General features: G+C 41.1%; 2 protein-coding genes across 2 annotated transcripts in view; both read right to left on the reverse strand.

Annotated features, from left to right (window-relative positions):
* Positions 1-4,099: 4,099 nt before the first annotated feature.
* On the reverse strand, positions 4,100-23,331 carry LOC133258888 (phytanoyl-CoA dioxygenase, peroxisomal-like). The gene is made up of 8 exons (XM_061435573.1): positions 23,257-23,331; positions 18,825-18,883; positions 17,734-17,844; positions 16,926-17,094; positions 14,066-14,147; positions 12,619-12,800; positions 10,295-10,444; positions 4,100-4,228 (listed from the first exon to the last, which is right to left on the reverse strand). The coding sequence occupies exons 1-8, from the start codon at positions 23,329-23,331 to the stop codon at positions 4,100-4,102; spliced, it is 957 nt and encodes a 318-aa protein (XP_061291557.1).
* A 28,065-nt stretch (positions 23,332-51,396) lies between these two features.
* Positions 51,397-72,089, reverse strand: part of PHYH (phytanoyl-CoA 2-hydroxylase) — a 20,801-nt gene continuing 108 nt past the window's right edge. Inside the window, exons 1-9 of the mRNA XM_061436064.1 lie at positions 72,045-72,089; positions 68,047-68,105; positions 66,836-66,946; positions 66,024-66,192; positions 59,328-59,409; positions 57,461-57,642; positions 55,391-55,540; positions 53,621-53,752; positions 51,397-51,796 (exon numbers count right to left, since the gene is read on the reverse strand). The exon at positions 72,045-72,089 is cut by the window's right edge and continues 108 nt beyond it. Of these exons, the coding sequence (XP_061292048.1) occupies positions 51,743-51,796; positions 53,621-53,752; positions 55,391-55,540; positions 57,461-57,642; positions 59,328-59,409; positions 66,024-66,192; positions 66,836-66,946; positions 68,047-68,105; positions 72,045-72,089 (984 nt within the window). The 3' untranslated portion in view covers positions 51,397-51,742. The remainder of the gene's footprint in view (positions 51,797-53,620; positions 53,753-55,390; positions 55,541-57,460; positions 57,643-59,327; positions 59,410-66,023; positions 66,193-66,835; positions 66,947-68,046; positions 68,106-72,044) is intronic.

The following is a 72,089-nucleotide window of genomic DNA, read 5'->3' on the forward strand; positions in this document are numbered from 1 at the left end:
CAGAGGTGAGCCAGTGGCCAGACCACAGGGCCCAGTCACAAAGCCCCTGGAATCAGTGCTGAGCTGTGTGCAGGAACAAACCTGGTTCAGTAACAGATGCTTAGATATTTGTTAGATGAACTAGTACACAAAAGGAACAGAGATAAGGTGGGAAATGTTTCCCGATTGACTAATTGCAGTTCACTCAAAAATACACCAGAGAAATGACAAATTCTGCTGTCTGGTTTTCCTGCTGAAGTCCCCAGTTTCAAGGTAGACCTGAGTTTAAATTGGGTGTCCTTAAGGAGAAACAGACAAAAATGGTGACACTAGATTTAGATAAACATACACTTAGCAGATTGACCGAAAAAAAAAAAAAAAAAAAAACCACTTCACTCTTCTTACTATTTTTTTTTTCTTATTAAGGTTCAACTAGAATTTTTAAAAATAAGGACTATGTCTCCTTGCTGCCCTCCACTGGTGGAGAAACACAATCCTAATTAAATTTCCCATCTACACCACTTGAAATCCAAATCAAAAGTTACCTAAAAATTTCCTGGACCTTGAAAGAGGTTAGGTTTCATTCATTAATTCTGAATGTTTTCAACTGCCATGCCAAATATGAATTGGCAGAGAAAGTTACCCTGGTCTTCTTTCTTTAGAGAAAAAGACCTGGAAAGATCCAGTCTGTTTTTTTAAGGAGCGTGGTTGGCCTAGAGAGGCCATGGAAGGAATCCTGTGTCAGAATGTGAGTTTCCACCCTTATTTTACACCCTAATGCCATTCTTAGGCCCTTCACTAACTGCACCTCTAATATTCATTGTTCCAGATTTGAAAAGAAATCTTACACAACACAAAATTAGGAGGTGATGGGTTTTGTGTTTGAGAGCATTAATCCCTGCTTGGGTAAAAAGCTAACTGGTTGGAAGAAACTGAACTAACCCACTTCTTTATGCATCACTTTTATTAGTTGCAACCCCAAGTTTTCCTTAAAACAGTAATATTTCAGTTCTTCTACTTTATATCCATTGAAGGCGTCCCACCATACTGCATTATTACCCATGCGCAGCTAAGTCCTGCATCTGTGCGCTTGGATTTTGTTAACATGGATAGAAACGATTACATCATCTCATTGAGAAAAGATTTTCCTCTGACATCTTGTTCCACCTTGGTTTTCTTGACAAGAGTTTGAGCAAAGGGCTATTTCTAAGGTTGATTCTTTCTCCTTTCACAACACACCCTCGAAATGTCCAAACATCCTGCAAATAATACCAAACACAATGAGTTTCTGAGAACTTGGATTTACCTATTCACCATAAGACAAAGATTTCTGACATCTACAAATGGTTAAATATGGGGGAAAAAACAGCCCTCCACAGTAGTCATAAATTAGTAAATAAAAACCACATTCTGAGACTCCAGTTAATTTACTTGCCAGCATCTAAAATTATGTTTCACAAGCCAGGACAGTGGGTCAGTGAGTGCCTACTCTGTCAGTTTTTCTTTCCTTGGTGCTTGTGTTGATTACAGGTGTTGGAAATGGCTGTTATGTTTGGTCACAATACAGTTTAGTACCCAAGCTCCTTCTGTTGTTGGTGATATTTTCCTGCCCTATTCTGGGTGATCTCCTCCTGAAAATGATGTCCTAGGCTATTGGATTGGTTTTTTCTTCTTTGTTCCTAATAAGACAATTCAGACGTTTTTGCTTATTTTTTAGCAAACAGCTAGGTATGATGGGAAGAACAACTTTAGAATTGGGCCTCTGAAATCCCTGTCACATACATAACTGAAGCCTATCTCTTGAACTTTCCCTTTTCTCATTAAGAGCATGGAACTATCTCAACTGCTCCATTGAGTTTTGGTGAAGAAAAGGGATAGGAATGTGTTTTGTGCCTGCAAAGAACTCTATAGCAGAAGGTAGTATTGTTCTTCTAAGTAAAGTCGATAAACTATAGCTGAGAGAGTCATGAAAAGAAATACAGGAACTTACTGATTTAGTACAACTCTGACAGACCTCAAACAGAATATATACATTTTTTTCCTGCGTTAAAATTCTGTACGCTGGATGAAAGCCCCAACCGGCAAAATACGTTGCCTTCGTAGGACATTTAAGTGCTGGACAATGGAAGAAGGCAAGACCCTCCAGAAGGTGCAAATATCAGGCCAGAGCATCTTCACATACAGGGATACATTCAGACATTCTAGAAAGTAAAGAGGTTAAGATGGAGAATCTTGAGCTGGAAAGTTGTTTCAGAAGATAACACCTTGCCCCTGGTGTGTGAGGCTCTTCAACATACTGAGCGGCCCTGAGTTGTTATTACACTCAGTCTACTTGGGGGTCATGTCACCCCAAAATAGATGATGCATTTATGATTATGTGGAAAATTCTGAAAGAGATGGGAATACCAAACCACCTGACCTGCCTCTTGAGAAACCTATATGCAGGTCAGGAAGCAACAGTTAGAACTGGACATGGAACAACAGACTGGTTCCAAACAGGAAAAGGAGTACGTCAAGGCTGTATATTGTCACCCTGCTTATTTAACTTACATGCAGAGTACATCATGAGAAACGCTGGGCTGGAAGAAGCACAAGCTGGAATCAAGATTGCCAGGAGAAATATCAATAACCTCAGATATGCAGATGACACCACCCTTATGGCAGAAAGTGAAGAGGAACTAAAAAGCCTCTTGATGAAAGTGAAAGGAGAGTGAAAAAGTTGACTTAAAGCTCAACATTCAGAAAACTAAGATCATGGCATCTGGTCCCATCACTTCATGAGAAATAGATGGGGAAACAGTGTCACACTTTATTTTTGGGGGCTCCAAAATCACTGCAGATAGTGATTGCAGCCATGAAATTAAAAGACACTTACTCCTTGGAAGGATAGTTATGACCAACCTAGATAGCATATTCAAAAGCAGAGACATTACTTTGCCAACAAAGGTCCATCTAGTCAAGACTATGGTTTTTCCAGTGGTCATGTATGGATGTGAGAGTTGGACTATGAAGAAAGCTGAGTGCCGAAGAATTGATGCTTTTGAACTGTGGTGTTGGAGAAGACTCTTGAGAGTCCCTTGGACTTCAAGGAGATCTAACCAGTCCATCCAAAAGGAGATCAGTCCTGGGTGTTCATTGGAAGGACTGATGCTAAAGCTGAAACTCCAGTACTTTGGCCACCTCATGCGAGGAGTTGACTCATTGGAAAAGACCCTGATGCTGGGAGGGATTGAGGGCAGGAGGAGAAGGGGAAGACAGAGGATGAGATGGCTGGATGGCTCGATGGACATGAGTTTGAGTGAACCCTGGGAGTTGGTGTTAGACAGGGAGGCCTGGCGTGCTGCAGTTCATGGGGTCGCAAAGAGTCGGACACGACTGAGCAACTGAACTGAACTGAACTGAACTGCAGGCACGTTTACCAAATAGGATCAGCTTCTTGGTTCAGGGCCTAAAATATAATCATCTACAATGCAAATAAGTTTGTTTATTTGCCTTGACTGCTAACTTGTTATTGATCAGCAACAGCATGGAATATTCACTAGTTAAAAATAAATAATCTAGAGTGAGGTGTATTAATTAGGCAGGCATATGAAATACTCTCTTACACTGCTATGAGAACCATCAGTGATCTCCCATCTCTGCTACATGCAGGCTTTCCTTAAACTCCCAATGCAAACTGACCCAAACACTTGCTTGAGAATTGTTTTCTGAGAGTCTTACTGGAATTCCACATACATACGTACTCTCTTCTTCACAAATAAAGGAGGCTTAATGATTGACAGCCCAAACCTTTAACATCTGTGCATTCAGAAGGTCACTTTGTCCTCCACTTCCTGACCTGTGATTGTGCTATTTCCTCTCGTACCTGTCTGTTTTGGAACGTGATGGCCTGTGTACAATAGGCTAGCCCTTAGATTCACAGAACCCAGGTCCCCACATAGGGAAACAAGTAGAAACAAGCCCCGCTGTCTTTCCAGGACGTCTCAGTGGTGTTTCTGAAACAAGCTGTAAACCCAAGCACTTTATATTTTCAAACTGAATCAGGTAGGAGAAGTATTAAACATCTGAAGAAGAGAAAAAAACGAGATCTTTACCTTGTCATTTCATACAGACATACCTATCAGCTGGCGTTTTTCAGTCCATAGATTTTACAGAATACCTCTTCCATTTCCTTTCCAACATTTTCCTGATTGGTGCCCTTCAGATCAATGTAGTGACAGTTGGCATCAGCAAAATGGCATGAAATTGTCTGTGGAAAGTGAATGACTCATGTTAGAAAGAAAGAAAAAAAAAAACACCTTGTTAACACCATCAGTCAAGCAATGAGGCATCTTTCAGAAAGTTCTGTCCGTGAGCATTTGATTTCTAGACTGAATGCTATTCCCATGTGTCTTAAATCAGTCCCTCGATGACTCAGCTGCTTTTTTCTTCCAGCTAAAGGCTAATTGAGAAATTGTAAGATTTTTAACTGTGTAATTTATTATCCAAAGATATATACGGGGCAGGGAACAGAATTATATAAGGAAGAAGTCTTAACTTTTTAGCATTTGATTTTTCTAATGAGTGAATATTTCCAAGTGCTACTAAGGAATGTATTGCAGGGTTTCTCATCAACTCAGTTACAGAAGTTAGTGGAGTTTGTAATGAGTTGGTATTTCAATGGCCACAGATGATGGAGCAAGAAAAACTGAAAAGCCCTTGCAAGGGAAAACAATACGCAGACACCCTTCTCCAGTCCAAAGCACAGTTCCAGTCTGAGAGCATTCACATAAAATACTCATCTTGTTTCCTTTTGAAGGTAAGATGGAAGTTATTTGGTTCTCCCCAGTCTCAAAGGACTTATCAACAGATCTAACTTGCAAGGTGATAGTTAAAACTCACCTTCGTTGTCACAAGTTAGTTGTCTTAGGGTGACTGCACCCATCAGAAGATCTTCCTACTTCCTACAAATTTCTAAGCAGTTGAGTCATGAACTTTATTTCCTATGGAAACCCTAGTGCTATACTAAGCCATTTTGTAGCCTGAGGCAAAAGAGAAGAAATGTACACTCCTACCTGTACGCTTTTATGTATTTTTTAATAGCATTTTCCAAACCATTAAAGCAGTTAAAAATATTGAAAAATTACAAAGTTAATATATTAAAACACACTATTTCCAGCATAGTGCCTGTACCCACCCCCCCATTTGTACTGTTCTGAGTGTCATGGTAGTGGAGGGTCTGATCTTGTTTCATTTGAGATTGTGCTCAGTGTGGAATTTTTTGTTTTCTGCGTTGAATCTTAGTTGCAGCATGTGGGATCTTCATTGCAGTGCACAGCCTCTTTAGTTGTAGCTGCTGCTGCTGAGTCACTTCAGTCATGTCTGACTCTGTGCGACCCCATAGATGGCAGCCCACCAGGTTGCCCCGTCCTTGGGATTCTCCAGGCAAGAACAGCTGAGTAGGTTGCCATTTCCTTCTCCAATGCATGAAAGTGAAAAGTGAAAGTGAAGTCGCTCAGCCATGTCCGACTCTCAGCGACCCCATGGACTCTAGCCTTCCAGGCTCCTCCATCCATGGGATTTTCCAGGCAAGAGTACTGGAGTGGGGTGCCATTGCCTTCTCTGCTAGTTGTAGCACAAGAGCTTAGTTGTTCTTAGGCCTGTCAGATCTTAGTTCCCCAACTAGGGACTGAACCAACCAACTTCCCCCAAATTGCAAGGTGAATTTGTAACCACTGGATCACGAGGTAAGTGCCTCACCATGGACTTTTTGGCATTAATGTTTCTTTATTTTAAATAAGATATTAAAATATTATTTAATTGGATCACTGAGTTTCTTTTAGCCTCCAAGAGAACTGCCTTCTTGCCTCATGCTCATCTCAGTCCTGTTGAGCCTGGTGGATGTCTGAATGAATGCAGAATGAAATCTGACAACTAACCCTCAGCGACAGGGAGACAAAAGGGCTGTTTTGATAAATTGGAAGCCTTCAGTTCAGTCACTCAGTCGTGTCTGACTCTTTGCGACCCCATGAATCACAGCACGCCAGGCCTCCCTGTCCATCACAAACTCCCAGAGTTCACTCAGACTCAAGTCCATCAAGTCAGTGATGCCATACAGCCATCTCATCCTCTGGCGTCCCCTTCTCCTCCTGCCCTCAATCTCTCCCAGCATCAGAGTCTTTTCCAATGAGTCAGCTCTTCGCATGAGGTGGCCAGAGTACTGGAGTTTCAGCTTCTGCATCATTCCCTCCAAAGAAATCCCAGGGCTGATCTCCTTCAGAATGGACTGGTTGGATCTCCTTGCAGCCCAAGGGACTCTCAAGAGTCTTCTCCAACACCACAGTTCAAAAGCATCAATTCTTCAGTGCTCAGCCTTCTTCACAGTCCAACTCTCACATCTATACATGACCACTGGAAAAACCATAGTCTTGACTAGACGGACGTTTGTTGGCAAAGTAATATCTCTGCTTTTGAATATGCTATCTAGGTTGGTCATAACTTTCCTTCCAAGGAGTAAGCGTCTTTTAATTTCATGGCTGCAATCACCATCTGCAGTGATTTTGGAGCCCCAAAAATAAAGTGTGACACTGTTTCCCCGTCTATTTCCCATGAAGTGATGGGACCAGATGCCATGATCTTCGTTTGTTGAGCTTTAAGCCAACTTTTTCACTCTCCACTTTCACTTTCTTCAAGAGGCTTTTTAGTTCCTCTTCACTTTCTGCCATAAGGGTGGTGTCATCTCCATATCTGAGGTTATTGATATTTCTCCCAGCAATCTTGATTCCAGCTTGTGTTTCTTCCAGTCCAGCGTTTCTCATGATATACTCTGCATGTAAGTTAAATAAGCAGGGTGACAATATACAGCCTTGATGTACTCCTTTTCCTATTTGGAACCAGTCTGTTGTTCCATGTCCAGTTCTAACTGTTGCTTCCTGACCTGCATACAGATTTCTCAAGAGGCAGGTCAGATGGTCTGGTATTCCCATCTCTTTCAGAATTTTCCACAGTTTACTGTGATCCACACAGTCAAAGGCTTTGGCATAGTCAATAAAGCAGAAATAGATGTTTTTCTGGAACTCTCTTGCTTTTTCCATGATCCAGCGGATGTTGGCAATTTGATCTCTGGTTCCTCTGCCTTTTCTAAAACCAGCTTGAACATCAGGAAGTTCACGGTTCACGTATTGCTGAAGCCTGGCTTGGAGAATTTTGAGCATTACTTTACTAGCGTGTGAGATGAGTGCAATTGCGTGGTAGTTTGAGCATTCTTTGGCATTGCCTTTCTTTGGGATTGGAATGAAAATTGACCTTTTCCAGTCCTGTGGCCACTGCTGAATTTTCCAAATGTGCTGGCATATTGAATGCAGCACTTTCACAGCATCATCTTTCAGGATTTGGAATAGCTCAACTGGAATTCCATCACCTCCACTAGCTTTGTTCGTAGTGATGCTTTCTAAGGCCCACTTGACTTCACATTCCAGGATGTCTGGCTCTAGGTCAGTGATCACACCATCGTGATTATCTGGGTCGTGAAGATCTTTTTGTACAGTTCTGTGTATTCTTGCCACCTCTTAATATCTTCTGCTTCTGTTAGGTCCATACCATTTCTGTCCTTTATCGAGCCCATCTTTGCATGAAATGTTCCCTTGGTATCTCTAATTTTCTTGAAGAGATCTCTAGTCTTTCGCATTCTGTTGTTTTCCTCTATTTCTTTGCATTGATCACTGAGGAAGGCTTTCCTATCTCTTCTTGCCATTCTTTGGAACTCTGCATTCAGATGCTTATATTTTTCCTTTTCTGCTTTGCTTTTCACTTCTCTGCTTTTCACAGCTATTTGTAAGGCCTCCCCAGACAGCCATTTTGCTTTTCTACATTTCTTTTCCATGGGGATGGTCTTGATCCCTGTCTCCTGTACAGTGTCATGAACCTCATTCCATAGTTCATCAGGCACTCTATCTATCAGATCTAGGCCCTTAAATCTATTTCTCACTTCCCACTGTATAATCATAAGGGATTTGATTTAGGTCATACCTGAATGGTCTAGTGATCTTCCCTACTTTCTTCAATTTCAGTCTGAATTTGGTAATAAGGAGTTCATGGTCTGAGCCACAGTCAGCTCCCGGTCTTGTTTTTGCTGACTGTATAGAGCTCCTCCATCTTTGGCTGCAAAGACCATAATCAATCTGATTTCGGTGTTGACCATCTGGTGATGTCCATGTGTAGAGTCTTCTCTTGTGTTGTTGAAAGAGGGAGTTTGCTATGACCAGTGCATTTTCTTGGCAAAACTCTATTAGTCTTTGCCCTGCTTCATTCCATATTCCAAGGCCAAATTTGCCTGTTACTTCAGGTGTTTCTTGACTTCCTACTTTTGCATTCCAGTCCCCTATAATGAAAAGGACATCTTTCTTGGGTGTTAGTTCTAAAAGGTCTTGTAGGTCTTCACAGAGCCATTCAACTTCAGCTTCTTCAGCCTTACTGGTTGGGGCATAGACTTGGATTACTCTGATATTGAATGATTTGCCTTGGAAATGAACAGAGATCATTCTGTCATTTTTGAGATTGCATCCAAGTACTGCATTTTGGACTCTTTGGTTGACCATGATGGCTACTCCATTTCTTCTGCGGGATTCCTGCCCGCAGGAGTAGATATAATGGTCATCTGAGTTAAATTCATCCATTCCAGTCCATTTCAGTTCGCTGATTCCTAGAATGTCGACATTCACTCTTGCCATCTCTTGTTTGACCACTTCCAATTTGCCTTGATTCATGGACCTGACATTCCGGGTTCCTATGCGATATTGCTCTTTACAGCATCGGACCTTGCTTCTATCACCAGTCACATCCACAGCTGGATACTGTTTTTGCTTTGGCTCCATCCCTTCATTCTTTCTGGAGTTATTTCTCCACTGATCTCCAGTAGCATATTGGCCACCTACTGACCTGGGGAGTTCCTCTTTCAGTATCCTATCATTTTGCCTTTTCATACTGTTAATGGGATTCCCAAGGCAAGAATACTGAAGTGGTTTGCCATTCCTTTCTCCAGTGGACCACATTCTGTCAGATCTCTCCACAATGACCCACCCATCTTGGGTTGCCCCATGGGCATGGCTTAGTTTCATTGAGTTAGACAAGGGTGTGGTCCTAATGTGATTAGACTGACTGGTTTTCTGTGAGTATGGTTTCAGTGTGTTTACCCCCTGATGCCCTCTTGCAATATCTACCATCTTACTTGGGTTTCTCTTACCTTGGACGTGGGGTATTTCTTCATGGCTGCTCCAGCAAAGCACAGCCGCTGCTCCTTACCTTGGACGAGGGGTATCTCCTCACCGCCGCCCTTCCTGACCTTCAATGTGGGATAGCGCCTCTAGGCCCTCCTGCGCCCGCGCTGCCATCACTCCTTGGACGTGGGGTTGGTCCTCCCGGCTGCTGCCCCTGGCCTCTGGCATGCGGGCATGGGGTAGCTCCTCCCGGCCGCCGCCCCTAACCTCGGATGTGGGGTAGCTCCTCCCGGCTGCCGCCCCTGACCTTGGACTTGGGTAGCTCTTCTCTGCCGTTCCTGCGCCATTGCAGCCTGCCACTCTTGGCCACTGCCCTTGACCCCCCTTCAGGCATGGGGTCCTCCCGGCTTCTGCCCCTGACCTCGGACGTGGGGTAGCTCCTCTCGGCCGCGCTTAGTGTGCCGGTAGCAGCCGCCATTGCGCTCAGTGCGCCGGTCGCAGCCCCAAAGAAGACACTAATATTTAGTATCAACAGCCATGTCATCCTTGGGAAATGTGAGCCCAGCATATCATCAGATCTGCTGAATTTTTGAGAAACAAGAAATCTGGAAATTTATGAGAAATTCTGTCCATTTTTAATGTAAGCACTGATCTCATAAAGCTTAAAACATTCTGAGGCTAAGGAGTGAAAAATATGGCCATATCTGATTTCTGGGTGGCCAATTCACACCTTCCTTTCCAATCAATAATATTTTAACCAATAGCAATAATATTACAGACGTTCCCCTTATATGAGCTGTATACATTCCAAATGTTATTATTTGGTATGTATGTCTGCCTTTGTCTTTTCCTCTGAAAACATGCTATCAGTTGCCAAGTAACTAAGCTCTCTGTCTGAAGAAATTCCATGAATGTTCAATAGTGATGGCATCCTAAGGTCATCTGGCTTCTTACTGCTATAAGCAACAAAGCATGAGGGAGACAAATATATTTCCTGGTAGATACACCAGACTAAAGGGCAGCTGAGTTAAAAGTTACAAATCCTTTAACTTTTCATGTATCAGGATACTTTTCTTCCTCATGCATTCATCTTCAAACAGTGCTGTGATGTGAATGTGTACCTTCCGGAATCCTTGACTTTTGTTCCGACCAGATCCATGGATGAGCAAAGGGTGAAAGAAGATGGTGTCTCCCTTCTCCATCACCAAGTGCACCCGGGCGTTGTTTTTGTCATAGTCCTGGATCCCGTGGAACATGATGTTGACTCCTCCCTAAAATCATGAGAGAAGCCAAGTTCAAAAGTGAAGAAGTCAAGAATTAAAACTTTTATCAATGATTCATCAGGGAAAACAAAGCTTCTCTAAGTTCTTCCAAGAGAAAGAGACAAATAAATTAGATTTTTAAAAAATTATTTATACCAAAGCTTCTCAGTTGACTGGTTTTAGAAAGCCATGAGTTGTTAAAATCAGAGATACTTTAGACTGGATGAAAAATTTGGAATTCCCACCTATGGTTCATTACTGAATGATAACTGAAGACCCAGATCAGCTTTGCATTTTGTGGGAATGCAGGAGATCATCTTTCCTGGTAAACCCATGCTCATTCTTTCCCAGCATGCTCTTCTCCTCACCTGGAACTTGCATCAGTCATTCCTCTATTACTCAGAAGTATCTCTTAAGAAGCTAACTCAGAGGCTCATCTCCCCAAATAGGAGAGAGAAAGTACTCAGTATTTCTGAGCTCAAAACCCACTCACGTTACATCCAGAGTAAAGAAAGAAAGTAAATTAAAATGTTACATTTTAAAATTATTTCAACCTCTGTTTTTCAAAGTCACTGCACACAAAGAAAAAAAAAAAACCCACAACTTTGTTTTCAAACTATTTTCAAAGTTAATTACTGCATTAGCTAATGGTTATATCTTTTATGGAAAAAACCTAAAATGAGAAGCTTTCAAGCCTTTTTGGGTCTTGGGCACTATCCCATTTCCTTTCCTAAGACTATCCCAAACCCAAATTCCTTTGGGGGAATGACTACTTCCCGACTGTACTATGGTGAGTCTTTGCCTCCTGCCCAGAGTGGATATTTGAGCAAGATAACTCCATCTAGTCTCCCATTGCAGCACTTAGCACTAAGCCTCAGTGCAGGAATTCTAACTAATTCTGACTAATTTAAGCACAGAAGTCCTAAAACACACACACACACACACACACACACACATATATATATATATATATATTTTTTTTTTTTTTTGGCTGAGCGGCTTGTCAGATCTTAGTCCCTAACCAGAGACTGAACCTGCACATTTCACAGTGAAAGCTTGGATTCCTAAGCACTAGACTACCAGGGAAGTCCCAATATTCTTAGCATCCTGCAGAACTGTGTGCATTCTGTCTGCCTTAACAAAAGGTGCTCTTCCATCCTTACCATCATTATGGGATTTTGAGACCTTATTTCCTTACATCTAAAACACTAATTAAGAGTCTACTCCGTTGTTTCTCTGCCTCTGGACTCCTACACCTGCAATACATATACTGTGCCAGACCACAAGGTTATTGTCCTTGAAAAAATGATTTGATCTCCTCAATCACGGGCCCCAAAGCATTGACCAGCTAAATTGATAAACTATGGAACAGCCTCATAATGGAACGCTGCTCAGTCCTCCCCAGAGCCTCTCTCTGCTGGTCTCTTCAGGTGGAAGCAGATAATCCCGCTTCTTCACTGAGAGACCAACCAGTCAGTGTGTAAGACTCACTTGGCACACGCATCTGGTGTTACCGTGTTTTTGTCTTACCTCTGTAGTTAGGCTTTATAATCTCAGATCTTTTATAGCATCACCAAAGTCCACCACTTTGGTTGGCCTTCAAGCACTTGTTGAAAGAATGGAGGTGATCATTTTATCTGACATCCTGGAATTTTCCCTAATCCTCGTTTTACATCCCAGAACAATGTTTCTCTAAGAAAGGAAATGTCATCTTACTGGTAAAGCTCCTTATGTGTATGTGTGTGCTGAGTCACTTCAGTCATGTCTGATTCTTTGCCTATAGATTGTAGTCTGCTAAGCTCCTCCGGAGAAGGCAGTGGCAACCCACTCCAGTACTCTTGCCTGGAAAATCCCATGGACAGAGGAGCCTGGTGGGCTGCTGTCTATGGGGTCGCATAGAGTCAGACACGACTGAGCGACTTCACTTTCACTTTTCACTTTTCATGCATTGGAGAAGGAAATGGCAACCCACTCCAGTGTTCTTGCCTGGAGAATCCCAGGGAGGGCAGAGCCTGGTGGGCTGCCGCCTTTGGGGTCGCACAGAGTCGGACACTAAAGCGCCTTAGCAGCAGCAGCAGCAGCAAGCTCCTCTGTCCATGGGATTCTCCAGGCAAGAATATGAGTACTGATATGAAATCAAAACAGTCAAATCTGATCAAAACTCAGCCATCTAGCAAACTTACCTCCCACTGGGGATAATCATGGGGTTTCAAGGGGCCTTTGTGTGTCCCTGGCAGCACAGCCAGACAGCCATCGTTCCGGTCAATGTGCTCCATGGCTGTCCAGGCACAAACGATGCTATTGCTGGGCCTGAAGGGGAAATAGTGCAGATCCTGGTGCAAGGGATGATGGGATGTCTTCTTGCCTGAAACAGAATTTGCTGTTAAATAAACTCAAGTCTCAGAATTCTTCTCTGCTTAAAAAACCAGAACAATGACCTATCCTTGCAAAAACCAAACAGATGAGACAATGCTGAAGAAAACCAGCCTCTAGAGATAAGCACCAAATTAGAAGACTGAATCAGCACAATGACTCAATCCTCTAATTCTTTCTGGATTTCTGGTAGCTGAGGACTACTTACACTGTTTTCTAGCAATCTGTACATATGTCATCATCTCCGTTGTGCTTTATACCTTCCTAACTCTGGTTTGGGCATAGAGCTTAGTATACCCAAAACAGGTTGACTAATTAAAGAGAGTGGTCAAATCTGAGATCCTATGACAGCCTTCTAAGTGACTGATATAAAAAAATGATTCCTTAATTAACTAAATAAATAAATAGAAGGACTCTCAAAAGGTTTCCCCCACCAAACTAGAACCATTTGCTGTACAATCACTGTGAAGAACCAGAGATACTACACCCACATTCACATTCTCCCCTAGAATTGCCTTCTGAACGTGGTTTCCCCAGGCCAGGTGATCTCTTCACCCAGGACACCCAGGGAGGGAAAGGCCTACTGATGTTAGGCTACAGGCTTAGTACATAAACCTCTCTTGGCCATCAGGACAGAGACAGAGTAGCAATGGATTAAAGATCTCTAATGGCTGATTTCCTACCACTGATACAGCTGAATTTCTCAGTGTGGCCCAAGAGCCATCTGCATTAGCATCTCTGAGTATGGTTAATAAAATCCAGGTTCCTAGTTTCTATTTTCTGAATCAGTCTCTCTAGGAGAGAGGGCTTAGAAGCTACATTTTACCAAGCACAGAAAATTTTAAGAATAGCTATGGTATTTGATAAAAGTTCAGTTTTAAATTTGTTAGTAATAATACTGTCTTCAGATCAGGAAGCCAAAGTCCACACCCTCATGCATCGGTGAGAGTGGGTAACAAAGCTTAGAGATGCTGAATATCAGGAGTCTGTGGGGGTAGAGAGACAGTTGTGTTTTATTAAACTGCATCTTTCAGAAGCCACTTGTCTACAGTCCCAGCAATAACCCTGGAGTTAACATTGATATCACTATTATACTTCAGTGCTGTTATGATGTAAGCTACTTTGAGACTTAAGTGAAAATATATATATTCATTTATGCAAAAATTTAGCAGTAGTGCACTTTGCTATTTTCTTTCTTTCTTTTTCTCTTCTTTATTTGTTTGCTTTTCTTTTCCTTTATCAATAAAAGCTCTTTACCAGAATCTGGAGGTTTGTTTATCAGCATTGTATGTATGGCCATAATATTGGGTCCAGTGAAGCACTCCACATACTTCAGAATCTAAGGAAAAAGGAGGGAAATCAGATGCACAAGTATGTGGCACAAAGTACATCTATCTATACCCCGTTGGCAGTCATTTAAATCAATCAACCAGTATTTCACAACCTTACAAACAAACCACGCAAAAGTGAGCAACTGCAAATCATCAGAAACACTCTCAAACAGGCTTTTTGGAACCAGCTGAAAATCTAAGTGCTTCTTCTACAAGAGAGACATGAGTTTTTCTGGGACACCAGCTACGAAGGGCAGGAATTAAACCTCCGATGAAAAGGATGCCCAAATTGGCAGGGCCAGTTGAATGAAAACAACAATGATGTTGTTCAGACACTAAGTCCTGTCTGACTCTTTGAGACCCCACAGACTGCAGCACACCAGGCTTCCCTGTCCTCTACTGTCTCTTGGAGTTTGCTCAAATTCATATCCATATTCAATCTCTAATTCTGTCTGACTCCAAAAAATGAAGCACATTCTACGGCGCTCAATTATATGATCTCTTCTGTATAAGGAATGTAGGCAATTTGAGTATAAAACACTTGAAATGTTACAAAACTCCCAGGAGACCAACCTAATGCTTGTTTTATTTTTTATTAAAAAGTTTGTTTTTGTCATTTTGGGGGGTATTCAAAAAGATGGAAAAAGGGTTGTTCTTTACTTTTTAAAAAAATTTCGATTGGGGTATAGTTGAATTATAATGTTGTGTTAATTTCAGGTGTATAGTAAAATGAAAATGTTATACATATATACACTAAGACTCTTTCCCCATATAGGCCATTACTGAGTATTGAATACAGTTCCTGTGCTATACAGTAATCGTTATTTGTTGTCTATTTTCTGTACAGTGTGTGTATGTGTCCATCTCAGTCTTCGAATTTATCTCTCCTAGGCTGCGATTTTCTAAATGGTCGTCATTCAAGAGCAATCCTCAGAGTTTTTGTTCTGCTTTGCAGAATTTTCCAATATATTTAGAGGATATTCTCCCTACTTCCTATCTTAGTCTTATCCTAATTAATAAAATTCTTCAAACCATGGGTTTGAGGTGCTGGTCATTTTTCCAATATATATTAAAATAAACACCTAGCTATTAGAAGAATACCTACCTCCTAAAAAATCATTGCATGAACCACCAGACACATGGTTTGCAGGTTACGGAAGTAGGAACATCCTGACAGACATTCTACCACATGCTGCCTATAATTTCCAGCTTTTATCATGATCCACCCACACAATTTTCATTTCCAAAACAGGACGTGAGGTTGGGAAGAATGCATGGTTCAGAGAGGCCACTTCCCTTCTTGTCCCCAACTCAAGAGGCCAGACCTCCCAGATGCCTCAGCTGTGCAGTCTTCAAGAATCAGACTTTCTAACAGCACTTGGGGTATAAGTTCTAATAAGTACTTTGTGCAAAGTGTCCTTTTAAACCATTCTAAATGACTGGTCAGAAACCATAGTACAGGACTACCTTATGCTACAGTGGATAAGAACCCTACTGCCAGTGCGGGGGACATGGATTTGATCTCTGCTCCAGGAAGATTCCACACACAAGGAGCACCTAAGCCCTCGCACCACAACTGCCGAGCTCCAGCTCTGGAGCCTGAGAGCCGCAGCAAGAAAAGCCAACAAAATGAGAATCCCATGCACCTCAACTAGAGAGGAGCCCATGTGCAGTAACAAAGACAGCACCAGCAAAAATAAATAAATGAGAAAAAAATAATAAACTCTTTTAAAAATGAAACTGTAATACATTCATGCAAGGCATTACTATGCAATAGTTTACAAAGTATAAAGTAGATCCACAGATACCAATGGAAAGATGTCTCTCTCATATGTATTACCAGTGGAAAAACCAAGGTGACAACCAGGATGCTTCCTGTTACACGAAAGGTGGGGTTATACAAATATGCTTGATTATACCTGCAACGGTTCTAGATGAATACGTAAAACAAAACAGTGAGTGGTGCAGGGGGTGCGAGAATTTCCTTTTCCCTTCATGTCATTCCACACTAGATATTTTCATAGCTATGAACTACTCTTAAAGAATAATTTTTTAAAAACCTAGTTTAAATTTAAAAACAGACACCACTACTGACCAGATTCATAAAACAAATTGAAAAGCGGCGTGCAATAGGTAAGCCTCAGCACTTTTATCCCTGTGGACATGCCTGTAGGGAGTGTGAGAAGGCTCTCTGTTTACCACAGAGATCCTGCTCTTCTCCAGCAAAAATAGAAAAATCATGAGGATTTCTCAGTCTTGGCACTACTGACATTTTGGGCCGCATCATTCTTTGTTTGCTGCAACAGGCTCTTCTCTGCATTATAGCATCCCTGGACCCAGTAGCAGCATCCAGATCTCTACCCATTAAAACCCACCACCCCTCCTGCCTGACAAGCAAACATGTCTCCAGACTTTGCCAAATGTCCACCTCTGATTAAGAACCACTGCTATCGGGCCCCAATAGAAAAGGACAAGAGTCTAGTCCTTTGCTACCCCATGGAATGTAGCCTGCCAGGCTCCTCTGTCCATGAGCTTTTCCAGGCAAGAATACTGGAGTGGGTTGCCATTTCCTTCTCCAGGGGATCTTCTCAAACCAGGGATCGAACCCATGTCTCTTAAGTCTCCTGCAGTGGAGGGGGGTTCTTTATCACTAGCGCCACCTGGGAAGGCCAGTAGAAAAGGGCAAGATAAAATGAAAAAAACAAAAAAGTTATAAAGATTTCAGAGGCAGACATGCAGATAGGCTATTAGCTTAAAGAGAAAGAAAGCACAGGAAGGTCTTGAACCTCAGGGAGGGTGCAGTATCTGAAGAGTTCCTCATCTTCTTGGAAATCCTGGACCTTGGAAACCACTTTCTCACTTGGCACATACTCTGATTTTGCGATGGTGACATCTCTCATCACCAACAATCCCAATGGTTTCACCTCCTTTCTGCAGATTCTTTGAAACTCATTCCTAGAAAATTCATTGGTAAATGATGTCAGTACCACAGGCACTAAGCACCTTCCTGGCCTTCCATTTGTTCTGTGGAAGGACTCGAAGACTTGGGAGTGGTTTTTCTGCACTAAATGGTCCTCAAGCCCCAGGTCAAATAGTTCTGATGACAGGAAGGAGAAAATGGCCAACTCAGAAGTGCCCGCCTCCTAACTGTGGAGTTGAAATTCGCTACCAGAATTTGAATAGTCCGTAGCTTAGTGGACCAGTGGGGAAATATTTGTGATTTGGTTTCATTAGAACAAAAAAGCAAACACCTCCCCAGCATCACCATGTACCAGGCCCTAAGAACTCTGTCTCTACTTTACCTGTTTAGTCCTAAAAACCATTCTAGGACATAAGTACTGTTATTTTCCCCATTCTGCAGATATAGAAACAGGCATGGAAAGGTTAAGGAAATTGCCCTATACCTACAATATTAACTAAAGAGACTGAGATTAAAGCCAGACACTCTGGCTCAAACCCAGGTTCTAACAAGCCACTTCCTAACAAACCTGATGCCTGAAAAATATCTGAACACACACAAGGTAATCCTACCCATAGTCCCATTGCACACACAGAATACACATTTCCGTCATATAATACAGTGTTACTTAGCACCTAAAGCGTTGAATATCAGCATTAGACACCAAATTTTTAATGACAAGAAATCCATTTTCTTCATAGAATTTTCTCTGTTCTAGGCTTAGAACATTATTCTCCCAAGTGTACCTAAAGGAGGAAAAAAATCTCAAATAAATCCAATTTAAAAATCACAACCTAACATTATGTATCAAGAACCTGAGAAATGTTTGTACTCTTCCACCAAGCATTTCTAAGACTTTAAGGAAATAATCTGAGTTTTTTTTAAGTTTTAAATCTAAAACAGTAATTACTGTCACTAAGATATAGAATAATAATTAACTGATTATATCATATCCATTCAATGTGATTGGATTAAAAATGAACATACTTATTAAATTAAGGACATTGCTTATTAAATTAAGATTTGATGACAGTGATATAAAACCAAGACACTACTTGTTTCCAAGGAAAAAACTATAAAGAAATACAGGAAAAATATTTAACAGTGATTTCCTTAATAGAATGGCATTATGGATGATTTTTTTTACTTCCTCCTATTTCTCTGATTTTAAAATTGGCTCTGTAATGAATAAATATGGTTTATCAAAGAGGAAACAAATTTAATATATTTTGTGTTTTTAATTGTCTGGTTCATGCATTCACAGAAGAAATCCAAGTAACAAAAATCTAAATATGTGTATAGCACACACACAAACTCAAATCACCCTATCCCTTCCTCTGGTTTGGAGTTGCCATTCTATGAGAATAGTCCACAGACATCAATGTCTTCCACTTCAAAAGTGACGTCAAGATAAACTAATGATGCTAGCTGGACATCAGAGTGACCAAACAACAGGATAATTTAAATGAGATTTACCATGCCTGAATTTTACAAAATAAGCTTATGCATTTTCTGACATTTTCACTTCTTTTTAAAATTTAAAATACATAGAGGAAAAGTCTTTGTCTCCAAAAATTTCCAATTAGAAAAAGTCCTGGGTTGGAGGACTTGTATAATAAATTCTCATCATGCAACCTGTGTTTTATATCCTAGTTACCATGGTCGGGGGGTGGGGGAAACCTTTGTGTACATTGTATGGTTAAGAATTAAAATTATATCTACTTACTGGAATTGTTGAGGATGGAAAGTGGCTGGAGAACCAGGCCTTGAAGCCGGGTGAGATATCTAGGATGTGATTTAAGGCAAATCAAGTGAAGTCCAGGCATCACCCTTCTAGAATCAACCCACCCTGGATTGGTTTTCACAAGGGAAGACCAGCCCTACACAGTCATCAGGCACACTGACTACACACATACGCTTCAGTGCACTGCTGCTTAGATCGTCTCATTTCACAATGGCCTAAGGAGGTGCCTGGAAGCCAAGACCTTTATTATGCCAACTGCACAGAGCAGAAACCCTAGGCTGGGAGCGCTCAGTAACTGGTCCAAGGTCACCCAGCAGAGAGCAACTGAGCTAAGACTTGACTGACACTGTATTCATACTTTCCTTATTCCTCCTGGATATTTTTTCCACCAAACTACTGAGTGAATAAAAATGCAAAGGCTCTATTCTAGAAATAAAGAGAAATGTGCTATTTGAAAGAGATATTTAACTTAGTGGGAGCCTAGTCCAAAATATTAGAAACAGTTTGGCTGGTCATTAAAAAAAAAAAAAGTATGGAAAATGTTGCCAACCCTGGCTCAAGACTAAAAGCTATTGCTTTAGTGGAGTGCCTCCCTGTAAAGCACTGATTCTCAGATGAAGTGGGTATGGTGGGTGTCAGATTCACCTGGAGAACTTTTTTAAACCCCTACTAGAGTTCAAGCTCCAAAATTCTTCCCCCAGTAAAAAATCACTGTGGTAGGACTGGATTGTATCTTTCAGTTGTATTGAGGCTGGAAAATACTTGGAGAACTAGGAGGGTAAAAAACACTAGTGTCCTTAAGTGTAAGATCTGCAGTGATACAGCCTTTCACAGGCCTCTGAATTACCTATGGTTTCTCAAAAGAAAAAATAAAGTCCATAAAATAAACAATGACTCCAAGAAAAATATAATCCACATACTAGAGTATCATTTTAAATATCTTAAAAAACTAGAAAATTCCTTCTAGTTTTCTTTTCTATATAGTTATCACAGATGATTGTCTTAGCATTGGGGGTTTTTTTTCTTCTCATTTTTTCTATTGTTTCTTTTGCTGAAAGAGTTATTTTCAGAATGTCACTTCTCAAAAACATGCTTTTTGAATGCTGTTTGTATGTAACTGGGGACAATATAATAATCAAGGAGATGTGAATTCCCTGGCATCCCAGTGGTTAGGACTCAGCACTCTTTCTCTGGAGGGCCCTGGTTCACTTAGCTGGTTGGGGAACTAAGATCCCACAGGCCTCACAGTGTGGAAAAATAAAAAGTCAAGGAGGAGGCAGGCCAGGAGTCAGAATTACTAGCTGCAGTCTGTTTTCCCCAAGGGAGAGAGTTAACCTCTTTGTCAGTTGTTCTCAGCAAACTGTGGCTGCCAGGACAGTCCAGACATCTCTCTTTCAGTCCTTTTCTCCTCTCTCCCACTCCTGCATTATGGCTTTTACTTTTGTTGTTGTTCTTGGAGAATTTTTTTCATACATGGAAATGTTTACAAAGCTAATAATTATTTACTATGTTTCCTATATAATGTTAATAAACCTGGGGAAAAAAATGGGGTAAGAATCTGTACCATACTGCATGGTCCTAACTATGGAATTATGCAGTTATGTAAATACATGGAAATAAACACACCAAACTGTTTACAAATAATGACCTGTAGGAAGTGGAATTATGGGTGATATTGATTTTCTTATTTGTGTTTATATGCATTTAAAAACTACACTGTAGGACTTCCCTGGCAGTCCAGTGGTTAAGACTGCATTCCAGTGCAGGGGGTGTGGGTTGGATCCTTTGTCTCAGACCTAAGAGCCCACCTGCCTCATGGCCAAGAATCAAAAACATCAAACAGAAGCAATATTGTAACAAATTCAATAAAGACTTTAGAAATGTTCCACTTCCAAAAAATCTTTATAAAAATAAAAACTAGACTGTCATACTTCAAAAATCATTCCTTATTTCAGAATCCTTAAAAAAACTGGAAATAATAGAACTGCCATATGATGCAGCAATCCCACTGCTGGGTGTGCACACTGAGGAAACCACAATTGAAAGAGACACGTGTACCCCAATGTTCATCGCAGCATTGTTTATAATAGCCAGGACATGGAAGCAACCTAGATGTCCATAAGCAGATGAATGGATAAAGAAAGCTGTGGTACATATACACAATGGAGTATTACTCAGCCATTAAAAAGAATACATTTGAATCAGTTCTAATGAGGTGGATGAAACTGGAGCTGATTATACAGAGTGAAGTAAGCCAGAAAGATAAACACCAATACAGTATACTAATGAATATATATGGAATTTAGAAAGATGGTAACAATAACCCTGTATGCGAGACAGCAAAAGAGACACAGATGTATAGAACAGTCTTTTGGACTCTGTGGGAGAGGGAGAGGGTGGGATGATTTGGAGAATGGCATTGAAACATGTATAATATCATATGTGAAACAAATCGCCAGTCCAGGTTCAATGCATGATACAGGGTGCTCGGGGCTGGTGCACTGGGATGACCCAAAGGGTTGGGATGGGGAGGGAGGTGGGAGGGGCGTTCAGTCTGGGGAACACATGTACACCCATGGTGGATTCATGTCAATGTATGGCAAAACCAATACAATATTGTAAAGTAATTAGCCTCTGATTAAAATAAATAAATTTATACTAAAAAATAATAAAAATAATAAATGTATTCAAATGAAAACGTCAGTGCTTTAACTGCACTAGTCATATTTCAGGTGTTCATAGCCACATGTGGCTACCATATTGGACAGCACTGGCACAGAACATTTCCACCACCATAGGAGCTTGTGTTGGTGCTATTCTAGGAAACAGATATGGAAAAAACCAACTCTGACCTCCATACTATTAAAGCTAAGTCCAATATGATCAGAATATTAAACTTAAGGTATTCCCTGGCAGTCCAGTGGTTAGGACTTAGTGTTTCCACTGCAGCGGGCATGGGTTCAATCATTGGTTGGGGAACTAAGATTCCATGTGTCATACAGGTGGGCAAAAAAAAAAAAAAAAACCCACACAATTAAAATTTGAAAGTGTTAACAACCTGACTCAGAAACCTTAATCTAGTTCCAATTATATCTGGTCCGAGTATATTTGTGGTTTTCACAACTGAACTTGTATCAGAACCAGGTGAAACCAGGTTGCCAGCCCCACGTCCCTGGATGTTGACACCACAGGTCTGAGAGGAGGCTGAGGTCCTTCATTTCTACCAAGTAGCCAGGTGGTGCTGATGCTGCTGGCCCTGGGACCACACTTTAACAACCACTATGTGCCTTAAATGACCTTTGTCAGGAGTTTTAATCTCCAACCTCAATTGCTTTCTCACCTGTAAAATGAGATTATAGTCGCCTGTGCTGTGCCTAGTTGCTCAGTCGTGTCTGACTCTTTGCCACCCCATGGACTCTAGCTCGCCAGGCTCCTCTGTCCGTGGGGATTCCCCAGGCAAGAATACTGTGATGAGTTGCCAATCTTCCTCCAGGGGATCTTCCCAACCCAGGAATCCAACCCTGATCTCCTGCCTTGCAGGTGGATTCTTTACCTTCTGAGCCACCAGGGAAGCCACAGAGTCACCTAGGTTCCCTTTATCAGTTTGTGGATGGGATTTTAAATTTACAATGGTTCTGATTGGAACTCCTCTGGGAGAACAGCAGTGAAATTAAAAGGAACAGCCACCAGAATCGACTTTAAGAAAGATTTCAGGATCCTGAATACAGCAGAGCAAAATCCCAGCCTGTGTTGTGAGCCCTGAATGAGATCACTGAACACGCAAAAACAATTCTGCAAAGCAAGTTGATTTCTGAGGCACACAGTGACATCTCTCTGGATCCAACACCGGTGGCGCACAGATTGACTTGGATTCATTTCAGAAGGCCTGACCAGGAGTAGACACAGGACACCCAGCCCTTCTCCAGGAAACAGTGTAAGTGCCACCGGGCTCCCCTGAAGAAGAAGAGCTGGGGGGCAGCCCCATCCTGAGAGGAGCGCTCGGCTCCTCAGGGTGGCTCTGCGCCCCTGGCTATGGTCTCTGTCTCTAGGCAGCCCCACGATCAGGCATGGTCAAGTATAGAAAGTGACAGGGCAACAGAGAGTCAGCCAGCTTGGACTTCCCACCGTCCCCTCCCAAAGCCGGGGAACAGAGGCCCTGAGAGGGCCCGGAAGGCTGCAGCAACGCCAACTCCGACGCCAAGTCACTGGAGCCAGCAGTCCCAGACCCACCTGGCAGACAAGTGCCCTCCTGGGGGATGTACGTGTCCTCGCCCGCCAGCACCTGGAAGAGATGTGACCATCACAAGGACAGATGGTGGGAGCCAGGAGCCAGAAAGAGTCAGCAGGAAGGTTGTATGATACACCCTGAAAGCCATCACTTTCCGAGCTCGAACGCCGTGCTCCCAAAGGATACAGTGGGCCGGGCCAAGCAGCCATCCAGGTGGCGCAGCAAGATGCGTAGGCGGGAGGAGGTGTGGTTCTGGTCCATGGCCTCTCGGGGAACACCTGGCCCTTGGAGGCACACGTCTTTTTAACTCTGCTATCGGCCCCGCCTCCACGTCGCTCCTGCTCAGCCAAGGCCTTGGGGCTAAAGAAGCTGCCACCTCCCACGTCGGCCAAGGGCACTGACACAGTTTGTTCTACAAGACCCTGAAGATCATATCTGTCACACAGAGCAGGAAACTATTCCCAAGGGCTCAGTCACTGGGTTAAGGTTGCCCAGGAAGAAAGCATGCCAGAACATAACTCATGCTTAGCTACATAGTTCCACTTATTTTATTCATGAAGATCCTTCTACCAAGCTGCTGAAGGAATGAAAATTCTTAGAAGTAACATGTGCTTTCCAGAAGAGACATTCAATTTACTGGGAATTCAGTCTGAAATACTATAAAGTTTGGTCGTTAAAAAAAAAAAAAAAAAAAAAGGTGTTGAACATAAATGAGTCTATGAAATGCTCTAGTATAACTTTGGGAGTAGGGAGCCGGGCCGCTCAGCATGCCAGATGTTAGTTTGATGACCAGGGATTGAACCCGTGCAGTGGATGCAGGGAGCCCTAAACATCGGACAGCCCTGGAATTCCTAATTTGAAATTTAGGGAAGAGCTAGAATTTTTTTTAAATTTTATTTTATTTAACTTTACAATATTGTATTGGTTTTGCCATATATCAAAATGAATCTGCCACAGGTATACATGTGTTCCCCATCCTGAACCCTCCTCCCTCCTCCCTCCCCATACCATCCCTCTGGGTCGTCCCAGTGCACCAGCCCCAAGCATCCAGTATCGTGCATCGAACCTGGACTGGCGACTTGTTTCACATATGATATTATACATATTTCAATGCCATTCTCCCAAATCATCCCACCCTCTCCCTCTCCCACAGAGTCCAAAAGACTGTTCTATACATCTGTGTCTCTTTTGCTGTCTCGTACACCAGGTTATTGTTACCATTTTTCTAAATTCCATATATATGCGTTAGTATACTGTATTGGTGTTTTTCTTTCTGGCTTACTTCACTCTGTATAATCAGCTCCAGTTTCATCCACCTCATTAGAACTGATTCAAATGTATTCTTTTTAATGGCTGAGTAATACTCCATTGTGTATATGTACCACAGCTTTCTTATCCATTCATCTGCTTATGGACATCTAGGTTGCTTCCATGTCCTGGCTATTATAAACAGTGTTGCGATGAACATTGGGGTACACGTGTCTCTTTCCCTTCTGGTTTCCTCAGTGTGTATGCCCAGCAGTGGGATAGCTGGGTCATAAGGCAGTTCTATTTCCAGTTTTTTAAGGAATCTCCACACTGTTCTCCATAGTGGCTGTACTAGTTTGCATTCCCACCAACAGTGTAAGAGGTTCCCTTTTCTCCACACCCTCTCCAGCATTTATTGCTTGTAGACTTTTGGATCGCAGCCATTCTGACTGGCGTGAAATGGTACCTCATAGTGGTTTTGATTTGCATTTCTCTGATAATGAGTGATGTTGAGCATCTTTTCATGTGTTTGTTAGCCATCTGTATGTCTTCTTTGGAGAAATGTCTGTTTAGTTCTTTGGCCCATTTTTTGATTGGGTCATTTATTTTTCTGGAATTGAGCTGTAGGAGTTGCTTGTATATTTTTGAGATTAGTTGTTTGTCCATTGCTTCATTTGCTATTATTTTCTTCCATTCTGAAGGCTGCCTTTTCACCTTGCTAATAGTTTCCTTTGTTGTGCAGAAGCTTTTAAGTTTAATTAGGCCCCATTTGTTTATTTTTGCTTTTATTTCCAATATTCTGGGAGGTGGGTCATAGAGGATCCTGCTGTGATGTATGTTGGAGAGTGTTTTGCCTATGTTCTCCTCTAGGAGTTTTATAGTTTCTGGTCTTACGTTGAGATCTTTAATCCATTTTGAATTTATTTTTGAGTATGGTGTTAGAAAGTGCTCTAGTTTCATTATTTTACAAGTGGTTGACCAGTTTTCCCAGCACCACTTGTTAAAGAGATTGTCCTTAATCCATTGTATATTCTTGCCTCCTTTGTCAAAGATAAGGTGTCCATAGGTGCATGGATTTATCTCTGGGCTTTCTATTTTGTTCAATTGATCTATATTTCTGTCTTTGTGCCAGTAACATACTGTCTTGATGACTGTGGCTTTGTAGTAGAGCCTGAAGTAAGGCAGGTTGATTCCTCCTGTTCCATTCTTCTTTCTCAAGATAGCTTTGGCTATTCAAGGTTTTCTGTATTTCCATACAAATTGTGAAATTATTTGTTCTAGCTCTGTGAAGAATACCATTGGTAGCTTGATAGGGATTGCATTGAATCGATAGATTGCTTTGGGTAGTATACTCATTTTCAGTATATTGATTCTTCCAATCCATGAACATGGTATATTTCTCCATCTATTAGTGTCCTCTGATTTCTTTCACCAGTGTTTTATAGTTTTCTATATATAGGTCTTTAGTTTCTTTAGGTAGATATATTCCTAAGTATTTTATTCTTTCTGTTGCAATAGTGAATGGAATTGTTCCCTTAATTTCTCTTTCTGTTTTCTCATTATTAGTGTATAGGAATGCAAGGGATGTCTGTGTGTTGATTTTATATCCTGCAACTTTACTATATTCATTGATTAGTTCTAGTAATTTTCTAGTGGAGTCTTTAGGGTTTTCTATGTAGAGGATCATGTCATCTGCAAATAGTGAGAGTTTTACTTCTTCTTTTCCAATTTGGATTCCTTTTATTTCTTTTTCTGCTCTGATTGCTGTGGCCAAAACTTCCAAAACTATGTTGAATAGTAATGGTGAAAGTGGGCACCCTTGTCTTGTTCTTGACTTTAGAGGAAATGCTTTCAATTTTTCAGCATGAGGATAATGTTTGCTTGGGTTTGTCATATATAGCTTTTATTATGTTGAGGTATGTTTCTTCTATTCCTGCTTTCTGGAGAGTTTTTATCATAAATGGATGTTGAATTTTGTCAAAGGCTTTCTCTGCATCTATTGAGATAATCATATGGCTTTTATTTTTCAATTTGTTAATGTGGTGTATTACATTGACTGATTTGCGGATATTGAAGAATCCTTGCACCCCTGGGATAAAGCCCACTTGATCATGGTGTATGATCTTTTTAATGTGTTGTTGGATTCTGATTGCTAGAATTTTGTTAAGGATTTTTGCATCCATGTTCTTCAGTGATATTGGCCTGTAGTTTTCTTTTTTTGTGGCATCTTTGTCAGGTTTTGGTTTAGGGTGATGGTGGCGTCATAGAATGAGTTTGGAAGTTTACCTTCCTCTGCAATTTTCTGGAACAGTTTGAGTAGGATAGGTGTTAGCTCTTCTCTAAATTTTTGGTAGAATTCAGCTGTGAAGCCATCTGGACCTGGGCTTTTGTTTGCTGGGAGATTTCTGATTACAGTTTCAATTTCTGTGCTTATGATGGGTCTGTTAAGATTTTCTATTTCTTCCTGGTCCAGTTTTGGAAAGTTGTACTTTTCTACGAATTTGTCCATTTCTTCCATGTTGTCCATTTTATTGCCATATAATTGCTGATAGTAGTCTCTTATGATCCTTTGTATTTCTGTGTTGTCTGTTGTGATCTCTCCATTTTCATTTCTGATTTTACTGATTTGATTTTTCTCCCTTTGTTTCTTGATGAGTCTGGCTAGTGGTGTGTCAATTTTATTTATCCTTTCAAAGAACCAGCTTTTTGCTTTGTTGATTTTTGCTATGGTCTCTTTTGTTTCTTTTGCATTTCTTTCTGCCCTAATTTTTAAGGTTTCTTTCCTTCTACTAACCCTGGGGTTCTTCATTTCTTCCTTTTCTAGTTGCTTTAGGTGTAGAGTTAGGTTATTTGACTTTTTTCTTGTTTCTTGAAGTATGCCTGTATTGCTATGAACTTTCCCCTTAGCACTGCTTTTACAGTGTCCCACAAGTTTTGGGTTGTTGTGTTTTCATTTTCATTTGTTTCTATGCATACTTTGATTTCTTTTTTTATTTCTTCTGTGATTTGTTGGTTATTCAGCAACGTGTTGTTCAGCCTCCCTATGTTGGAATGTTTAATAGTTTTTCTCCTGTAATTGAGATCTAATCTTACTGCATTGTGGTCAGAAAAGATGCTTGGAATGATTTCAATTTTTCTGAATTTACCAAGGCTAGATTTATGGCCCAGGGTGTGATCTATCCTAGAGAAGGTTCCGTGTGTGCTTGAGAAAAAGGTGAAATTCATTGTTTTGGAGTGAAATGTCTTATAGATATCAATTAGGTCTAACTGGTCTATTGTATCATTTAAAGTTTGTGTTTCCTTGTTAATTTTCTGTTTAGTTGATCTATCCATAGGTGTGAGTGGGGTATTAAAGTCTCCCACTATTATTGTGTTATTGTTAATTTCTCCTTTCACACTTGTTAGTATTTGTCTTACATATTGCGGTGCTCCTATGTTGGGTGCATATATATTTATAATTGTTATATCTTCTTCTTGGATTGATCCTTTGATCCAAGTAGTGACCTTCTTTGTCTCTTTTCCAGCCTTTGTTTTAAAGTCTATTTTATCTGATATGATATTGCTCTGATATAAGTATTGCTACTCCTGCTTTCTTTTGGTCCCTATTTGCATGGAAAATCTTTTTCCAGCCCTTCACTTTCAGCCTGTATGTGTCCCCTGTTTTGAGGTGGGTCTCTTGTAGACAACATATGTAGGGGTCTTAATTTTGTATCCATTCAGCCAGTCTTTATCTTTTGGTTGCGGCATTCAACCCATTTACGTTTAAGGTAATTATTGATAAGTATGATCCTGTTGCCATTTACTTTATTGCTTTGGGTTTGAATTTATACACCCTTTTTGTGTTTCCTGTCTAGAGAATATCCTTTAGTATTTGTTGGAGAGCTGGTTTGGTAGTGCTGAATTCTCTCAGCTTTTGCTTCTCTGTAAAGCTTTTGATTTCTCCTTCATATTTGAATGAGATCCTTGCTGGGTACAATAATCTGGGCTGTAGGTGATTTTCTTTCATCACTTTAAGTATGTCTTGCCATTCCCTCCTGGCTTGGAGAGTTTCTATTGAAAGATCAGCTGTTATCCTTATGGGAATTCCCTTGTGTGTTATTTGTTGTTTTTCCCTTGCTGCTTTTAATATTTGTTCTTTTGTGTTTGATCTTTGTTAATTTGATTAATATGTGTCTTGGGGTGTTTTGCCTTGGGTTTATCCTGTTTGGGGCTCTCTGGGTTTCTTGGACTTGAGTGACTATTTCCTTCCCCAGTTTAGGGAAGTTTTCAACTATTATCTCCTCAAGTATTTTCTCATGGTCTTTCTTTTTGTCTTCTTCTTCTGGGACCCCTATGATTCGAATGTTGTAGCGTTTAATACTGTCCTGGAGGTCTCTGAGATTGTCCTCATTTCTTTTAATTCGTTTTTCTTTTTTCCTCTCTGATTCATTTATTTCTACCATTCTATCTTGTAATTCACTAATCCTATCTTCTGCCTCTGTTATTCTATTTGTTGCCTCCAGAGTGTTTTTGATCTCATTTATTGCATTATTCATTATACATTGACTCTTTTTTATTTCTTCTAGGTCCTTGTTAAACCTTTCTTGCATCTTCTCAATCCTTGTCTCCAGGCTATTTATCTGTGATTCCATTTTGATTTCAAGATTTTGGATCAATTTCACTATCATTATTCGGAATTCTTTATCAGGTAGATTCCCTATCTCTTCCTCTTTTGTTTGGTTTGGTGGGCATTTATCCTGTTCCTTTACCTGCTGGGTATTCCTCTGTCTCTTCATCTTGTTTAAATTGCTGAGTTTGGGGTGTCCTTTCTGTATTCTGGCAGTTTGTGGAGTTCTCTTTATTGTGGTGTTTCCTCACTGTGTGTGGGTTTGTATGGTGGCTTGTCAAGGTTTCTTGGTTAGGGAAACTTGTGTTGGTGTTCTGGTGGGTGGAGCTGGATTTCTTCTCTCTGGAGTGCAATGAAGTGTCCAGTAATGAGTTATGAGATGTCTATGGTTTTGCGGTGACTTTGGGCAGCCTATATATTGGAGCTCAGGGCTGTGTTCCTGTGTTGCTGGAGAATTTGCTTGGTATGTCTTGCCCTGGAACTTGTTGGCCCTTGTGTGGTGCTTGGTTTCAGTGTAGGTATGGAGGCATTTGATGAGCTCCTGTCAATTAATGTTTCCTGGAGTCAGGGTTTGGACTTAAGCCTCCTGCTTCCAGTTATCGGTCTTATTTTACAGTAGTCTCAAAACTTCTCCTTCTATACAGCACCATTGATAAAACATCTAGGTTAAAGATGAAAAGTTTCTCCACCATGAGGGTCACCCAGATAGGTTCACAGCGTTACATGGAGAAGAGAAGAGGGAGGAGGGAGTTAGAGGTGACCCGAATGAGATGAGGTGGAATCAATAGAGGAGAGAGCAGGCTAACCAGTAACCACTTCCTTATGTGCACTCCACAGCTGGATCTCTCAGAGATGTTCACAGAGTTATACAGAGAACAGAAGAGGGAGGAAGGAGACAGAGGTGGCCAGGAGGTTAAAAGGAGGGAATGAAAAGGAGAGAGATAGATCCAGCCAGTAATTAGTTCCCTAAGTGTTCTCCACCGTGTGGAACACACAGAAATTCACAGAGTTGGGTAGAGTAGAGAGGGGTTAGGGAGGAGACACAGGCGACCTGGTGGAAAAAAAGGAGGAGAGTCCAAAGCAGGAGACAGCAGTCAAGCCAGTAATCTCACTCCCTAGTAAAAAAAAATGGGTACTGAAGATTGGGTTCTTAAAGGTACAAAATTGGTAACAAATACATAAAAGCAGAAATTAAAAATCTAGAGTAGAATTTGGAATTTCAAAAATACAATGTTAAAGAAAAGAAGAAGGAAAAGAAAGAGAAAAAGAAAAAGAAAAAAAAAGTCATAAAAATTATAAAGAAAATATAGGTACAAAACTGATAACAAATACCAAAAAGCAAAAGTTAAAAATCTAGAGTAGAGTTTGGAATTTCAAAAATACAATGTTAAAGAAAAGAAAAAGAAAGAGAAAACAAAAACAAACAAAGTCACAAAAATTATAAAGAAGATATAGGTACAAAATTGATAACAAATACCAAAAAGCATAAATTAAAAATCTAGAGTAGAGTTTGGAATTTCAGGAATACAATGTTAAAGAAAAGATGAAGAGAAAGAAAGAGAGGGAAAAAAAAGTCACAAAAGTTATAAAAAAAAAAAAAAGGTACAAAATTGATAACAAATACCAAAAAGCTAAAATTAAAAATCTAGAGCAGAGTTTGGAATTTCAAAAATACAATGTTAAAGAAAAGAATTAAAAAAAAAAAAAAACAAGGTCACAAAAGTTATAAATATATATATATATGAAGTTTGCTTTTTTTTTAAAAAAAAAAAGGGTCCTTTTTTTTTGCAAATTAATAGCAGGTTATAAAAGTGAAAATTAAAGGAATAATAGAGGAATTAAAATTTTTTTTAAAATTTAAAAAAAGAAAGAAAGAATGATGATAAAAATAGTAAAAATATATATAGGACTCTCTCTGATGTTGTTGTGGGTATTGTGGATTCAGTTCATTTTCGGCTAGTTCCTTGTTCCGGCTTATATTTCTCAAGATCTATAGGCCCCTTCCTATGTAGTCGGTATTAACCATGGGGTTTTACTCTATTGCCTGTCACTTCCAAGGAGGTTCCCTCTGTTATAGCTTCTTCTGTTTGCTGGTCTCTTCAGTGTCTCATTTCCACCCTGATACAAAGCAGGCGGTGGTGGACACCTTTTTTTTTTTTTTTTTTTAAGGCTCACTTGTTCAGTCGTGCTGTGGGGAGGGAGGGACACTGCAAATAAATAACACTGGCGTGTGCTCGCAGTGCCTCAGCCACACTGGGCCTGCCCCCGCTCACGGCGCGTGTAGCCTCCCTGTCCACACTGCTCAGGCTCTAAGTTGCTCCGCTGGGAACCATCCACGGCCGGCCCTGGGCTGCTTGCACCACCCAGGTCTAAGCCGCTCAGGTTTAGGCACTCGGGTACTCCTCAGAGGCACAGACTCGGTTGGACCTGCACTTTGTGCCCTTCCCTGGTCCAAGCAGCTCAGGTGATGAGGTGTTTGGCGAGCACGGTTGCTGCGACTTATCACCTCCCCGCCACTCGGTTATCTGGGTGTACAACCGGTGCACCTTCTCAGGCGGATGTTGACCATCCAGAACCCCAAGAAGTTTTAGTTAGCAAAGAAGCCTGCTTACAGTTTTGTAGATAATGTCTGCCCGGGGCTGCGATTGCCCCCTTCCGGCTCTGGCTGCCTGTCACCAGAGGGGGATGGTCTGCAGCTGGCTATCTCTGTACAGTCCTTTGTTCCATGCATGAGCCTGGCGGTGTCTTAGGTTAGGGCTGGCATTTCGCGTGGTCGATATCCCACAGTCTGGTTTGCTAGCCCAAATTATTTCTCTCAGGTAGCGCTCGGGGTATTCAGGCCAGATCCTTACTCTAAGCAATGCAGACCGCGCCGCGCCTCCCTGCCCAGCCCCCCGCTTGCTATGGTGGATGAAGGCGTTTGCACTGCTTCTCCACTGGGGGCGTTACCGTAGGGCTCGTAATCTGCGGGTTTTAATTGTTTATTTATTTTTCCTCCCTGTTATGTTGCCCTCTGTGCTTCCAAGGCTCGGCACAGACTCGGCAGTGAGAATGTTTCCTGGTGTTTAGAAACTTCTCTCTTTTTAAGACGCCCTTTCCGGGTCGGAGCTCCGTCCCTCCCTCTTTTGTCTCTTTTTTTGTCTTTTATATTTTTTCCTACCTCCTTTCGAAGACAATGCGTTGCTTTTCTGGGTGCCTGATGTCCTCTGCCGGCATTCAGAAGTTGTTTTGTGGAATTTACTTGGCGTTTAAATGTTCTTTTGATGAATTTGTGGGGGAGAAATTGTTGTCCCCATCCTATTCCTCTGCCATCTTAGCTCCTCCCCCCTAGAATTTTTTTTTTTTAATTCATTGATTCTGGGGATGAGTATACGTGAAACCAACACCACCATCAAAGACAGTTTCCTTCCACAGTTCTTCATTTCATTATTGTGTGTGTGTGTGTGTGTGTGTGTGTGTGTGTTAAGAACACAACATAAGACCTACATTCTCAGCAAATGTTAAGTATAGGATGAAGCATTGTTACTCCCATTGTTAATCACAGGTTTACCTTGCATGACTTTAACTTTGTACCAATGGACCCACCTCTCCAATTCTCCTCCTGGTAACCATCATTCTCTGTGCTTCTATGGGGTTGACTCTTTATTTACTTATTTATTTTTAGGTTGACTCTTCTAGATTCCACATACATGGAGTATCATGTAGTAGTTATCCTTCTGTGATTAGCTTATTTAGCATAATACTCTCAGGGTATAGCCACATTGTCACAAATGGCAGGATTTTCTTTTTTATTAAAGCTGAACAGCATTTCATTGTATTAATATGTATGTACCCTGTCTTCTTTACCCAATATCCATCAGTGGAAACTTAGTTTATTTCTACATCTTGGCTATTATCATAATGCTGCAAGTGAACATGGAGGTGTAGGTATTTCTTCAAGATCCTGATTTCAATTCATTTAGATAAATATCTACAACTGGGACTGCTGGATCATATGGTAGTTCTATTTTTAATTTTTTGAGGTACCTTTATAGTGTTTTCCATAGTGGCTGTAAAAACTAGAAATTCTTTCCATAAGATCTCTTTTCTTGTTTTTAAATTTATTTATTTATTAATTGAAGGATAAATACTTTTCAGAATGGTGTTGGTTTCTGCTAAACATCAGCATGAATCAGCCATAGGTACAGATATGTCCCCTTGTACTTGGTTTCTTCTTATTGCTGAATCCTTAATCCTGTTGTACAGATATACCACGTTTATTTATCCATTCATTGGTTGACAGACATTTGAGTTGTTTCTACCTTTTGGCTATTATAAATAATACTGTTATGAACATTCTTGTGCACGTTTTTGTGTGGGCATGTTTTCATTTCTGGTGGGTAGATACCTAGATATAGATTTTGGGGATCATACGGTAAATCCATGTTTAACTTCTGAGGAACTTTCACTCTATAACTAAAGTGTTCACTTACATGTCTGTCTCCTTCAGTGCTATGAGGTCTCTTGGAGGAGAAGTTTCCACCTTGTTCATCCCTGAGATGGTCTCTGCCACCAAACTGATGCTTCGTAAATGTCTCAATAAACATTAATCAATAAAATTACTCGAGCGTAATAAAAGGAAACATTTCTGAGCTCATTTCAGTGGGCTGTTCATAAGAAGGTACCCACACAGGGACCTGAAATTTCCAAGTTTATGTATCTCTGGGTTCAGGGTCTTTCTCAAGCAGCAGACATGAATTCTGTGGTATGTTTGTGGTTGTCTTAGAGGGCACCAAAGATGGCCTTAATGTTCCCCTCAGTTTTAATGAACTTTAGACAAACTTCTTTTGGATTATAAGCCCCTGACATCCCTTTTTAAAAGAACATTTAATTTAGAAAACATGCACTTTTAATTCTTACCCTTCACCTTTGAAATGTATGCATATCTTCTACCCTCTTCCCAGACATTCAAGCCAGGAAGACTTTCTTCAGGGCCAGGGAATCATGTTTTTAAAATGAAAACCCCAAAGGAAACGGCGTTTTCACCCCTGTGGGAGGGTAAGTGCCTGACGTTAGTGGGCACTTAATTCCAATTGTGACAGCCAATTAGCAAACACAGGTGGCCTACAAGTCCCCGTATGCGTGCATGCGTGCTAGGTCTCTCCAGTTGTGTCCGACTCTTTGCAACCCTATGGACTGTGGACCACCAGGCTCCTCTGTCATGAGATTCTATAGGCAAGAGTACTGCAGTGGGTTGCTCTGTCCTCCTCCAGGGGATCTTCCTGATCCAGGGATCAAACCCCCATCCCTTGTATCTCCTGCATTGGCAGGCGAGTTCTTTACCACTAGTGCCACCTGGAAAGCCCACAGTTCTCTATAACCCAGCTCTTAAAACCTCTCCAGGTCTACCATATGACACAGCAATCCCATTACTGAGTATTTATCCAAAGAAAATAAAATCCCTAATTTGAAAAGATACATGTACCCCAATATTCATGGAAGAATAATTTATAATAGCCAAGATATGGAAACAGCCTAAGTGCCCATCAACAGATGAATGGGTGAACAAGAGGTGGCATGCATACAGAATGGACTGTTACTTAGCCATAAAAAGAATGAAACTTTGTCATTTGTAACAATGTGGGCAGACCTGGAGGATATTATGCTAATTGAAATAAGTCAGGCAGAGAAAGACAAGTATTGGACACTTTCACTAAATGTGGAATCTGAAAAATGAAACAAATGGACAAATACAACAAAACAGAAACAGACTCACAGATACAGAGAACAAATTAGTGGTTTCCAGAGGGAGAGGTATAGGGGAGGAGCAAGATAGGGGAAGAGATTAAGAGGTACAGACTATTAGATATAAATAAATACATGATACAGCTGTAATGTAGAGTGTAAGAAATACTATTTTATAATAACCATGTATGGAGTATATTAATTAATATAATATTCGAAGTCAACTATACTTCATTTGGAGGAAAAAAAATCTTCAGCCCTTTGTTTCAGTGGGGTTGAGTTCAGTCTATCTCCTCTTTTGCAGTAGTCTTGAATAAACTGTTCCTTGCTTTGTCTGGTGCAGTTTTAACTTTGACAAGAACATTGCCTCAACATATCACTTGATCCACCAGAGAATGAAGGCATAACTCATCTAAGTGGAAATGATCCTCAGGGATTGGGTCTGTGCAGGTGAGATCACTAGATGTCCAACTGTAAGTGCTATCCTGAACTGAACACAGAAGAGCCCAATGTTGATACCTCATACTAAGAATGTATTGTTTTTTGATTTCACATCATTTTCAGTGGACTAATTATGCTCCTGAGCACCCCCTCCATGAGGCGGAAGTGAGTTAAGGATTGTACCATAAAGAGGTTTCATGACCCTTGGAACCAGGAAATCCTCAGAGCTCAGCCCCTTCAGAAGCCCCACAGAGCATATAAATGGACATCTTTCCTGCCACCTTCTCAGTGAGAAGGAAACACCATAGATGTGAAAGTGAAGGCTTATTTGTTGGGCAAGAGAGTGACTATTTGCCAAAAAAGAAAAAAAAAAAAATTCAACGCATTTGAAAACCTCTAGATCTGTGTTGAACTTCTTTACCAAGTGAAATCTGAATAGGCTTCTAAACAAACATTAAGAGCAGGAAAGAACCATACCCAGCACTCCTATTTCTTCTTCAAGACCACGCCATGAACCCCATCTTGCAAATAAAGAAACTAGGGTTTGGAGATGATAAGTGACACAGTGGGGAAGTAATGGAGCTGGGATTTCACCTCCAGCCTGGAAGAGGGAGACCCTTAAGGAGAGTCCCTGAGGACAACTGGGGACTGGTTTGCTTTTGGTTTTGTTTGTTTGGCTCTCACATTGGTCTGGGAAATGCCCAAGACCAGGAAATATAGATTCAAGACCAGGAGGAGATACTCCAAGTTACCAGGAGGAAAAAACTATATTTCCCCAGAGGTGAGCCAGTGGCCAGACCACAGGGTCCAGTCACAAAGTCCCTGGAATCAGTGCTGAGCTGTGTGCAAGAAAATGAAATTGAAAGTGTTAGTCTCTCACTCATGTCCAACTCTCTGCAACTCCATGTACTGTATGTAGCCCACCAGGCTCCTCTATCCATGGAATTCTCCAGGCAAGAATACTGGAGTGGGTAGCCATTCCTTTCTCCAGGTTATCTTCCTCACCCAGGGAATGAGCCCAGGTCTCCTGCATTGCAGGCAGATTCTTTATTGTCTGAGCCACCAAAAATGATTAGCCTAACTCCCTACTTGGGACTGACTTGAACAGCCACAAAGTTAAGGCAGGGGTGTGTTATACATAGGTAGGTGGGGCTCCATTAGGGTGCCCCTTTCTAAGTCTTTCCAAGAGAGGAGACACCTAAAAATACCTAAACGATGTTAAATATGGTCTTTTCATGCATTATTCCAATGACACAGTAGCAAGAACTGAAGACCCTGACACAGTTCATTTCAGTTCAGTTGCTCAGTCGTGTCTGACACTTTGGGACCCCATGGACTGCAGCAAGCAAGCCTCCCTGTCCATCATCAACGCCCGGAGCTTACTCAAACTCATGTCCATTGAGGCGGTGATGCCATCCAACCATCTCATCCTCTGTCGTCCCCTTCTCCTCCTGCCTTCAATCTTTCCCAGCATCAGTGAGTCCGTTCTTTGCATCAGGTGGCCAATTATTGGAGTTTCAACTTCAGAAACAGTCCTTCCAATGAATATTCAGGACTAATTTTCTTTAGGATAGATTGGTTGGATCTCCTTGCTATCCAAGGGACTCTCAAGAGTCTTCAACACCACAGTTCAAAAGCATCAATTCTTTGGCACTTAGCTTTCTTTATAGTCCAGCTGTGACACCCATACATAACTACTGGAAAAACCAAAGCTCTGACTAGATGGACCCTTGTTGGCAAAGTAATGTCTCTGCTTTTTGGTATGCTGTCTAGGCTTACTGAGCATAGCCCCACCTATCAGAAGAAGACCCATTTTCCCCCTCTGTCAATCTATCCCCTCAGGAAGCTTCCATAAGCCTTTTATCCTTCTCCCCATCAGAGGGAAGACAGAATGAAAACCACAATCACAGAAAACTAACAAAACTGATCACATCCCCACAGCCTTGTATAACTCAATGAAACTATGACCCATGCCATGTAGGGCCACCCAAGACGGACAGGTCATGGTGGAGAGTTCTGACAAAACGTGGTCCACTGGAGAATGGCAAATGACCTCAGTATTCTTGCCTTGAGAACCCCATGAACAGTATGAAAAGGCAAAAAGTAGGACACTGAAAGATGAACTCCCCAGGTCGGAAGGTGCCCAAAATGCTACTAGAGATCAATGGAGAAATAACTCCAGTAAGAATGAAGAGATGGAGCCAAAGAAAACACGACACCCATTTGTGGATGTGACTGGTGATGGAAGTAAAGTCTGATGTTGTAAAAAGCAATATTGCATCCGTTCAGTTCAGTCGTTCAAACTCTTTGCGACCCCATGAACCACAGCACACCAGGCCTTCCTGTCCATCACCAACTCCTGGAGTTCACCCAAACCCATATCCATTGAGTCGGTGATGCCATCCAACCATCTCATCCTCTGTCGTCCCCTTCTCCTCCTGCCATCAATCTTTCCCAGCATCAGGGTCTTTTCAAATGAGTCAGCTCTTCACATCAGGTGGCCAAAGTACTGGAGTTTCAGCATCAGTCCTTCCAGTGAATATTCAGGACTGATTTCTTTACGATGGACTGGTTGGATCTCCAGACCTGGAATGTTAGGTCCATGAATCAAGGCAAATTGGAAGTGGTCAAACAGAACATGGCAAGAGTAAACATTGACAATTTAGGAATCAGCGAACTAAAATGGTTTCAGAGAACTAAAAAGGACTGGAATGAGTGAATTTAACTCAGATGACCATTATATCTACTGCTGTGGGCAGCAATCCCTTAGAAGAAATAGAGTAGCCATCATAGTCAACAAAATGCAGTCCAAAATTCAGTAGTTGGATGCAGTTTCAAACACCAGAATGATCTATGTTCGTTTCCAAGGCAAACCATTCACTATCACAGTAATCCAAGTCTATTCCCCAACCAGTAATGGTGAAGAAGTTGAAGTTGAACAGTTCTATGAAGACCTACAAGACCTTCTAGAGCCAACACCCAAAAAAGATGTCCTTTTCGTTATAGGACACAGGAATGCAAAAGTAGGAAGTCAAGAAATACCTGGAGTAACAGGCAAATTTGGCCTTGGAGTAGAAAAGGAAGCAGAGCAAAGGCTCATAGAGTTTTGCCAAGAGAAAGCAGTGGTCATAGCAAATACCCTCTTACAACAACACAAGAGAAGACTCTACACATGGACATCACCAGATGGTCAATACCAAAATCAGATTGATTATATTCTTTGCAGCCGAAATGGAGAAGTTCTATACAGTCAGCAAAAACAAGATCCGGAGCTGACTGTGGCTCAGATCATGAACTTCTTATTGCCAAATTCAGACTTAAATTGAATAAAGTAGGGGAAAACCACTAGACCATTCAAGTATGACCTAAATCAAATCCCTTACAATTATATAGTGGAAGTGACAAATAAATTCGAGGGATTCGATCTGATAGAGTGCCTGAAGAACTATGGATGGAGGTTCATGACACTGTACAGGAGGCAGTGATCAAGACCTTCCCCAAGGAGAGCCCAACTGCTGGTGCTCAAATCGTGACTTTTCCATTTTGTAGCTGTGTTACCTTAGGTCAAACTACTTACCCTCTCTTTGCCTGACTTGTGTCTTTTGTAAAATGGGATGATTCTATTTACACTATGAGAATCATTATGAGAATGGAAAGTATCAAAAAATTTATGCACTTTCAATGGTGCTTGGCATGGAGTAAGACAAAATCCAGGTGTTACCTACTATTGCTATATATTACTCCAAAACAATTGACTGCCAAGGTGCCCCCATACATGGGGCCTAGGGTGCTGAGTGGCCAAAGGCTCTAACAAGTGCTACAGCTGGAAAAAATCTGTTTTTGTTTAACATTCCCCAAATTCAGTTGACTGTGCCATCTTGATACCCCAGGGATAAGGGAAGGAGTCAGCGGTTAAATTACTCAGTTGCTCCCCACCCCATCCTATAACCCTGTGACCAAGCAGCAGGCTGATATGTTGCGAAGCTCTGTCTGATTCAGTGTCACACCAGCCGCCTGGCTTCTGCTCCCTTTCCTTCCCAGGCTTCCCTCTCCTCCCTCACTCTCCTTTCCTGGGGTTGCTCTCCATAGCAGAGTCAGTGCAGGAGGTTTTGCCTCCAGCTCTGAGCCTTAAGGAATCAGGTCTCACATAGACATTTACTGTCACACATTCTCTGAGTTCTTCCAAGGAAGAGAAACCACACCCACGATCTTCTTTGTGATTATGAATAAAGAAGACTTTATTACCTCTCCTTGCTATTCTTTGGAACTCTGCATTCAGATGGGTTTATCTTTCCCTTTCTCCTTTGCCTTTTGCTTCTCTTCTTTTCTCGGCTATTTGTAAGTCCTCAGACAACCATTTTCCCTTGTTGCATTTCTTTTTTGGGGGGGTTTTGGGGATGGTTTTGGTCACACATCCTGTACAGTGTTACGAACCTCTGTTCATGGTAGTTCTGGCGCTCTTTCTATGGGATCTAATCCTTTGAATCTATTCATCACCTCCACTATATAGTCATAAAGGATTTTATTTAAGTCATACCTGAATAGCCTAGTGGTTTGGCCTGCCTTCTTCAGTTTAAGTCTGAATTTTGCAATAAAGAGCTCATTATCTGAGCCACAGTCACCTCCGGATCTTGTTTTTGCTGACTGTATAGAGCTTCTTACATCTTTGGCTGCAAAGAATATTATCAGTCTGATTTCAGTATTGACCATCTGGTGATGTCCATGTGTAGAGTCTTCTCTTGTGTTGTTGGAAGAGGGTGTTTGCTATGACCAGTGCGTTCTCTTGGCAAAACTCTGTTAGCCTTTGCCCTGCTTCATTTTCTACTCCAAGGCCAAACTTGGCTGTTCTCCAGGTGTTTCTTAACTTCCTTGTTTTGCATTCCAATCCACTATGATGAAAAGTACATCTTTTTTTGGTTTGTTAGTTCTTGTAAGTTTAGAAGGTGTTGTAGGTCTTCATAGAACCATTCAACTTCAGCTTTTTGGCATTAGTGGCAGAGTTTCAAAGAATAGCAAGGAGAGATAAGAAAGCCTTCTTAAGTGAACAATGCAAAGAAATACAGAAAAATAATAGAATGTGCAAGACTAGAGAGCTCTACAAGAAAATTAGAGATACCAAGGGAACATTTCATGCAAAGATGGGCACAATAAAGGACAGAAACGGTGAGGACCTAACAGAAGCAGAAGAGATTAAGAAGAGATGGCAAGAATATACAGAAGAGCTATACCAAAAAATATATATTAATGACCTGGATAACCATGATGATGTGGTCAGTTATCTAGAACCAAATATCGTGGAATGTGAGGTCAAGCAGGCATTAGAAAGCATTACTAAGAATGTGATGGAATTCCAGCTGAGTTATTTAAAATCCTGAAAGATGATACTGTTTAAATGCTGCACTCAACATGCTAGCAAATTCTGAAAGCTAAGCAGTGGCTATAGGACTGGAGAAGGTCAGTTTTCACTCTAATCCCAAAGAAGGGCAATTTTCAAGGAATGTTCAAACTTCTGTACAACTGCGCTCATTTCACATGCTAGTAAGGTGATGTTCAAAAACCTTCAAGCTAGGCTTCAACAGTACATGAACTGAGAACTTCCTGATGTACAATCTCAGTTTAGAAAAGGCCACAGAAACCAGAGATCAAATTGCCAACATCTGTTGGATCATAGAAAAAGCAAGAGCATCCCAGAAAACCATCTACTCTGCTTCATTGACTACTCTAAGGCCTTTGACCGTGTGGATCACAACAAACTGTGGAAACTTCATGAAGAGATGGGAATACCAGACCACCTTACCTGCCTCCTGAGAAACCTGTATACAGGTCAAGAAGCAACAGTTAGAACCAGACATGGGACAATGGACTGGCTCATCATTGGAAAAGTAGTACATCAAGGCTGTATTTTTTCACCCTGCTTATTTAACTTCTGTGCAAAGTACATCATGTGAAATGCCAGGCTGGATGAATCACAAATTGGAACCAGTACTGCCGGGAGTAATATCAATAGCCTAAGATAGGCAGATGACACCATGCTAAAGGCACAAAGCCAAGAGGAACTAAAGAGCCTCTTGATGAAGGTGAAAGAGGAGAATGAAAAGGCTGGCTTAAAAGTCAACATTCAAAAACTAAGATAATGGCATCCAGTACCACCACGTTGTGGCAGATAGATGGCAAGAAAATGGAGACAGTGACAGACTTTATTTTCTTGAGTTCCAAAGTCACTGCAGACAGTGACTGCAGCCATGAAATTAAAAGATGCTTGCTCCTTAGAAGAAAAGCTATGACAAACCTAGACACCATATTAAAAAGCAGAGATATCACTTTGCTGACAAAGATCCGTATAGTCAAAGCTATGGTTTTTCCAGTAGTCATGTATGGATGTGAGAGTTGGACCATAAAGGTGGCTGAAAGAATTGATGCTTTTGAACTATGGTGCTGGAGAAAACTCTTGAGAGTGACTTGGACAGCAAGGAGTTCAAACAAGTCAATCCTGAAGGAAATCAACCCTGAATATTCATTGGAAGGACCGATGCTGAAGTTGAAGCTCCAATACTTTGGCCACCTGATGTGAAGAGCTGACTCATCAGAAAAGGCCCTCATGCTGGGAAAGATTGAGGGCAGGAGGAGAAGTGGCAATAGAGGATGAGAAAGTTGGTTGGCATCACCTCTCAATGGACATGAGTTTGAGCAAACTCAGGGAGATACTGAAGGACAGAGAAGCCTGGTGTGCTGCAGTCCATGGAGTGGCAAAGAGTTAGACACGACTGAGTGACTAAACAACAACAAATGAGTAAAGAGCATCAGCAGATATTCTGAGTGTGGTGTGATAGAAGGCAGGAATTAGAACCCCTGAGTCTTCACATCTCATCTCTTATTCAAACCAACTAACTTACTGCTCAGAGAGGGGATTACCAAAAAATGGAGCCAAACATGTTTATCTTTCATCTCCCATGTGTGAGAATCAATCAACATTGGAACTAACACATTGAATGCCTGCTACACTGTATGATCTCTCTTGATATCTACCACAAGCTAGATAGTTTTACTCCCTAATAAAGTCTGTGTTCTGTGAGGCTTTTTGTTCTGGAGAGAAGACACAAAGTCATTGATGCAGAGAGACAGAAATTAAGTCTTTTAGTATATTCTTTTGGCCCCTAGCTCCTTCTTTTCACTAAAGATACCTCCACACTCCATCCTTGCTGCAATTTTTTTTTTTTTATGTTTCAGTTTCCTTAATTTATTTTTATTTTTTTAATTTATTTATTTTAATTAGAGGCTAATTACTTTACAATATTGTATAGGTTTTGCCATATATCAACATGAATCTGCCACGGGTGTACACATGTTCCCAATCCTGAACCCCCCCTCCCACCTCCCTCCCCATACCTTCCCTCTGGGTCATCCCAGTGCACCAACCCCAAGCATCCTGTATCCTGCATTGAACCTGGACTGGCGATTTGTTTCTTATATGATATTATATATGTTTCAACGCCATTCTCCCAAATCATGCCCCCTGCCCCCACAGAGTCCAAAAGACTGTTCTATACATCTGTGTCTCTTTTGCTGTCTCGCACACAGGGTTATCGTTACCATCTTTCTAAATTCCATATATATGCATTAGTATACTGTATTGGTGTTTTTCTTTCTGGCTTACTTCACTCTGTATAATCGGCTCCAGTTTCATCCACCTCATTAGAACTGATTCAAATGTATTCTTTCTAATGGCTAGTATTCCATTGTGTATACGTACCACAGCTTTCTTATCCATTCATCTGCCGATGGACATCTAGGTTGCTTCCATGTCCTAATTGTCTCAGATGAGTAACAAAGGGCCAGTGTTCTGTCTCTATCTCTGCAGCCACCAGCAGGTGCCACGTTACTCACATTACCCAGAACTTGTCCCCAGGTCTTGGCTCCAGAGCAAGGGCCTCAGGGTCAGGAGTGGGGGTGAGAAGGGTCACAGTCATAGCTTTGGCCACTGGCCCAATCTGCCCTTCCCATGTGTCTCAGAGCCCCGAAGAGCATTTTTGATGGATTCAGTTCAGTTCAGTTCAGTCTCTCAGTCGTGTCCGAGTCTTTGCGACCCCATGAACTGCAGCAAACCAGGCTTCCCTGTCCATTACCAATTCCCGGAGACTGCTCAAACTCATGTCCATCGAGTTAGTGATGCCATCCACCCATCTTATCCTCTAAATTGTCCCCTTCTCCTCCTTCCTTCCGTCTTTCCCAGCATCAGAGTCTTTTCCAGTGGGTCAGTTTTTTGCAACAGGTGCCCAAGACTGGAGCTTCAGCTTCAGTGTCAGTCCTTCCAATGAATATTCAGGACTAGTTTCCTTTAGGATGGACTGGCTGGGTCTTTTGCAGTCCAAGGGACTCTCAAGAGTCTTCTCCACCACCACAGTTTAAAAGCATCAATTCTTTGGCGCTCAGCTTTCTTTACAGTCCAAGTCTCACACCCATCCATGATTACTGGAAAAAACAGCTTTGATTAGACAGAACTCTTTGATGGATACTGATATTTATATTTAAGTGAAGTCTGTGATTATATCAGCATCTCCACCGCACCTCAAACAACTCCTTTCTGGGATACAGACTCTCAGGGATGTCCCAGACTTAACTGAGATTAACAGGCCACATCAAGGAAAAAGATAAGGATGTTAATTAAACTTACTGTGGGGGAGTCATTTCGCAGTATATACATAAATCATCATTATTTTGTATACCTGAGACTGTTAAACAATATTATATGTCCATTATTTCTCAATTAAAAAAATACATTATTAAAAAGGAAAGAGAGAAATAGAAGCAGCCATCCAGCACATGTGGAAGCAAGTCACCCTCTCACTGGGCAGGGCTAGGCTCCTTGGCACCTTCTTTGTCCTGAAGAAGCAGTAAGGTGTGGGCACCCCACACACAGCTCCCACCAGGCCAGGTGCTTCTTGCTGCTGCTGCTGCTGCTGCGTCGCTTCAGTCGTGTCCGACTCTGTGTGACCCCATAGACGGCAGCCCAACAGGCTCCCCCATCCCTGGGATTCTCCAGGCAAGAACAATGGAGTGGGTTGCCATTTCCTTCTCCAATGCATGAAAGTGAAAAGTGAAAGTGAAGTTGCTCAGTCGTGTCCGACTCCTAGCGACCCCATGGGCTGCAGCCTACCAGGCTCCTCCATCCATGGGATTTTCCAGGCAAGAGTACTGGAGTGGGGTGCCATTGCCTTCTCCGCAGGTGCTTCTTACCAAACTGCAAAGGATTTGTTGCTCTACTGACTCCATGTATTGAGATCAGGTCAGCAAAATGGGAGCCAGGGCAATCTGCCATACCACCCTTGTTTGTAAATAGAATGTTACGGGGCCACGGCCAATGCCTGTTCCTGTAATTGTTGACTCTGGCAGCCTCCCTGAGTTGTTGCAATAGACAATACAGCCAATGAAGCCAGAAGTATTTAGAGAAAAAGATCACTGACTCCTAATCCCTAGAAAGGGGAAATCCCCAGAAATCCTCAGAAGGGCAGAAAGAGTTTGGAAATAAGCCAGTCACAAAAAGAAAAATACTGTATGCTTCCTCCTATATGAGGAATCTGGAATAGTCAAATTCTTAGTGATAGAAGGAAGACTACAGGTACCATGGGTTGGAGGGGGGCGGATAAATGGGAAGTTGGGGTTTAGTTTGTGTAAGGTATAGTTCAGGCCGAGGCAGAAAAGGAGAGACGACCTCAACGGAGGTAGGTTACCTTTATTCAGGCAAGGAGGGGTGACAGTCAGCCTAACGACCAGGCTGAGTGTGAGAAGGATCAGGGAGGCTTCATATTTAAAGGGAGGTTTGTGGAAGTGATAAGGGAAAGGTTAGTCAGGCGGGATGTTTTGGGTATTCTTTAGTTGAGATGGCATTTGTAGTTGGACAGGGGTGGGAGGTTTTGGGCAAGTGGTGATAAGTCCCAGGTAGATGCAACCGGCCCAGAGCATCAGAGCGGGACCTAAAGTTTGGTTTTGTTTTCTCTGAAGTTAGATGATTCAGCAAGGGCCTTTGAAACTGTTGTTTTCTTTTCTAGGCCCAAAGACTCCTTCAGTTTGTAAAATGAAAAGAGTTCTGGAGATGGATGGCAAAAATGGTTGCACAACCCTGTAAGTGTTCTTAATACCAGTGAAACATACACTTAGAGATGGTTAAGGTGGTCAATTTTATGTTATGTGCATTTTACTACAATTTAATTTTTAAAGAATATCAGACTAAAACAAGAGATATCAAACTCAACACCATCACGACGACTGTGGAGCTTCGGATGAGTTACCAAACTTCTTGGTCACAGTCACCTCCTTTCCTGGCCACCCAGCCCCCAACATATATAAAAGAGGTACTGCTGAAGAATGCAGTGGAGTCAGAGCTGGATGGAAAACTCAGGGAAGAACATGTCAGGAATCAGAAACAGGTGTGAAGGCTGCACAGACCAAGTCTATGTCTGAGGGATACACACTTTCTCCTTTTTTATTTACATTCTTGTGTTAGTTTCAGGTATACAGCAAACTGAATACTTGTACATATACATATATCCACTCTGTCTTAGATTATTTTCCCACATAGATCATCACAGAGTATGCAGTAGAGTTCTCTGTGCTGTATATTATAGTAGGTCCTTATTAGTTATCTATTTTACACATAGTAGTGTGTATATACACACTACATATAGTATATACACACTACTATATGTAAAATAGAGACCAAATTGCCAACATCCGCTGGATCATTGAAAAAGCAAGAGAGTTCCAGAAAAACATCTATTTCTGCTTTATTGACTATGCCAAAGCCTTTGACTGTATGGATCACAATAAACTGTGGAAAATTCTGAAAGAGATGGGAATACCAGACCACCTGACCTGCCTCTTGAGAAATTTGTATGCAGGTCAGGAAGCAACAGTTAGAACGGGACATGGAACAACAGACTAGTTCCAAATAGGAAAAGGAGTACGTCAAGGCTGTATATTGTCACCCTGCTTATTTAATTTATATGCAGAGTACATCATGAGAAATGCTGGGCTGGAAGAAGCACAAGCTGGAATCAAGATTGCCGGGAGAAATATCAATAACCTCAGATATGCAGATGACACCACCCTTATGGCAGAAAGTGAAGAGGAACTAAAAAGCCTCTTGATGAAGGTGAAAGAGGAGAGTGAAAAAGTTGGCTTAAAACTCAACATACAGAAAATGAAGATCATGGCATCTGGTCCCATCACGTCATGGGAAATAGATGGGGAAACAGTGGAAACAGTGTCAGACTTAATTTTTCTGGGCTCCAAAATCACTGCAGATGGTGACTGCAGCCATGAAATTAAAAGACGCTTACTCCTTGGAAGGAAAGTTATGACCAACCTAGACAGCATATTGAAAAGCAGAGACGTTACTTTGCCAACAAGGGTCCGTCTAGTCAAGGCTATGGTTTTTCCAGTGGTCATGTATGGATGTGAGTGTTGGACTGTGAAGAAAGCTGAGCGCCGAAGAATTGATACTTTTGAACTGTGATGTTGGAGAAAACTCTTGAGAGTCCCTTGGACTGCAAGGAGATCCAACCAGTCCATTCTGAAGGAGATCAGCCCTGGGATTTCTTTGGAAGGAATGATGCTGAAGCTGAAACTCCAATACTTTGGCCACCTCATGCGAAGAGTTGACTCATTGGAAAAGACTCTGATGCTAGGAGGGATTGGGGGGCAGGAGGAGAAGGGGACGACAGAGGATGAGATGGCTGGATGGCATCACTGACTCGATGGATGTGAGTCTGAGTGAATTCCGGGAGTTGATGATGGACAGGGAGGCCTGGCATGCTGCGATTCATGGGGTTGCAAAGAGTCGGACATGACTGACCAACTGAACTGAACTTCAGACTGAGTGTGTATATGTCAACCCCAATCTTCCAATTTATGCATCCCACATCCTTTTCCCCTCTAGTAACCATAAGTTGTTTTCTGTATCTGTGATTCTGTTTCTGTTTTGTAACTTCATTCCAGGTATATATCATATATGATATTTCTCTTTCTCTGTGTGACTTCTCTTAGTATGATAATCTCCATGTCCATCCATGTTGCTGCACATGGCATTATTTCATTCTTTTTATAGCTAAGCAATATTCCATTGTATATATAAAATAACTACCACATTGTCTTTATCATTCATCTGTCAACAGACATTCAGGTTGCTTCCATGTCTTGGCTAAATAGTGCTGCAATGAAAATAGGGGTGCATGTATCTTTTCAGATTAGAGTTTTCTCCAGATATATGCTGAAGATAAGGATTGCTGAATCATATGGTAATTCTGTCTTCAGTTTCTTAAGGAACCTCCATACTGTTTTCCATAATGGTTCTACCAATTTACATTCCCAAAACAAACTAGAAGGGTTATAGGGACACTCTCTCTTATGTAAGAGAAACAGTTACAAAAATGAGCGACAGTTGCAATTACAAAAATGAGGGACACGGGCAGGTCAGTGATTAAGACACCATGCTTCCACTGCAGAGGGCACAGGTTCAATCTCTGGTTGGGAAATAAGATCCCGTGTGCCTCAGGAGTGAGAGAAAGAGGGAGAGTAGAGAAGTTTGCTGTTCATATTGAACAAGAAATAAATAGCAAGTGTCTTGTAGGTGAGGGCACTGTGAGTGTTAACCAAAGTGCCCAAGGAAGAGGCAGGACCTCCAAGGGTCCTACCCTCTCTATTCAGGAAGGCAGGATATTTACAAATGGGAAAATCATACTTTCAGTAAACGCATTAAGGGCTAAGTGGCGGCATGTACTATACACAGGATGGATACCAGAGTTGGGTTGAAGGAGAGATTAATTCAGGCTGTGTTGTGTTAGTAAGACAAGATTTTTGCAGGTAGATTTGAGCTGGTTTGAACCATGAAACTGTATTACTAGAATTGGTTTTGGGAAATGTTCCCATGTTTTGTTGATGCAATCATAAGCTTTTCAAACTCATTTAATCTGCTGCTTAAAAGGAGTGAACTCCAAGCAGATACCAGGAGCAAAGTTTTGTTTTCTTACACTCATCCCAAATATCATAGGAGGATCTGTCCTATTTCTTTTGTTCTGCACTGTGAGGACCTCATGAACTCTTTTTAGATGAGTCTCTGGTGAAATACATATATTCCCAGGATAAATCACCTTTCACCCATGGTGAAGCCAGGCTTTTCCCTCATTCTGCCATGATCTGGCAATATTCCCACCCAACCCTTCAATTACCAGCTCCTACCTTTCCAGGGTGTCCCATAAGCAAAGTAGGCATCATCCTGCTACTGTCTCCCTTCCATATGTGGTCCTGCTACATGGAGTGGATTTGAAAGCATGGGTAAACGGTCAGTCAAATCCATCTCACCTGCCCCCACTAAGTGAGGTTGTTGTCACTGTGCTACTGAAGGCTCGCATGTCCTCCAGCTGCAACATAGCCTAAGTAAGAAGATGTTTCCCTGAGTTCCTGACCCAGACCTTGGACTTGGCTGTGTCTACTTGCAAGTGAACTGATTAAGATTGGGTAGGACTGAGGGAGGAAAGGAACAGGCTGAGCTGACTCCATCTTGAAAAAGAAGGAAACAACATCTTTCACTTTTGGTGAGCTTTGGACCATGTGCCTGGTAGCCATGGGGATAACATACCTACAGCCAAACTGCCCTCCTGGACTGATAAACACCGGATTCCATACCAACATTTCCCATCGCCAAAAAGAATGTAATAATCCCCTATGTACTCAATCACCTTTGTAATCTTTATGGCACCCATTGGTGTAGGCTACAATGTATAACCAGTTGCCCCTTCTGATTATGAATCATGGCTGTAACCTGATTGTATCTCCCTTTAACACTTTTCAGGCTAGGTTTAAGGAATCTGGGGATGTGGGCTTGAGCCGTACACTTAAGGTATATAAGGTTTTCACAAAAGTCAGTTGGGGTCCTTGGCTGAGAGGAGACTCTGCCTTGGGCCCACCAGTGTAATAAACTGCACTCCACTATCTGCATTGTCCTTCTGAGTGAGTTTGTTTCCCAGAATGCGTGGCTATAACAGGACCACTGACCTTCCATCTGGGAATGTGCCAGTGTCTGCTAGATGAACTTTTGACACCAGAGGGCTGAATCCCATCCCCACTCAGTCTCTGCTGTGCTGTGCTTAGTTGCTCTGTTGTGTCCCACTCTTTGCGACCCCATGGACTAATACTGGAATGGGTTGCCATGCCCTCGTCCAGGGGATCTTCCTAACCCAGGGATCGAACCCAGGCCTCTCCCAATTTGCAGGCCATTTATCATCTGAGCCATCAGGGAAGCCCAAGAATACCACAGTGGGTTGCCTATCCCTTTGAGAGGGTAACAGATAGGAAGGCCAGGGGTCTCCAAACGGAGGAAATAGGCTGCAAGTAGCAGACTTTTTTTTTTTCTCTCTCTCTTAAGTGGCAGGAGGAAACAAACTAGGGTTATATGTTTTCCCCTTCTCTATACACATTTAAAAAGAGGTTTCTCTTCGAAATTCTGTGTTGCCATAATGACACCTAGCTCCACCTGAACTTAACTTTTCTCAAACCGTGAGCTAACCAATGCACTTTTCTTATGGAAACATTTGTCTTAAGCTATATTAATGTCCTATGCTCTATCTTCAAGTCGGTTCCACCTAAAGGCTCAGAAATGATATGACCAGCCAGTATATTATACTCATCCATTTTTCTCCTAATCTATGTTAATGAAACTGTATATTTGTATGGAAATCTGCCTTTCTTCAAGATTCACGTCAATCATTTTATGGCCCGGGATGACTCACCTGGTGCCATTCTCTGAGTTTTGAGACATTTCCTTTCTTTAATTAGCCGACTGCTAGTACCTGTATAACATCCAGCTAAAGACTAGCAGGGGTGGGGGTCCTCTTTCTGCTCCTTCTGATGTCTATGTCAGAAGCTTTCTCTCTTGTATAGTTTAATGAAACTTTACTGCACACAAAAAGCTTTGAGCAATCAAGCTTCATTTCTGGCCCCTGATTGAATTCTTCTCCTCCGGAGACCAAGAATCCCAGCATCTTGCGTGGTTCAGCAACAACCTTTCACCTTCTCCAGGGGAACGTCCTGACTCAAGAAAGCAACTGAGGCCTCCATCATTGCAGGTGGCTTCTTTTCCAGCTGAGTGATGTTGGGAAGCCCCAGTCTCTGGCAAGCGTCTCCACTTCTGAACTTTCAGAGGCCGAGGCTTACTCACACCTGTGCACAATAATCAAGATGATACCTGACTGCACTCTCCCGCTTCCCTTTCCCCTGTGCTTCCATGCGCTTACACATGGAGCACTCCCACACTCCTCCTTGGAGGAGGCCGACCTGAAACAGTTCTGTCTTTTCTCTTTGCTGTAAATCTCTGTTCGGAGCAGTTCCTCTTGAAATACATTTCTAGAAACTAGTGCAGAATGAACCTTGTTCAGTAACAGATGCTTGGATATTTGTTAGATGAACTAGTTGGCACAAGGCACACAGAAACGAGGGGAAGTGTCTCCTGACTGACTGGCTGCAGTTCACTCAGAACTGCACCAGGGAGATGACATTCTGCTGTCTGATTTTCCTCTTGAAGTCTAAGGTTTCAAATGTATTTTAAAGTTAGTTTGAACAGTTTCTTGCGAACAGTGTCCCATACATGCTGTTTATGCTGACTTTCCACATATACATTTTATTTCCAGTTATTCCATAGTCCTGAGAGCACGTCAGGGATTTTCATGTCTTCCCCAGTTTCCATCTGGACCTGAGCTTAAACTGGGTGTCCTTACAGAGAAACTGACAGAATCAGCAATCAACATGTAGGAAAACGCATGCTTTGCTTAAAGAAAGGGACCCTTTTCCTTATTCTGTTTTTCTTACTGAAGATTCAACCAGAATTTATAAAAAGAAGAATTATGACTCCTTGCTGCCGTCAGCTGGTGGAGAAATACAATGCTCTATTAAATTAAATCTCTGTAGCACATGCCACTTGATATCCAAACCAGAACTATTTTAAAAGCTTTCCTGGACCTTCAAAGAGATTAGGTTTCATTCATAAATGCTGAATGTTTTCAGCTGCTATGCTGAATATGAATTGACAGAGAAAGTTATTTCTCTGGTCTTCTTTCTTTAGACAAAAAGACTTGGAAAGATCCAGTCAGTTTTTTTAAGGAGCATGGTGGCCTAGAGAGGCCATGGAAGGAATCCTGTGTCAGAATGTGAGTTTCCACCCTTATTTTACACCCAGATGCCCTTCTTAGACCTTTTACTAAATGCATCTCTAATATTCATTGTTCCAGATTTGCAAAGAGATCTCACACAACACAATATTGGGAGGTGGTGGATTCTTTATTTCAGAGCATTAAACCTTGCTTGGGTAAAGCGTTAATTGAGTGAAAGAAACTGATCTAACACACTTCTTTATGCATCACCTTTGTTATTTGCAACCCCAAGTTTTCCTTAAAACAGTAATATTTCAGTTCTTCTACTTTATATCCATTGAAGGCGTCCCACCATACTGCATTATTACCCATGCGCAGCTAAGTCCTGCATCTGTGCGCTTGGATTTTGTTAACATGGATAGAAACGATTACATCATCTCATTGAGAAAAGATTTTCCTCTGACATCTTGTTCCACCTTGGTTTTCTTGACAAGAGTTTGAGCGAAGGGCTATTTCAAAGGTTGATTCTTTCTCCTTTCACAACACGCCCTCGAAATGTCCAAACATCCTGCAAATAATACCAAACACAATGAGTTTCTGGGAACTTGGATTTACCTATTCACCACAAGACAAAGATTTCTGGCATCTACTCATCATTAAATGGGGGGGAAAGACAGCCCTCCACAATAGTCATAAGGTAGTAAATAAAAACCACATTCTGAGACTCTAATTAATTTACTCACCAATATCTAAAATCACGTTTCATAAGCCAAGACAGCGAGTCCTCACACTGTCATTATGCTTTGCTTGGCACCTGTGTTGATTAGAGGTGTTGGGACCTGCTGTTATGTTTGGTCACAAAACTGTTTAATACCTAAGCTCCTGCTGCCCTTGGTGATGTTTCCCTGCCCCATTCTGAGTGATCTGCTCCTGAAAATGATGTCCTACGCTACTGGATTGGTTTTTTCTTCTTTGTTCCTAATAAGACAATTCAAACTTTTTGCTTATTTTTCTGCAAACAGCAAAGTATGCTAGAAGAATAATTTTGGAATTGGACCTCCTCTGAAATCTCAGTCACTTAAGTAACTGAGGCCATTCTCTTGAACTCTTCGTTTTCTCATGAAGAGTGTGGAGCTATCTCGACTGCTCCATTGAGTTTTGGTAAAGAAAAGGGACAGGGACATGCTTTTGTGCCTGCAAAGAACTCTATAGCAGAGTTAGTGTTGTTCTTCTAAGTAAAGTCCATAAACTATAGCTGAGACAGTCATGAAAAGAAATAGAGGAACTGATTCATTAGTACAACCCTGACAGACCTCAAACAGAATATATATGTTTTTTATCCTGCCTTAAAATTCAGGGTGTTGGATGGAAGACCCAAGTGGCAAAATAGGTTGCATTTCTAGGACATTTAATTGCTGGACAAAGGAAGGACAAGACTGTCCAGGAGATGCAAATGTGAGGTCAGAGCATCTTCAGATATGGGGATACATTCAGAGATTCTAGACAGAAAATGGCTCAAGGGTGGATGAAGACTCTTGAGGTGGGAAGTTTTTTCAGAAGGCTGTTGTTGGCATGCGAGGCTCTTCAAAGTACCGGGAGGCCCTGTGTTCTCATTACATTCAGTCTACTTGGGGGTCATGTCACCCCGAAATAGATGATGCATTTATGATTATCTAATAAGTTCAGCTTCTTGCTTCAGAGCCCCAAATATAATCACCTACAATACAAACTAACTTTATTTAGTTGCCTTGACTGATAATTAGTTATTGATCAGCAACAGCATGCAATATTCACCAGTAAAGAACAAACAATCTAAGTATAACAATGTTGTTAGTTGGCTTCACACCCCAATACAAAGTAAAAAGTTAAAAAAAAAAAACCAAATAATCTACAGTGATGTGTATTAATTAGGCAGGCATATGAAATACTGTCTTAACACCACTATGAAAAGCATCAGTGATTTCCCATCTGTACATATAGGCTGTCCTTAAATTCCCAGTGCAAACTGACCCAAACAAACACTTGCTTGAAAATTGCTTTCTTTACAAATAAAGGAGGCCTATGATTGACAGCCCAAACCATTTACAACTATGAGTTCAGAAAGTTGCTTTGTCTTCCATTTCCTCATCTCTGAATCTGCTATTTCCTCTCCTACCTGTCTGTTCTGGAACACGATGGCCTGCCCGAAGACTTAGAGAAACCAGGTCCCCCACACTGGGGAAGCAAGTAGTACAAACAAAACCCTCTGTCGTTCCTAGAAGGTCTCAGCAATGTTTCCAAAAGGAGCTGTAAACCTACACACTTTATACCTTCAAACTGAATCAGGTATGACACTATTAAGCATCTAAAGACCAAACTGAGATCTTTACTTTGTCTTTTCATACAAACATACCTTCAGAGTGACGTCTTTAAATCCATGCTTTTTCCTGACTATATCGACAACTTCCTTTTCAATGTTTTCTTGACTGGTGCCCTCCACATCTATGTAGTGACAGTTGGCATCCGCAAAATGGCAGGAAATTGCCTGTGGAAATTATTATGATCCAAAATTATATGCAGGGCAGGGAACAGAATTATGTAAGGAAGAAATCTTTAACTTTTCAGCATTTTATTTTTCAAATGAAGGATATTGCCAAGTCCTACTAAGGAATGTATTTCAGGGTTTCTCATCACCTCAGCTACAGAATTTAGTGGAGGGTGTAATGAGTTGGTATTTCAATGGCCACAGATGATGGGGGAAGAAAAACTGAAAAGACCTGGCAACAGAAAATAATACACAGACACCCCCTCTCCAATCTAAAGCACAGTTCCAGTCTGATAGCATTCACATAAAATACTCATCTTGTTTCCTTTTGAAAGTAAGATGGAAGTTACTTGGTTCTCCCCAGTCTCGAAGGACTTATAAACAGATCTAACTTGCAAGGTGATAGTTGAAACTCACCTTCCTTGCCACAAGTTAGTTCTCTTAGGGTGACTGCACCCATCAGAAGATCTGCCTACTTCTTACAGATTTCTAGGCAGTTGAGTCACAAAATTTATTTCCCATGGAAACCCTAGTACTATTCTGCACCATATTGGAGCCTGAGGCAAAAGAGAAGACATGTACACTCCTACCTGTACGCTTTTATGCATTTTTCAATGGTTAATATTTTCCCAAACTGTAAATCAGTCAAAAATATTGAAAAACCATCAAGTTAGTATATTAAAACACACTATTTCCAGTGTAGTGCCTATATCTTCCTTTTGCACAGTTCTGGGTATCATGGTATTAGAGGGTCTGATCTTTTTTTAAAATTTTGGTATTGTGCTCACCATGGACTTTTTGGCATTCATTTTTATTTCTTTTAACTGGCATTAAGATATTATTTAACTGGATACTGAGTTTTTTGAGCCTCTGAGGGAACTGCCTTCTTGCCTCTGGCTCATCTCAGTCCTGTTGAGCCTGGTGGATATCTGAATGAATGGAGGATGAAATCTAACAACTAACCCTCAGCCACAGGGAAACAGAGAGCTGTTGTGATAAACTGGAAAGCTTCACTCAGCCCCAAAGAAGACACTAATATTTAGTATCAACAGCCATGTCATCCTAGGGAAATGTGAGCCCAGCATATCATCAGATCTGCTGAATTTTAGAGAAGCAAGAAATCTGGGCTCTTATGAGAAATTCTGTCAGTTTTTAATGTAAGCACTGATCTTATAAACCTGAAAACACTCTGAGGCTAAGGAGTGAAAAACATGGCCATATCTGATTTCTGGGTGGCCAATTCACACCTTCCTTTCCAATCAATAATATTTTAACCAATAGCAATAATATTACAGACGTTCCCCTTATATGAGCTGTATACCTTCCAAATGTTATTATTTGGTATGTATGTCTGCTTTTATCTTTTCCTCTGAAAAGATGCTATCAGTTGCCACGTAACTATGCTTTCTGTCTGGAGAAATTCCACGAATGTTCAATAGTGATGGCATTCTAAGGTCATCTAGCTTCTTATTGCTGAAAGCAACAAAGCATGAGGGAGACAAATATATTTCCTGGTAAATACACCAGACTAAAGGGCAGCTGAGTTAAAAGTTACAACTCCTTTAACTTTTCATGTATCAGGATACTTTTCTTCCTCATGCATTCATCTTCAAACAGTGCTGTGATGTGAATGTGTACCTTCCGGAATCCTTGACTTTTGTTCCGACCAGATCCATGGATGAGCAAAGGGTGAAAGAAGACGGTGTCTCCCTTCTCCATCACCAAGTGCACCCGGGCGTTGTTTTTGTCATAGTCCTGGATCCCGTGGAACATGATGTTGACTCCTCCCTAAAAACACGAGAGAAGCCAAGTCCAAAAGTGAAGAAGCCAAGAATCAAAACTCTTATCAATGACTCATCAGGGAAAACAAACCTTCTCTAAGTTCTTTGAAGAGAAAGAGATAAATAAATTAGATATTAAAAAAACTTACATATACCAAACTTTCTCAGTTGACTGCTTTTAGAAAGCCATGTGTGAATCGTGAATTTTTTAGACCTGATGAAATATTTGGAATTTCCACCTATGGTTCATTACTGAATGATAACTGAAGACCCAGATCAGCTTTGCATTTTGCGGGAATACAGAGACCACCTTTCCTGGTGAACCCATGCTCATTCTTCCCCAGCATGCTCACCTGGAACTTGTATCAATCACTACTCTATTACTCAGAAGTATCTCTGAGAAGCTAACTATTCTCCCAACTCGCAGAGAGAAAATTCTCAGTCTTTCTCAGCCCAGAAACCAAGTAGGTCAGATCCAGAGTAAAGAAAGAAGAGTAAATTAAAACATTAGCTTTTAAAATATTTTCCACTCCCTGTTTTTCCAAGTCAATCACTGCACAAAAAGAAAAAAACAAAAATCGTTGTTTGTTTTCAAACTATTTTCTAACAATTTTTAAAATATTTTCAAGGTTAGTTATTACATTAGATAATAGTTATATCTTTATGAAACAAACTGAGACGAGAAGTAACAACGTTTGCGATCTTTTATGGGTCTTTGGAGGAGAGCATCCCATTTCCTTTCCTAAGACTATTCCAACTCCAAATTCCATTTTGGGAATGACTGCTCCCTACTGCACTGTGTTGAGTCTTTGCCTCCTGCCCAATGTGGAAAGTGAGCAAGATAAGCTCGTCTCACCTCCCATTGCTGCTACTTTGAATCTGAGCAGATGACTGAAGCGACTGGACATTGTCAAGGTACATCTGGCCACTCCAGGTGCTGCAGCCCAACTGTTCCCACTGAAGAAGGACTTCCTCTTTCCTCCTCACCCTCCAGAGCTGGCAGCCTGCCCACGGATTCTGTATGTCCAAGGGGCCCTCCCTTCAGCTTGAGTCACTGAGAGCCCACTTCTATTGCTTGCACCAACCTTTCCTAAACCAAAACTTAACTGAAGAATTTCAGATTTTATAGCAGAATCTAGACTCAAGGTATTTTCACCTGGCACTAATCCTCAGTTCAAGACTTCTAACTAGTTGACACTGAAGTCCTGAAAGCCATATTCTTTACATCTCACAGAACCAATGTGTACTCTTTCTGCCTTAACAAAATGTGCTCTTCCCACCTTGATCATTATTACAGGATTGTGAGACCTTATTGCCTTACATCTAAACGCTATGGGAGTCCTCTCTGGTTTCTCTGTCTCTGGACTCCTATTCCTGCAATACATTCTGTGCCAGACCACAGGGTTATCATTCTTGAAGAAATGATTTAATCTCCTCACTCATGGGCCCCAAAGCACTGAACAGTCCTCCAGTATCACCAGCTGAATTGATAAATCATGGAACAGCCTCATAATAGAATACTGCTCAGTCCTCCCCAGAGCCTCTCTCTGCTGATCTCTTCAGGTGGAAGCAGATGATGCTCTTTTTTACTGAGAGAACTAACAGTCCGTGTGTACAACTCACTTGGCATACATATCTGGTATTACTGTGTTTGTGTCTGACCTCTGCAGTTAGGCTTTATAATCTCAGATCTTTTATAGCATCACCAAAGTCCACCACTTTGGTTGGCCTTCAAGTACTTGTTGAAAGAATAAAGGTGATCGTGTGATCAGCCATCCTGGAATTTTCCCTGCTCATTTGAAATCCTAGAACAATGTTTTGCTAAGAAAGGAAATGTCATCTTATTGGCAAAGCTCCTTATGTATACTGATGTGAAATCAAAACAACAAAAGGTTCTGATCAAGACTCAGCCGTCTAGCAGACTTACCTCCCACTGGGGATAATCATGGGGTTGCAAGGGGCCTTTGTGTGTCCCTGGGAGCACAACCAGACAGCCATTGTTCCGGTCAATGTGCTCCATGGCTGTCCAGGCACAAACGATGCTATTGCTGGGCCTGAAGGGGAAATAGTGCAGATCCTGGTGCAAGGGATGACGGGATGTCTTCTTTCCTGAAACAGAATCTGTTGTTAAAATAAATAAACTTGAGTCCCAGTATTATTCTCCTCTGCCTGAAAAGCCAGAACAATGAACTATCCTTGCAAAAGCCAAACAGATGAGACAATACTGAAGAAAACCACCTCTATAGATGAGCACCAAATTAGAAGACTGCTGCTGCTGCTAAGTAGCTCAGTAGAGTCCAACTCTGTGCGACCCCATAGACAGAAGCCTACCAGGCTCCTCCATCCATGGGATTTTCCAGGCAAGAGTACTGGAGTGGGGTGCCATTGCCTTCTCCAAATTAGAAGACTGAATCAGCACAATGCCTCTGGATCCTGTGATTCTTTCTGGGTTTCTGGTAACCGAGGACTACTTACACTATTTTCTAGAAATCTGTGCATATGTCATCATCTCCACTGTGCTTTATTCCTCCCTAACTCTGGTTTGGGCACAGAGCTTAGCATTCTCCAAGTCAGCTCAGTCGCTCAGTTGAGTCCGACTCTTTGGGACCCCATGGACTGCAGCACACCAGGCTTCCCTGTCCATCAGCAACTCCCAGAGCTTGGTCAAACTCATGCCATCGAGTCAGTGATGACATTCAACCATCTGGTCCTCTGTTGTCCCCTTCTCTTCCTGCCTTCAGTGTTTCCCAGCATCAGGGTCTTTTCTAATGAGTCAGTTCTTCCCATCAGGTGGCCAACATATTGGAGAGTATTCCCCAAAAACATTGACTAATTAGAGTGGTCAATCTGAGGCCTTCTGATAAACTTCTAAGTGGCTGATATTAAAAAAGTATTCCTTAATTAACTAAATATATAAATAGAAGGACTCTCAGAGGTTTCAGCACCAAACTAGAACCATTTGGTTCTGCCATCACTGTGGAGAATCAGAGATACTACACACACATTCACATTCTCCCCTAGAATTGCCTTCTGAACGTAGTTCCCCCAGGCCAGGGGATTTCTCCAGGCAGGACACCCAGGGAGGGAAAGGCCTGCTGATGTTAGGCTAAGCCTGTATGTAGGCTTAGCACATAAACCTCTCTTGGCCATCAGGACAGAGACAGAGTAGAAACAGATTCAAGATCTCTAATGGCTGATTTCCTACCACTGATACAGCTGAATTTCTCAGTGTGGCCAAGAACCATCTGCATTAGTATCTCTGAGTATGGTTAATAAAATCCAGGTTCCTAGTTTCTATTTTCTGAATCAGTCTCTCTAGGAGGGAGGGCTTAGAAGCTACATTTTACCAAGCACAGAAAATTTTGAGAATAGCTATGGTATTTGATACATAAGTTCAGTTTTAAATTTGTTAGTAATAATACTGTCTTCAGATCAGGAAGCCAAAGTCCACACCCTCATGCATGGGTGAGAGTGGGTAACAAATCTTAGAGATGCTGAATATCAGGAGTCTGTGGGGTAGAGAGACAGTTGTGTTTTATTAAACTGCATCTTTCAGAAGCCACTTGTCTACAATCCCAGCAATAACCCTAGTTAACATCAGCATCGCTATTATACTTCAGTGTTATTATGATGTAAGCTACTTTGAGACTTAAAGTATATATATTCATTTATGCAAAAATTAAGCAGTTGTGCACTTTGCTATTGGTTAGCACATCAATCTTATGTAATTTAATTAAACACTTTTTTTTTGTTTGTTTGCTTTTGCTTTTCCTCTACCAATGAGAGCTCTTTACCAGAATCTGGAGGTTTGTTTATCAGCATTGTATGCATGGCCATAATATTGGGTCCAGTGAAGCACTCCACATATTTCAGAATCTAAGGAAAAAGGAGGGAAAAGTTCATGGGAAATCAGATGCACAAGTATGTGGCACAAAGTACATCTATCTATACTAGAACCCCGTTGGCAGTCATTTAAATCAATCAATCAATATTTCACAACCTTGCAAGCAAACCACGCAAAAGTGAGCAACTGGAAATCATCATAAACACTCTGAAACAGGCTTCTTAGAACCAGCTGAAAATCTAAGTGCTTCTTCTACAACAGAGTCATGAATTTCTCTGAGACACCAGCTACGAAGGGCAGGAATAAGACCTCCCATGAAAATGATGCCCAAAATGGCAGGGCCAGTTGAATGAAAAAGACAATGATGTTGTTCAGTCACAAAGTCGTGTCTGACCCTTTGCGACCCCATAGACTGCAGCACACCAGGCTTCCCTGTCCTCCACTGTCTCTCGGAGTTCACTCAAATTCATATCCATATTCAATCTCTAATTCTGTCTGACTACAAAAAGTGAAGCACATTCTATGGCTTTCACTTATATGATCTCTTCTGTATAAGGAATGTAGGCAATTTGAGTATAAAACACTTGAAATGTTACAAAAATCCAAGGAGTCTGGCCTAATGCTTGTTTTTTTAATAAAAAGTTTGTTTTTGTCATTCTGGGGGGGTATTCAAAAAATGGCAAAAGGGCTGTTCTTTTCATTTCTTTTTTTAATTTTGATGGGGTATAGTTGAATTATAAAGTTGTGTTAGTTTCAGGTGTATAGTGAAATTAAAGTGTTATACACACACATATATACACTAAGATTCTTTTCTCATATAGGCCATTACTGAGTACTGAGTACAGTTCCCTGTGCTATACAGTAATCGTTATTAGTTGTCTGTTTTCTATACAGTGTGTGTATGTGTCAATCCCAATCTTCCAATTTATCTCTCCTAGGCTGCGATTTTCTAAATGGTCATCATTCAAGAGCCATCCTCAGATTTTCTGTCCTGCTTTGCAGAACTTCCCAATATGTTTAGCAGATATTCTCCCTACGTCTTATCTTAGTCTTATCCTGATTAATAAAATTCTTCAAATCATGGGTTTGAGGTGCTGGTTCATTTTTCCAATATATATTAAAATAAATACATAGCTATTAGAAGAATACCTACCTCCTAAAAAATCATTGCATGAACCACCAGACACATGGTTTGCAGGTTACGGAAGTAGGAACATCCTGACAGACATTCTACCACATGCTGCCTATAATTTCCAGCTTTTATCATGATCCACCCACACAATTTTCATTTCCAAAACAGGACGTGAGGTTGGGAAGAATGTGTGGTTCAGAGAGGCCACTTCCCTTCTCGTCCCCAACTCAAGAGGCCGGACCTCCCAGATGCCTCAGCTGTGCAGTCTTCAAGAATCAGACTTTCTAACAGCACTTGGGGTATAAGTTCTAATAAGTATTTTGTGCAAAGTGTCCTTTTTAACTATTCTAAATGACTGGTCAGAAACCATAGTACAGGACTTCCTTATGCTACAGTGGATAAGAACCCCACTGCCAGTGCAGGGGACATGGATTTGATCTGTGCTCCAGGAAGATTCCACACACAAGGAGCACCTAAGCCCACGCACCACAACTGCCGAGCTCCAGCTCTGGAGCCTGAGAGCCGCAGCAAGAAAAGCCAACAAAGAACCAGCTTTTGGCTTTGTTGATTTTTGCTATGGTCTCTTTTGTTTCTTTTGCATTTATTTCTGCCCTAATTTTTAAGATTTCTTTCTTTCTACTAACCCTGGGGTTCTTCATTTCTTCCTTTTCTAGTTGCTTTAGGTGTAGGGTTAGGTTATTTATTTTACTTTTCTCTTGTTTCCTGAGGTATGCCTGTATTGCTATGAACTTTCCCCTTAGCACTGCTTTTAAAGTGTCCCATAGGTTTTGGGTTGTTGTGTTTTCATTTTCATTAGTTTCTATGCAAATTTTGATTTCTTTTTTGATTTCTTCTGTGATTTGTTGGTTATTCAGCAGTGCGTTGTTCAGCCTCCATATGTTGGAATTTTTAATAGTTTTTCTCCTGTAATTGAGATCTAATCTTACTGCATTGTGGTCAGAAAAGATGCTTGGAATGATTTCTATTTTTTTAAATTTACCAAGGCTAGATTTATGGCCCAGGATGTGATCTATCCTGGAGAAGGTTCCATGTGTGCTTGAGAAAAAGGTGAAATTCATTGTTTTGGGATGAAATGTCCTATAGATATCAATTAGGTCTAACTGGTCTATTGTATTGTTTAAAGTTTGTGTTTCCTTGTTAATTTTCTGTTTAGTTGATCTATCCATAGGTGTGAGTGGGGTATTAAAGTCTCCCACTATTATTGTGTTATTGTTAATTTCTCCTTTCATACTTGTTAGCATTTGTCTTACATATTGCGGCGCTCCCATGTTGGGTGAAAATATATTTATATTAGCCAGACTCATCAAGAAACAAAGGGAGAAAAATCAAATCAATAAAATTAGAAATGAAAATGGAGAGATCACAACAGACAACACAGAAATACAAAGGATCATAAGAGACTACTATTAGCAATTATATGGCAATAAAATGGACAACGTGGAAGAAATGGACAAATTCTTAGAAAAGTACAACTTTCCAAAACTGGACCAGGAAGAAATAGAAAATCTTAACAGACCCGTCACAAGCATGGAAACTGAAACTGTAATCAAAAATCTTCCAGCAAACAAAAGCCCAGGTCCAGACGGCTTCACAGCTGAATTCTACCAAAAATTTAGAGAAGAGCTAACACCTATCCTGCTCAAACTCTTCCAGAAAATTGCAGAGGAAGGTAAACTTCCAAACTCATTCTATGAGGCCACCATCACCCTAATACCAAAACCTGACAAAGATGCCACAAAAAAAGAAAACTACAGGCCAATATCATTGATGAACATAGATGCAAAAATCCTTAACAAAATTCTAGCAATCAGAATCCAACAACACATTAAAAAGATCATACACCATGACCAAGTGGGCTTTATCCCAGGGATGCAAGGATTCTTCAATATCCGCAAATCAATCAATGTAATACACCACATTAACAAATTGAAAAAGAAAAACCATATGATTATCTCAATAGATGCAGAGAAAGCCTTTGACAAAATTCAACATCCATTTATGATAAAAACTCTCCAGAAAGCAGGAATAGAAGAAACATACCTCAACATAATAAAAGCTATATATGACAAACCCACAGCAAACATTATCCTCAATGGTGAAAAATTGAAAGCATTTCCTCTAAAGTCAAGAACAAGACAAGGGTGCCCACTTTCACCATTACTATTCAACATAGTTTTGGAAGTTTTGGCCACAGCAATCAGAGCAGAAAAAGAAATAAAAGGAATCCAAATTGGAAAAGAAGAAGTAAAACTCTCACTATTTGCAGATGACATGATCCTCTACATAGAAAACCCTAAAGACTCCACCAGAAAATTACTAGAACTAATCAATGATTATAGTAAAGTTGCAGGATATAAAATCAACACACAGACATCCCTTGCATTCCTATACACTAATAATGAGAAAACAGAAAGAGAAATTAAGGGAACAATTCCATTCACTATTGCAACAGAAAGAATAAAATACTTAGGAATATATCTACCTAAAGAAACTAAAGACCTATATATAGAAAACTATAAAACACTGGTGAAAGAAATCAGAGGACACTAATAGATGGAGAAATATACCATGTTCATGGATTGGAAGAATCAATATACTGAAAATGAGTATACTGCCCAAAGCAATTTATAGATTCAATGCAATCCCTATCAAGCTACCAATGGTATTCTTCACAGAGCTAGAACAAATAATTTCACAATTTGTATGGAAATACAGAAAACCTCGAATAGCCAAAGCTATCTTGAGAAAGAAGAATGGAACTGGAGGAATCAACCTGCCTTACTTCAGGCTCTGTTACAAAGCCACAGTTATCAAGACAGTATGGTACTGGCACAAAGACAGAAATATTGATCAATGGAACAAAATAGAAAGCCCAGAGATAAATCCACGCACATATGGACACCTTATCTTTGACAAAGGAGGCAAGAATATACAGTGGAGAAAAGACAATCTCTTTAACAAGTGGTGCTGGGAAAACTGGTCAACCACTTGTAAAATATTGAAACTAGAACACTTTCTAAAACCATACACAAAAATAAACTCAAAATGGATTAAAGATCTCAACATAAGACCAGAAACTATAAAACTCCTAGAGGAGAACATAGGAAAAACACTCTCCGACATACATCACAGCAGGATCCTCTATGACCCACCTCCCAGAATATTGGAAATAAAAGCAAAAATAAACAAATGGGACCTAATTAAACTCAAAAGCTTCTGCACAACAAAGGAAACTATTAGCAAGGTGAAAAGGCAGCCTTCAGAATGGGAGAAAATAATAGCAAATGAAGCAATGGACAAACAACTAATCTCAAAAATATACAAGCAACTCCTACAGCTCAACTCCAGAAAAATAAATGACCCAATCAAAAAATGGGCCAAAGAACTAAATAGACATTTCTCCAAAGAAGACATACAGGTGGCTAACAAACACATGAAAAGATGCTCAACATCACTCATTATCAGAGAAATGCAAATCAAAACCACTATGAGGTACCATTTCACGCCAGTCAGAATGGCTGCGATCCAAAAGTCTACAAGCAATAAATGCTGGAGAGGGTGTGGAGAAAAGGGAACCCTCTTACACTGTTGGTGGGAATGCAAACTACTATAGCCACTATGGAGAACAGTGTGGAGATTCCTTAAAAAACTGGAAAAAGAACTGCCTTATGACCCAGCAATCCCACTGCTGGGCATACACACTGAGGAAACCAGAAGGGAAAGAGACACGTGTACCCCAGTGTTCATCGCAGCACTGTTTATAATAGCCAGGACATGGAAGCAACCTAGATGCCCATCAGCAGATGAATGGATAAGAAAGCAGTGGTACATATACACAATGGAGTATTACTCAGCCATTAAAAAGAATACATTTGAATCAGTTCTAATGAGGTGGATGAAACTGGAGCTGATTATACAGAGTGAAGTAAGCCAGAAAGAAAAACACCAATACAGTATACTAACACATATATATGGAATTTAGAAAGATGGTAACAATAACACTGTGTACGAGACAGCAAAAGAGACACTGATGTATAGATCAGTCTTATGGACTCTGTGGGAGAGGGTGGGGAGATTTGGGAGAATGGCATTGAAACATGTATAATATCATGTATGAAATGAGTCGCCAGTCTAGGTTTGATGCACGATACTGGATGCTTGGGGCTGATGCACTGGAACGACCCAGAAGGAGGGTATGGCGAGGGAGGAGGGAGGAGGGTTCAGGATGGGGAACACAGGTATACCTGTGGCGGATTCATTTCGATATTTGGCAAAACTAATACAATATTGTAAAGTTTAAAAATAAAATAAAATTAAAAAAAAAAAAAAAGAAAAGCCAACAAAATGAGAATCCCATGCACCTCAACTAGAGAGGAGCCCATGCACAGTAACAAAGACACAGCACCAGCAAAAATAAATAAATGAGAAAAAAATAATAAACTCTTTTAAAAAAGAAACTGTAATACATTCACGCAAGGCATTACTATGCAATAGTTTACAAAGTATAAAGTAGATCCATAGATACCAATGGAAAGATGTCTCTCTCATATGTATTACCAGTGGAAAAACCAAGGTGACAACCAGGATGCTTCCTGTTACACAAAAGGTGGGGTTATACAAATATGCTTGATTATACCTGAAATGGTTCTAGATGAATACGTAAAACTGAACAGTGAGTGGTGCAGGGGGTGCGAGAATTTCCTTTTCCCTTCATGTCATTCCACACTAGATATTTTCATAGCTATGAACTACTTTTAAAGAATAATTTTTTAAAAACCTAGTTTAAATTTAAAAACAGATACCTCTACTGACCAGATTCATAAGACAAATTGAAAACAATCTGCAATAGGTAAACCTTAGCACTTTTATCCCTGTGGACATGCCTGTAGGGAGTGTGAGAAGGCTCTCTGTTTACCACAGAATTCCTGCTCTTCTCCAGCAAAAATAGCAAAATTATGAGGATTTCTCAGTCTTGGCACTACTGACATTTTGGGCTGCATCATTCTTTGTTTGCTGCAACAGGCTATTATCCAGCATCCCTGGACCCAGTGGCATGGATCCGGATCTCTATGCATTAAAACCCACCACCCCTCCTGCCTGACAAGCAAACATGTCTCCAGACATTTGCAAATGTCCACCTCTGATTAAGAACTACTGCTATAGGGCCCCAGTAGAAAAGGGCAAGAGTCTAATCCTTTGCGACCCCATGGAATGTAGCCTGCCAGGCTCCTCTGTTCACGAGCTTTTCCAGGCACGAATACTGGAGTGGGTTGCCATTTCCTTCTCCAGGGGATCTTCTCAAACCAGGGATCGAACCCATGTCTCTTAAGTCTCCAGCAGTGGAGGGGGGTTCTTTACCACTAGCGCCACCTGAGAAGGCCCGTAGAAAAGAGCAAGATAAAATGGAAACAAAAAAGTTACGAAGATTTCAGAGGCAGACATGCAGATGGGCTATTAGCTTAAAGAGAAAGAAAGCACAGGAAGGTCTTGAACCTCAGGGAGGGTGCAGTATCTGAAGAGTTCCTCATCTTCTTGGAAATCTTGGACCTTGGAAACCACTTTCTCACTTGGCACATATTCTGATTTTGTGATGGTGACATCTCTCATCACCAACAATCCCAATGGTTTCACCTCCTTTCTGCAGATTCTTTCAAACTCATTCCTAGAAAATTCAATTGGTAAATGATGTCAGTACCATAGGCGATAAGCACCTGCCTGGCCTTCCACTTGTTCTGTGGAAAGACTCAAAGACCTGGGAGTGGTTTCTCTGCACTAAATGGTCCTCAAGCCCCAAGTCGAACAGTTCTGATGACAGGAAGGAGAAAATGGCCAACTCAGAAGTGCCCGCCTCCTAACTGTGGAGTTGAAATTCGCTACCAGAATTTGAATAGTCCATAGCTTAGTGGACCAGTGGGGAAATATTTGTGATTTGGTTTCATCAGAACAAAAGAGGAAACACCTCCCTAGCATCACCATGCACTAGGTAGGCCCTGTTCAACGAACTCTGTCTCTACTTTACCTATTTAGTCCTAAAACCACTCTAGTGCATAAGTACTGTTATTTTCCCCATTCTGCAGATACAGAAACAGGCATGGAAAAGTTAAGGAAACTGCCCTATATCTACAACATTAACTGAAGAGACTGAGATTAAAGCCACTCTGGCTTGAACCTAGGTTCTAACAAGCCACTTCCTAACAAACCCGATCCCTGAAAAATATCTGAACACACACAAGGTAATCCTACTCATAGTCCCTTGCACACACACAATACACATTCCTGTTATATATCAAAGAGTGTTACTGTACCTAAAGCGTTGAATATCAGCATCAGACACCAAATTTTTAATGACAAGAAATCCATTTTCTTCATAAAATTTTCTCTGTTCTAGGCTTAGAACATTATTCTCCCGGGTATACCTAAAGGAAAAGAAAAATCTCAGATAAGTCCAGTTTAAAAATGATAACCTTCATGTCAATGTATGGCAAAACCAATATAATATTGTAAAGTAATTAGCCTCCAAGTAAAATAAATAAATTTATATTAAAAAAATAAAAATAAAAATCATAACCTAACAATATTTATCAAGAACCTGAGAAATGTTTGTACTCTTCCACTCAGCACTTTTATTTCTAGAACTTTAAAGAAATAATCTGAACAAATTTTCAGTTTTAAATCTGAAACGTTAATTACTGTCACCAAGAAATGGAAGAATAATTAACTGGTTATATTATATCCTTTCAATGGGATATGACTTGACATTAAAAATGAAGAACATATAATAGCAAGGACAGTGCTTATTAAATTAAAATGTGATGACAGTGATGTAAAACCAAGACACTATTTGTTTAAAACAAGAAGACTATAAAGAAATAAAGCCAAAAGAAAAATGTTTCACAGTGATTGCCTTTATGTAATGGCATTATGAATGATTTTTTAAATTCACCCTATTTTATGATTTTAAAATATATTCTGTAATGAATATGTATGGTTTTTCAGAAAGGAAACAAACAATATACTTTATGTTTTTAATTGTCTGCTTCATGTATTTACGGAAGAAATCAAAGTAACAAAATCTAAACAAGTGTAGAGCACACACATAAACTCAAATCCCCCTGTCTATTCCTCTGTTTTGGAACTGTGACTCTATGAGAATATTCCACGGAGATCAATGTCTTCCACTTCAAAGGTGACTTTAAGATAAACCAAAGATGCTAGCTGAGATATCAGAGTGACCAAAAAAAAACCTGGCTAATTTAAACGAGATATACCATGCCTGAATTTTATAAAATAAACTTATGCACTTTGTGATGTTTTCCCTTCTTTCTAAATTTTAAAATACACATAGAAAGTGTCTTCAAAAATTTCCATAATTGTTCTAATGAGAACAAGTCCTGGATTCAGAGGATTTGTATAATGAATTCTTATCAGTCAATATGTATTTTATATCTGAGTTATCACTGGGGAAAAAAAGTTTATATACATTGTATGGCTAAGAATTAAAATTATATCTACTTACTGGAATTGTTGAGGATGGAAACTGGCAAGAGAACCAACCCCCGAAGTGTGGTGAGCTATCTAGGATGTGATTTAAGGCAAATCAAGTGAAGTCCAGGCATCACCCTTCTAGAATCAACCCACCCTGGATTGGTTTTCACAAGGGAAGACCAGCCCTACACAGTCATCAGGCACACTGACTACACACCAACACTCGGATGCACTATTGCTTAGATCGTCTCATTTCACAATAGCCTAAGGAGGTGCCTGGAAGCTAAGAGCTTTATTATGCCAACTGCACAGAGCAGAAACCCTTGGCTGGGGTCAGGGTTCAGTAACTGGTCCAAGGTCACCCAGCAGAAAACAGCTGAGCTGAGACTTGACCAACATTGTATTCATACTTTCCATATATTTTATTCCCCCTGGATATTCCTCCCACCAAACTACTGAGTGAATAAAAATGGAAATTTTTTATTCTATTCTATTCTATAAATAAGGAGAATCATGTTCTATTCAAAAGAAGTTTTTCTCTTAGTGGGAGTTCATCCAAAATATTAGAAACAGGCTGGTCATTAAAAAAAAAAAAAAAAGAACATCTTTATAAAAAATTTTTGCCAACTCTGACTCAAGAATAAGCACCTGTCAGTTTAGTGGAGTGCCCCTCTGTAAAGCACTGCTTCTCAGAAGAAGTGGGTATGACGGGTGTCAGATTCACCCAGAGAACTTTTTCAAACCCCTACTAGAGTTCAAGCTTCAAGATGCTACCCTCAGTTAAAAAAATCACTCTGGCTTGGGATTGACACATCCACACTGCTATATTTAAAATGGATAACCAACAAAGTCCTACTGTATAGCACAGGGAACTCTACTCAATGTTATGTGGCAGCCTGGATGGGAGGGAATTTGTGGGAGAACGGATACATGTATATGTATTGCTGAGTCCCTCTGCTGGTCTACCTGAGACTATCAAAATTGTTAATCCACAGATTCCAATATAAAATAAAAAGTTTTTAAAATCACTCTGAGAGAACTGAGTTGCATCTTTCGGTTGTATTGAGGCTGGAAAATACTTGGAGAATGAATGGGGTAAAGAAACACTGCTGCTGCTGCTGCTGCTGCTGCTGCTAAGTCGCTTCAGTCATGTTGGACTCTGTGCGACCCCATAGACAGCAGCCCACCAGGCTCCCCCGTCCCTGGGATTCTCCAGGCAAGAACACTGGAGTGGGTTGTCATTTCCTTCTCCAAGACATGGAAGTGAAAAGTGAAAGTGAAGTCGCTCAGTCGTGTTTGACTCTTTGCAACCCCATGGGCTACAGCCCACCAGGCTCCTCCATCTGTGGGATTTTCCAGGCAAGAGTACTGGAGTGGGGTGCCATTGCTAGTTGCTTTCAATTTAAGATCTGCAGCATACAGCCTTTCACAGGCCTCTGAATTACCTGCGGTTTCTCAAAAGAAAAAAAAAGTTCATAAAATAAACAATGACTCCAAGAAAAATATAATCCACATAGTACAGTATCATTTTTAAATATCTTAAAACGTCTAAAAGTTCCTTCTAGTTTTCTATCCAGTCATCACCAGATGATTGACTTAGGATCTCATTTGTTTTGGTCATTTTTTTCATTGTTTCTTTAGCTGAAAGAGCTACGTTCTGAATGACACTTCACATAAACATGTTATCCTTTTTGAATGATGTCTGTATCTAAGTTGGGACAATATAATAGTCAAGAAGATGGGAATTCCCTGGCAGTCCAGTGGTTAGGACCCGGGCCTTTCACTGCCCAGCGCCTGGGTTAAGGCCCCGGTCAGGAAACTAAGATCCCACAAGTCTCCAAAGTGGAAAAAGGTGGAGAGGGGGGGCCAAGAGTCAGAATTACTAGCTACTGTCTGTTTTCCCCGAGGGAGAGAGTTAACATCTTTGTCAGATGTTCTCAACAAAATGAAGCTGCCAGGACAGTCCAGACATTAGCCTTCCAATCCTTTTCTCCTCTCTCCCACTCCTGCATTATGGTTTTTATTTTTGTTATTGTTGTTCTTGGAGAATTTTCTTAGTATGTGAAAATGTTTACAAAGCTAATAATCATTTACTATGTTTACTATACAAAGCTAGTAAACCTGGAAAAAAATGGATGCAAAAATCTGTACAGTACAGCATGGTCCTGAATATGTTATTATGCAATTATGTAAATATATAGAAAAGAAACAGACCAAAGTGTTTACAAATAATAATCTGTGAGAAATGGAATTATGGGTTATATAGATTTTCTTCTTTGTGTTTATCTGCATTTAAACACTGCACTGTTACTTCAAAATTTATTCCTTATTTCTTAAAGGAATAATTAAGGTTGGGAGGAAATTGTCACATAATTTCTAGTAGTTTCTTTAAGCCTAAACCACACTTATATTCACTGAAAATTTAGTGAATTTAGGCAGAGACGCTCACCACTTCTGGCTATGTAAATTGAAATGAATTAAAATGAAAACTTCAGTTCCTTAACTGCACTGTCACATTTCAAGTGCTCATAGCCACATGTGGCTGCCACATTGGACCCTACTGGCAAAGAACATTTTTCCACCATCACAAGGAGCTTGTATTCCACAGTGCTGTTCTAGGAAATAGAGATGAAAAAAAAAAAAAAAAAAACAAGCTCTGACCTCAACACTATTATAACTAAGTCCAGTGAGATCAGATATTAAATTTTAGGGAATTTTCTGTCGGTCCAGTGGTTAGGACTCTGTGCTTCCACTGCAACAGGCACAGATGGGTTCAATCCCTGCTGGGGGAAATAAAAGCCTCCGTGCTGTTAGCTTGCCCTCCCTCCTCCCACCCTGGCAAAAAAAAAAAAAAAAAGAACACAATTAAAATTTAAAAATAATAACAGACTGGACCCGGAAACCTTAATCTACTTCCAGTTATATCCGGGCCCAATGTACTGGCACTTCTCACAACTGAACTATTAATAGTATCACACTAAGTGAAAACAGGTTGCTAGTCACACTCCCAGGCATTTGATACCACAGGTCTAAGAGGAGCCTGAGTACCTGCATTTCTAACAAGTACCTAGGTAGTCCTGCTGCTGCTGCTCTGGGGACCACGCTTTGACAACCACTGGTTCCATTAAATGACCTTGCTCAGGAAAGTTAATTTCTCCTAACCTCAAATGCTTTCTCACCTGTAAAGTGAGATTACATAGTCACTTGGGTTCCCTTTACCAGTTTGTGGAGGAGATTTTAAATTTATAACGATTCGAATACGTCAAGGCTTGGAACACAGTTGGGAGAGCAACAATGGAAGTAAAAGAAACAGTATAATCGTTTTAGGAGAAATTTCAGAACTAAATATAGCAGAGCAGAGTCTAATCAGGTCACTTGGCGGGGCGGGGAAACCCAGCCCGTGCTGTGCGCCCTGAATGAGATCACTGAACACGCAAAAACAATTCTGCAAAGCAAGTTGATTTCTGAGGCCCACAGTGACATCTCTCTGGATCCAACACCGGTGGCGCACAGATTGACTTGGATTCATTTCAGGCCTGATCAGGAGCGGACACAGGACACCCAGCCCTTCTCCAGGAAACAGTGTAAGCTTCACCTGGCTCGCCTGGAGAAGGAAGAGCTGGGGGGCAGCTCCACCTCGAGAGGACCCCTCGGCTCCTCCAGGTGGCTCTACGCCCCGGGTTCCGTCTCTGTCTCTGGGCAGCCGGACGATCAGATGCAGTCAAGTACACAAAGTGCAGGGCAGCAGAGAGAAGCCCTGCTTGGACTTCGCACCCTCCCTTCCCAAAGCCGGGAACAGAGGGCCAGGAAGATTACAGCGACGCCACTCCAGGAGCTGGAGCCAGCAGCCGCAGCCCCACCGGGCGGAAAAGTCCCCTCTTGGGCCTTGGGGACCCGTAGCGCCCGAAAGAGATGTGATCATAATGGGGACAGAGGCTGCGGAGCCAGGAAGAGCCAGCGGGGAGGTTATGCAATGCGCCCTGAAAGCCGCCACCCTTCACGCTCAAACCTCGCGAACCCAAAGGATACAATGGTCCCGGCCGAGCGGCAACCGAGGTGTCGCAGCAAGACAGT

The sequence above is a fragment of the Bos javanicus genome, chromosome 13 (assembly GCF_032452875.1).
Source record: "Bos javanicus breed banteng chromosome 13, ARS-OSU_banteng_1.0, whole genome shotgun sequence".
In the NCBI taxonomy this organism is placed as follows: Eukaryota; Metazoa; Chordata; class Mammalia; order Artiodactyla; family Bovidae; genus Bos; species Bos javanicus.

Excerpts from the sequence above, each read along its gene's own strand:
- LOC133258888 (XM_061435573.1), bottom strand. The coding sequence starts at position 23,331 with ATGGACCAGAACCACACCTCCTCCCGCCTACGCATCTTGCTGCGCCAC. Across the intron at positions 18,884-23,256 it reads GCTGCTTGGCCCGGCCCACT|ATATCTCACCCGGCTTCAAG; the intron begins GTATCCTTTGGG and ends ATCACATCCTAG. Across the intron at positions 4,229-10,294 it reads AAAGTCAAGGATTCCGGAAG|ACAATTTCATGCCATTTTGC; the intron begins GTACACATTCAC and ends CACTTTCCACAG.